Source organism: Aegilops tauschii, chromosome 5 (genome assembly GCF_002575655.3).
Source record: "Aegilops tauschii subsp. strangulata cultivar AL8/78 chromosome 5, Aet v6.0, whole genome shotgun sequence".
NCBI classification, from domain to species: domain Eukaryota; kingdom Viridiplantae; phylum Streptophyta; class Magnoliopsida; order Poales; family Poaceae; genus Aegilops; species Aegilops tauschii.
The window spans coordinates 557,328,377-557,398,528 of NC_053039.3; the positions used below are offsets into that span (position 1 = coordinate 557,328,377).

General features: G+C 47.7%; 8 protein-coding genes and 1 non-coding gene across 11 annotated transcripts; 4 read left to right on the top strand and 5 right to left on the bottom strand.

Moving 5' to 3' along the window:
* Window positions 1-3,789: 3,789 nt before the first annotated feature.
* On the bottom strand, window positions 3,790-4,462 carry LOC109773126 (uncharacterized). The gene is made up of 2 exons (XM_020331822.4): window positions 4,239-4,462; window positions 3,790-4,151 (listed from the first exon to the last, which is right to left on the bottom strand). Exons 1-2 carry the CDS (start codon window positions 4,460-4,462, stop codon window positions 4,097-4,099), a joined length of 279 nt encoding a protein of 92 aa, XP_020187411.1. The 3' UTR covers window positions 3,790-4,096.
* A 7,919-nt stretch (window positions 4,463-12,381) lies between these two features.
* On the top strand, window positions 12,382-14,893 carry LOC109773125 (uncharacterized). Its single transcript, XM_020331821.3, has one exon. The coding sequence runs from the start codon at window positions 12,485-12,487 to the stop codon at window positions 14,693-14,695; it is 2,211 nt and encodes a 736-aa protein (XP_020187410.1). The 5' UTR covers window positions 12,382-12,484; the 3' UTR covers window positions 14,696-14,893.
* Window positions 14,894-15,247: 354 nt separating this feature from the next.
* LOC109773122 (uncharacterized) lies at window positions 15,248-15,622 on the bottom strand. The gene has a single exon (XM_020331817.1). The coding sequence runs from the start codon at window positions 15,620-15,622 to the stop codon at window positions 15,248-15,250; it is 375 nt and encodes a 124-aa protein (XP_020187406.1).
* An 808-nt stretch (window positions 15,623-16,430) lies between these two features.
* On the top strand, window positions 16,431-23,731 carry LOC109773112 (nicotinate phosphoribosyltransferase 1). 3 transcript variants are annotated; one of them, XM_020331806.4, is made up of 15 exons: window positions 16,431-16,781; window positions 17,661-17,805; window positions 18,103-18,222; window positions 18,318-18,452; window positions 18,530-18,591; window positions 18,979-19,054; window positions 19,896-19,997; window positions 20,432-20,548; window positions 20,971-21,029; window positions 21,752-21,926; window positions 22,419-22,553; window positions 22,653-22,751; window positions 22,892-23,000; window positions 23,153-23,265; window positions 23,361-23,731. In XM_020331806.4, the coding sequence occupies exons 1-15, from the start codon at window positions 16,621-16,623 to the stop codon at window positions 23,436-23,438; spliced, it is 1,686 nt and encodes a 561-aa protein (XP_020187395.1). In that variant the 5' UTR covers window positions 16,431-16,620; the 3' UTR covers window positions 23,439-23,731. The 3 variants fall into 3 exon arrangements, with proteins under 3 accessions (XP_020187395.1, XP_073354517.1, XP_020187394.1); XM_020331805.4 differs by having other exon boundaries at window positions 16,451-16,781; window positions 23,105-23,265; XM_073498416.1 differs by having other exon boundaries at window positions 16,450-16,781; window positions 23,105-23,364.
* Window positions 23,732-30,343: 6,612 nt separating this feature from the next.
* Window positions 30,344-31,525, bottom strand: LOC109782934 (uncharacterized). Its single transcript, XM_020331816.3, has one exon. The coding sequence runs from the start codon at window positions 31,523-31,525 to the stop codon at window positions 30,344-30,346; it is 1,182 nt and encodes a 393-aa protein (XP_020187405.3).
* A 4,513-nt stretch (window positions 31,526-36,038) lies between these two features.
* LOC109773111 (pentatricopeptide repeat-containing protein At3g16610-like) lies at window positions 36,039-38,964 on the top strand. The gene is made up of 2 exons (XM_040391192.2): window positions 36,039-38,665; window positions 38,787-38,964. Exon 1 carries the CDS (start codon window positions 36,083-36,085, stop codon window positions 38,453-38,455), a length of 2,373 nt encoding a protein of 790 aa, XP_040247126.1. The 5' UTR covers window positions 36,039-36,082; the 3' UTR covers window positions 38,456-38,665; window positions 38,787-38,964.
* A 668-nt stretch (window positions 38,965-39,632) lies between these two features.
* Window positions 39,633-39,705, top strand: TRNAK-CUU (transfer RNA lysine (anticodon CUU)). The gene has a single exon. It is a non-coding gene; the product is annotated as a tRNA-Lys (tRNA).
* Window positions 39,706-43,331: 3,626 nt separating this feature from the next.
* Window positions 43,332-44,507, bottom strand: LOC141022679 (uncharacterized). The gene has a single exon (XM_073498941.1). It carries the CDS (start codon window positions 44,436-44,438, stop codon window positions 43,563-43,565), a length of 876 nt encoding a protein of 291 aa, XP_073355042.1. The 5' UTR covers window positions 44,439-44,507; the 3' UTR covers window positions 43,332-43,562.
* A 19,528-nt stretch (window positions 44,508-64,035) lies between these two features.
* LOC109782936 (uncharacterized) lies at window positions 64,036-64,737 on the bottom strand. The gene has a single exon (XM_020341570.1). The coding sequence runs from the start codon at window positions 64,735-64,737 to the stop codon at window positions 64,036-64,038; it is 702 nt and encodes a 233-aa protein (XP_020197159.1).
* Window positions 64,738-70,152: the final 5,415 nt, after the last annotated feature.

The window sequence follows — 70,152 nt, forward strand, 5'->3', positions numbered from 1 at the left end:
TCATGATATCGGCAAATTGTTGGGAAGTTGGGACGTGTAAAACACGAATATGGCCAAGGGCCACCTGTTCCCGAACAAAATGAATATCCAACTCAATATGCTTGGTCCGTCGATGATGCACCGGGTTAGCGGAGAGGTAGACTGCCGAGACATTGTCGTAGTAGACCACCGTGGCACGGTCAACAGGACAAGAGAGCTCCTGAAGCAGCTGGCGAAGCCACGAACACTCAGGGACGGTGTTGGCCACCGCACGATACTCAGCCTCAGCACTGGAACGAGAGACCGTAGGCTGCCGCTTGGACGACCACGAGATAAGTGAGGGTCCAAGGTAGACACAATAGCCCGAGGTGGAGCGACGAGTGTCAGGGCAGCCCGCCCAGTCTGCATCGGAGTAGGCGGTGAGGGCGGTGTCGGCGGAGGCGTGAAGCGTGACGCCAAGATCCATAGTGCCACAGATATAGCGGAGAATCCGCTTGACGGCAGCCCAGTGAACATCTTGAGGAGCATGCATATGAAGACACACCTGCTGCACGGCATACTGGAACTCCGGTCGAGTCAGAGTGAGGTACTGGAGAGCACCAACGATAGACCGATAGAAAGCAGCATCCGAAGCAGGAGAACCATCCGTGGCAGAAAGCTGGGCCTTCGTATCAACAGGCGTAGCGGCGGGCTTGCAATTAAGCATGCCGACGCGCTCCAGGAGCTCGTGAGCGTACTTCCGCTGATGAAGGAAGAAGCCATCCGGACGGCGCACCACCTCGACACCGAGGAAGTAGTGCAAAGGACCCAAGTCCTTAATGGCGAACTCAGCGCGAAGACGAGCCATGAGTTGACTGAGGAGACCAGCCATACATGCCGTCAGGATGATGTCGTCGACATAGAGCAGCAAGTAGGCCGTGTCAGAGCCCTGATGATAGACGAAGAGCGAGGCGTTCGAGCGGGTAGAGCGGAACCCAAGCTGGTGGAGAAACGCCGCGATGCGCTAGTACCAAGCGCGCAGAGCCTGCTTGAGTCCGTACAAGGACCACGAAAGCAGGCACACATGGTTGAGAAGCGTCGGGTCCACAAACCCGGTGGGCTGCTAGCAGAAGACCTGCTCCTCGAGGTGACCATGGAGGAAGGCGTTGGAGACGTCCATCTGGTGCACCGGCCAAGCACGGGAGACCGCAAGGTGGAGAACCGTGCGTCTCGTGCCGGGCTTGACGACCGGAGTGAAAGTGTCGGTGAAGTCGATGCCAGCACGCTGTCGGAAGCCACGAACGACCCAGCGCGCTTTGTAGCGATCAAGGGTACCATCAGGACGGAGCTTGTGTTTAAAGACCCACTTCCCGGTAATCACGTTGGCGTGCCGGGGACGGGGAACAAGCTGCCACGTCCAGATATGCAACAGGGCGTCAAACTCCTCTTGCATCGCAGCCATCCAGAGCGGGTCACGAAGAGCGGCTCGAATGGAGGACGGTAACGACGACGGCTCGGAGGTGGACGCCACATGGACGTAGTCATCCGAGGCGTAGTGCGAGCTCGGGCGAAAAATGCCCGTACGGGCGCGGGTGACCGGACCGGCCACAGGGGGGCCACGGGTGCCGGGGGCGCCGAGGGGGCCGCGGGCGCCAACGCCGGGGGCGCCAGCGCCGCGGCTGTAGGAGGCGCCGCATGCAGGGGGCGTGCCTCAAAGCCAGGGGCGGGCCAAGAGAGGCGCGCGAGCGCCCTGGGAGAGGCGTCGAGTAGCCCGCGTCACCGGTGGCGAGAGGAACAGTCGGGGGTACCTGGTGAAACGGAAACACATGCTCATCAAAGTAAATATGCCGGGAAGTGAACACACGGCGGGAGACAGGATCGTAGCACCGATATCCCTTAGAGTTGGAGGGGTAGCCGATGAAGATGCAAGCGACAAAACGAGGTGCAAGTTTGTGAGGAGCGAAGTCGGCAATGCTAGGATAGCAAAGGCACCCGAAAATACGCAAGCCATCATAAGATGGGGCGTACCGAAGAGAAGATGGTGAGGTACATAGTTCCACCGTGGGCGGCAAGGGCGACGGTTAAGGAGAAGCGAAGCAGTGGCGAGGGCGTCCGGCCTGAAACGAGGCGGCACATTAGCATTGAACATGAGCGTGCAAACGCAGTCGTTCAGAGTGCGAAGGACGCGTTCGGCTCGACCGTTCTGCTGGAAAGTATACGGGCACGTGAGACGAAAAACTGTGCAGCGGTGCGACAGAAAAGTGCGGAAAGCAAGGTTGTCGAACTCTTTTCCATTGTCAGTCTGAAGAGCAAGGATGGGACGTCCAAACTGCGTGCTGGCATAGGAGTAAAAAGCCGTCAACGTGGAGAGTGCATCCGACTTTCTGCGCAAAGGACAAGTCCACACATAATGAGAATAATCATCAAGGATAACCAGCTAATATAAATAGCCCGAATTACTAGGAACCGGTATGGTGGTGAAGTTATTAAACGGGAGGCGAACATGTTTGCCGACACGACAGGCATGACAGGTGTGATCCTCTATCTTATGACAACTGAAACTGAAACTCCTAAGAATATGACGAAGTGTGACGGGGTTGGGATGATCCAAACGAGCGTGCCAGAGATCGACGCTGGCGGAGAGAGCAACCGGTGAGGTGGTGGAGGTGGACGGCGAATGCACCGGATAGAGCTCGTCGAGGCTGTCACATCGGTGAAGTACTATCCTGGTTCGAGCGTCCTTGACACAAAACCTAAGCTCGTCAAATTCAACGGTAATAGGATTTTCACAAGTTAAACGAGGAACGGAAACAAGATTCTTAATAAGATGAGGTGACACAAGTATGTTAGACAAAGTAATAGGCATGGAATTAGAAGAAGAAAAAGTGTGCCCGACATGTGTGATAGGGAGTGTGGAACCGTCGCCGACAATGATGCGACGGTCGATGATGACGGGAGTGAAGGAGGCAAGATTACCAGGATGAGCAAACATGTGAACCGTAGCCCCGGTGTCCATGTACCAATCATCACCTTCGGTGTAGTTGTTCGGCGTAGGAGCGGCATGCAATGCGGGAAGGAGCACCGGGTCCCAGGGCGCCGGCGGCAGGGCCGGTGAGGGGGACGGAGACGCCATGGGGAGGCCGTAGCCACCGCTCGGCAGTAGCGGTGGGTACTCTCCAGACGGTATAGGAAGCATCCCTGGCTGCGACTGCGGTGCAGGGTAGGCCGGATGGCCCGCCGGAAAAACCTGCTGGCCTGCTGACGAGCCCCACCAGTACGCGGGAGCCCAGTACACGGGCGCGTCGAACGCCCCGCGCAACAGCAAGTGGTCGACGGGCAGAGTCGGCGCCGGCGGCGGGGCGACGACGGACTGGCCGGAGAACGCCGGCGGTGGGGCGGCGACGTACGGGCCGGTGGACGCCATCGCAGGTCCGACGGCAGCGGCGGTCGGCGGAAGGCGCGCAGGCGGCTGGCTGCTGGCGGCGTCGGGCGATCGAGCGAGTTACGGGCTTCGCGTGGAGCGGCGTGTGGGTCGGGCGGGTTGCAGCGGCGGCTGACGAGGCGAGTTGGCGAGCGGGCGATCGGGCGGCTGGCGGCTTGGCGATGCGGGCGACGGGCGAAGCGGCTTGGCGATCGAGCGGGTTCGGGTGGCTAGCGAGCGGCGTGGCGATCGGGGCTGGGTGGGGCGAGCGGCGTGGCCTAATAGACGGTCCAAAAGTTAGGTATTTTTACATTTGGACCGTCTAAGAAGCCATGAAACAACACAAGGAAATAAAGAACACGAATATTGACAAAAAAAAAATCAACGGTCAAAAAATTGACTTACTCAAATTTACAAATCGGGAGACTTACATATAGCTAAAGTGTTTTCTCGGAAATGGAGAAAACCACTCTTTGGAATATTGTGAACAACAGGGAAACAACAGATCCTTTTCAGGGGCGCTTACAACAGAGACTATCTAGGAGGATTTATTTTATTTATACGGCGACAGACTAGATCTTTATCATTTGGCAGAAGTACATTACGATATTCAGTCAAACAGCATGCAGACAATAGACAATGCGCGATCGCATCTTCTTGTTGACGGCTGCAATCCACCGCCAGCTCCTTGTCGACAACAAAACGGACCGAAAATGGCTAATGAACGTTCTCCTCTTGCTCCAGGTCCAGACGGGCGCTCTTGCCGGTGGCCCTGCAAATCAAATCAAACCAAACCAACGATCGTTATCTGTTCCCGCCGCCCATAGTTACTTGCAGAGTGCGCGCAATGCATGCGTACTTCTCGATGAGGCCAGTGACGACGCGGAAGCCGAGGTGGCCTTCCGGGGGTTCCTTGTCGGCCGGGGCGCCGTCGGCACTCGGGCTCGCCGCCGACGGGCTCGTGCCCTCTTCCGCCAGGTCCCGGCGCTGGGGGCTCTCCGTCGCCGTGGCCGTGGCCGTCGAGACGAGCAGCAGCAGAAGCATGCACACCGTCGCCACGCGCATGGTCGTGGTCCTCGCCATCGATCGTCGCACGTGGTCCTCCTCCCTGCCTCCTCGCGGTCGTCGGTTCGTCACGCACGCGCACCGTCGCTTCCCTTTTGTTGCCTATAGATACCTAACTTTTGGACCGCCTGGAGCAAAAAACGCTACTCCAACAGACGGTTCATATGAAAAAAAATTGGACCGCGGCCTTCTCGTGATGTAAAATCCAACACCTCGTGATGCAAATATACATCACGAGATGCATCTGGTCCAAAACCAGCCACCGCCCGCGAACGCCCAACCGCGACTTCATTTCCGTTCCCGCCCGCCCGCGACCCGCCGGCCAGAATCCGCCGCCGCGACCGCCCAAAACCTCGCCGTCGCCGCCGTCACCACCCCACATCCCCGCCGCCGCCCTCCGCCGCCGTCGCCCCCCTCGCCTCCCCGCCGTCGCCCGGACACCGCCGAATCGGGAGGCAGCCGGCGCGGGATTCGGCCCCTCCGGTGGTCCGGCTGCCACGGTAGGCCTCCGCAGGGTCTCGGGCTGCCGCCGACCTGCTCCCGTCGGCCGTGAGCCTCTCCACGGACGTTGCACCGGCCGCACGACGACCGCCGCACCAATCCCTCCGCCCGCCGAACTTGTCTTTGCCGCCCGCCGAGCTCCTCTTGGCCGGCCTCCAACCTCTTTTGTTATCACCGCCGCCGTCCGGAGCCGTCCGCAGCCGTAAGCAGCAGCCAATCCAACCGGCGGACATCTTCCTCCACCGCGCGCACAAGGTGTTCGACGGAATTCCTCAAGGTAAAAAAATGACAAAACTTGATGATTTAACTCGGGATTGGATAGTATGTTTGACGGTGGTCGTGTGCATTGTAGATGAGCTCGGTTGACTCCTCTTTCGTGGATGATTCATCGTCGGACGAGGAATTTGATTTCCATGAAGAAGAGGAGATTGCTATGCTAGTGGCCATGCACAAGAGGAAGAAACCGAAGCACGGTGGTTCCGTTTATGGTCGTGCGTTCATTCGGAGAGAACGGATTGATGCGCACAAATGGTTGGTGCGCAACTACTTTGCATCATCACCTGTCTTTTCGGAGAATTACTTTCGACGCCGTTTCAGAATGTCAAAGGACTTGTTCTTTCGCATTTGCAATCAAGTGAAGCAGCATAACCCAGTCTTCGAGCAGAGAAGGTACTGTGCGGGGTTGCTTGGCCATAACATTGAGCAGAAGGTCACTGCCGCTTTGCGCATTATGGCATATGGTGTTCCGGCAGATTACATTGATGACAACTTGGCGATGGCAGAGAGCACTTCTATCTTCTATGTCAAGCAATTTGCAATAACTATGGTAGAAGTGTTCGGTCCACAGTACTTGAGAGCACCCAATGCTCAGGACACTCAGAGGCTTTTGGAGATGAACGAAGCTCGAGGGTTTCCAGGTATGCTCGGGTCTGTAGATTGTATGCATTCAAAATGGAAGAATTGTCCAAAAGCATGGCATGGACAATTCAAGGGTCGTGGGAAGGATGCCACTATCATTCTTGAGGCAGTTGCTGATTATGAAATATGGATTTGGCATGCATATTTTGGTATGCCCGGTTCTTGCAACGACATCAACGTGCTTGACCGGTCACCTCTCTTTGCCAACTTAGCAAATGGAGAAGCACCACCGATGACCTTCGAAGCAAATGGCCGCACCTACAACTATGGGTACTATCTTGCAGATGGGATCTACCCGAGGTGGAGTACATTCGTCAAGCCGGTTGCAACACCTCAAGGTAAGAAAGAACTTGTCTTTCATAATGCACAAGCGGCGGCTAGAAAAGATGTTGAGAGGGCATTTGGGATTTTGCAATCCCAATTTGCTATTGTACGAGGACCAGCTAGATTTTGGGATCAAAAGATCCTTTGGTACATCATGACCGCTTGCGTGATCATGCATAACATGATCATTGAGAACGAGCGTGGAAAAGATTTAGATTACAACTTCTATCACTTGATGGGCATTCCTGTTAACTCCATGCGAAAAGAACAGCGCATCAGACGTTTCATGAAGGTGTACAGCGAGATTAGAGACAGTGATGTGCATGACCAACTCCAGAAAGATTTGATGGAAGAGCATTGGAAATGGCATGGCGAAAGATCCGCATATATTCATTATTTGTTTGTTCAAAACTATGTTGTATTGTGCAAAACTATGTTGTATTTGTGTTGCATTTCATCTCCTGGATCTGAAGAACTATATAATAATTTGATATTGTGGACATGAAATTTTTTTATGTTGTTTTAAAACATGTTTTATGCAATATGTGCGGCTGTACAGTGGCTGGACATCGGCTGAACAGCAGCCGCGCGGCTGCTGGCCGGTTTTGGACCATGAATTTGGACCATCTATTGGAGTTGCTCTTTTGGACCATGAATTTGGACCATCTGTTGGAGTTGGCCTTTTTTCGGAGCTCTAAAACGCACTTTTTGGCGGTCCAAATTTTACATCTCCGATTTTGGACCGTCAAAATTTGGACCATCTATTGGAGATGCTCTTAGGCTACTTTTTAACTTATCCCTGTTTGGGGCCAGTCTATTTTCTCTTTGCCTGAATTTTTGACTTGCCCCTGTTTAGGGAAAGCGATTTTCCTATTGGTCTTGAAGCCCGTCAAACACTGCCTTTTTTGGTATGCTTTTTTAGGTTTTTCTTTTTTCTACATGGGTATTTTTGGCATGTTGGATGAGTGGAAATGCACACTTGCAAGTGCTATATACTCTGTGTTTAAATTACACTAGAGTATGGAAATTGAACTATTATATGCCTATTTTTGCATATTAAAAAGGTCAAATTCAGTGCAAAGTTGTGTGAATTTTTATAAAGTTTTTATTTCATTTCCATTCTTCTTAAAGGGCAATACCAATGCCACTAATTTATTATTTCTTAGCAAACTTCATTATTTTTGTTTTCTTTTGTTTTTATTTATTTTTTGTTTTTAAGGGTAATACCCATGCCACTAATTCGCTCATTCGTAGAAAATATTCTTTTGCAATTCAAATATTATATGCTTATTCTTGCATAAGACAAAAAAACAATTTATGAGTACATTATATGCAAATTTTCTCATTTTTTCCCTTTCTTCTTAGAGGGTAATACGGTAATACCAATGTCTTTAATTCATTCTTCCTTAGAAAACTTAATTATTTTTATTTTTACTTCATTTTTTAAAGAGTAATACCAATGCCACTAATTCATTCCTTCTTGTAAATATTTATTTTCCCAAAATTCCACCATCATATGCTTGTTCTTTCCAATAGTAATAAGGTGCGATTTTTATGTAAATCTTGCGCTAAATTTGTAATTATTTGCTTTTTTATCACTTTCTTAAAGAGTAATACCAATGACACTAATTTATTCTTCGTTAACTTCATTATTTTTGTTTATATTTCATGTTATTTCTTCTTTTAGGGGCACACTAATTCATTACGTCTTACAAAACTTCATTTTTGTGAAAATTTCACTACTGTATGTGTATTCTTGCATATTATAAAAAAGCACTATTTCTGCATAAATTGTTTGCAAATTTTGTCATTATTTGTTTCATTTATTTTATTTTTATCTTTTCAGAAGGAAATACCAACGCTATTAATTCATTTTTCTTAGGAAGCCTCATTATTTGGATTTAGTTTTATTTATTATTTAAATGATTTCTTATTTAAGGGTAATACCAACGTCACTAATTAATTCATTCCTTCTTAGGGAACCTTTTCCCCAAAATTCCACTATTATAAGCTTATTCTTGCATATTTTTAAAAAGCGCAATTTTGGTGTATATTGTGTGCAAAAAGTTTCATTGTTTTTTTGGATTTTAAGTTTCTTTCTTCTTAAAGGGTAATACCAGTGTCGCTAATTCATTCTTACTTAGAAAACCTATTTTTTATGTAGTTTTAGTTTTAGTTTTAATTTTATTTTATTTTTTATTAAAGGGTAATACTCAAAACTACTAATTCATTATTTATTAGAAACTTCGTTATTTTGATTTTGTTTTAGTTTTTATTTTATTTTGTTTATTTTTAATGTCAATTGCAATCCCACTAATTCATTTCTTCTTAGGAAGCTTCTTGCATATTACTCTGTATAAGAAAGCATAATTTCTGTGTCAATTGTGTGCATATTTTCTAATATTTTTTAAAAATATTTTCATTTTCTTCTTCTTAACTGGTAATATCAATCCCACAAATTCATTCTTTCTGGAAAAAAAACTAAAAGGGTAATACCAAATCTAAATCGAAATAATGATTTTTTTTTCATTTTCTTTCTTCTTAAAGTGTAATACTAAAGCGACTAATTCATTCTTTCCTAAAAAACTTTGTTATTTTTTAGTGGTAATACTGATGCCACTAATTCATTCCTTCTTAGTAAACTTCCTCTTGTTGTGAAATTTCTCTATTATATGTATATTCTTGCATATCATAAAAAACACAAATTTCTGTGTATATTGTGTTCTAATTTTGTCAATGTTTTATTTCTTTTATACTTTTCTTTTTAAGGGTAATACCAATGTCACTAACTCATTCTTTTCTAGGAACTTCACATTTTTTTTATTTTCATTCATTTAATTTTTTAAGGTGACACACCACAAGTATTAGAGTTTTAGAGAACTGGCCCTTTTTCTTGTGTTGGTTATCGGTTAACAACAAACAAGAATAAAAACTATGGAAGTTTAAAAAATATTGGTATTCGAAGAATACTTAGAAAATATATTTTGCCATCAAAATGGGGCCTTAGTTGTACTCCCTCTGTCCCATAATATAAGAGTGTTTTTTACACTAGTGTGGTGTCAAAAACGTTCTTATATTATGGGACGGAGGGAGTATATGATAGGGGAGTTGTGTGGTTGGAAGAAACTCATATCTCACCGTAAAGATGATCGGTGGCAACCTCCCTTAGGTGTAGCATATTTAGAGAAGCCCCCCCGACCATTAGTGATGTTTGTGACCAGTGAGACGGAAGCCACTCGCACGACGGTTGGCTAGCGCATGTGGCCGCGTATGCAGTAGCTAGCCAGCCAACATGCCAAGCTAGCTCATGTGTCAATGTGCCGATAGAAACAGCTATTTAGAGGCATGACTGTGTAGGAGTTACTGTGTGCAGATGTGATAGATGATAACTCATCATGTAGGAACACGTTTGGGGTTAAACGTTTTTCTTTTGCAATACAATCAGATCTATACAAAGAATCTCAAACATAATAAAAATTATATGAAGATTCTAAGACCATCGAAGACCACTACTACCGCCATAACGAGTTGCTGCCGTGCCGCTCATCTATTGGAGCCGTCTTGACTTTATCGATGACATCCGGGAAGTCTTTATGCACGTGTCCCTATGGACTAGCGCCTTGGAGTCACAGTCGCCTCTATTGAACCCATGCATAGATCTGAAGCACCCGCCACATGACGAGAAACCCGAACCTCACCGCCCAAAGGAGACAGCATGAATCTACGCCGGAGCTTCGTCAGCTACGTCCACACGAACGAACCCGAGTAGGATCAGAGTCCAAAAAACAAACTTGAAGAATAAACGTCGCTATTCGTCCGAGCACCGCATCCGCGAGGACTAACAAACCTAATCTAAACTACTAGATGCAGCGAAGGCACCAGGATATCCCTAGAGAAAAGCACATCAATAATGTTCGTAAAGTCTATACAAAGAATGGGAATCTCCCTCGGACGTGATGTATTTGAGCACGAGCTCAAATGAGCTCGGCTGCACAGTAACCCCGAAAACAATTTAAAAATAATTCAAAAAAATTCTGAATTTTTTTTGGGTGCAAACATTGACAAAAGTTCTCAATGCTCACAAAATTTCATCACAAAATAACATTCGTGGAAGTCGCAGCAAAAAAGAAACAAAATTGATGCTCCAAAAATGTTATTTCCAAAAACATTTTGAAGTACTGATTTTGTTTTTTTGCCACGACTTGTTACGAATGTCATTTTTGGACGAAATTTTGCAAGCACAGAGATTTTTTGTCAATGTTTCCACCCAAAAAAATTCAGAATTTTTTGAAATATTTTTCTATTTTTCTATTTTACTGTTCATCCCGAGCTCAAATGAGCTCGCGAGCAGAACATAACTTTCGATCTCCCTGCTTCTTCTTCACATCAACCATTTCTATCTTCAAAAAGAAAAATCCTCAACATGGGGTGCCAAGGGCCAGATCCATAGACAGTTCTTTAGCTTGGTTATCATCTTTTTTGGGGGTCAAGAAGTCCTGCATCAAGCCACGCATGCATGCAGCCGTCAACTTCAGCCATTGGGTAATTAAGAAGATGGATCCTTGACTGGATTTTGTAATTAATGATCGTTGACTTGCTACACACGAATGCCGCGGTCAACTGAAATTGTAAGGCATCTTCAATGGTAACCCGCAAATTTCCTTCTGCATCCGTCCGTGGACAGGGGATTAGTTCGCGGACACGTGGGAGGACGCCATTCAACGTTAGCCGCGTATATTTTGACAACAACTCAAACTAACAGGACGGAATTCGATCAAATACGACCGGATTTCATATAAACACATCCTGATTTCAAATAAACATGACGGATTTCATTTGAACTGAGGGATTTCATTATATTTACATCAACTAAGCGGAGCTCGTCCGACTAGGTCTAAATGGTCGACAGTGTCTGTTCCCGTGTCCGGTCATGAACCAAGAGAACCGAAGCTTTGCCTTTTCCAGCTCTACCCCGGCAGCTCTACCTTCATAACCTCCGCCTCTGGAGGCCGGGAAGTGAAGCTGTCCGCCTCCACATCGCAGCCAAGCGACTAATCGGCCGAAGATGCTCAGCCCACCAAGCATGGCGTCGACGGGAGGGGAGGAGCGGTGGCCTTCCTGGGACACGGTCCGCGGCGACTTATTGTCCACTACTCTTCCTCGATGCCGGTCGCGCCCGCGGAAGTGCCGGCTTCTTCGTGGTCGTGGCGCCGGGGCGCGGCCTCGGCGATGTCCTCCTCATCGGTTTCGCCGAACAATGCCTCGCCCGCCTCGTTGTCGTACTCCTTGCCGGCAGTCGCCACCTCCGCCACCCGCTGTCGGTATCGCCAGCGGGCGAGGTGGATCTCCTTCTTCTGCGGATCTCCTTCTTCTGCCCCGACGTCAGCCCGTCCTAGAGAGCTTTGGCGGTGGAGGGATCCATGGCGGGGACTGGTGCAGAGATGGATGACTGTGTCTATGGTCGGGGCACCGGGGCAACGGTTTATATAGCACTCGTGAGCGGCATAGGGACGGACGGCTGGCGCTGGAGGAGACGCCTCGGCAACTGTGTGCTATCAATGCGGGCGGCAGACGGACGGACGGGCGGCCCTCGTGTCGTTTGAACGCAAGGCAGTGGCGGCACTCTCTCGGCCAGCGTGCCGCTTCAATGCCAGCGCCAGTGAGCGGCCGCGGCTGCTCTGGCCGGGCATGAATGTGGGCGCTGACGAAAACACGCGGGAGGAGGAGGGGTTTTGGGTGGGCCAGGGCGATCAGAAGCGGGCTTGGGATTGGTGTGGACTCCCGCAAACCTCCTCCACGTTTGTCTCTGGTTTGCGGGAAAAATCGCATCCGGACCGTGCCGCGGACCGATACTGGACCGCGTTGGATGACTTCCGCGGTTAGAACAGTTGCTGGAGGTTCGAGAGTCGGCGTTGGAGATGCCCTAACAATTTTTTTACAAAATTTACAGGCTTTGTCCTTTTTGCTGGGTGAATCTTTGAATGACTAAGTCTTACAAAGATTTGGTAATACTTATGAAGATGTGATTGCTGACTGAATTTTGTAATTAAGAGTCGTCAACTCGCAACACAGTCAACTCGAAACGCAACAATAATTTTTAAAGCAATTTTACATGGTTTTGAGTTTTTTTGGGTGAATTTTTGGTTTTACTATAACTTGGGAACATTGCATGGTGCTCTCACCTTGTCACTGCAAATATGCTTAGCTGTTAGTTTCCCTCCATTTCCCTATTGCTTCAAACAAGCTTGTTGATGGAAACACAAAGCTAGCTGAAGAATCGAAGGAGGGGAGACGAGCATGGCGAGTGAAGAATCGAAGGCACCCTCCTTCTTCCTCTTGGTCTTCTTCTCATTGTCGCTCGTGTGCTGCGCTGGGGCGTCCAATGGCGCTGCCGCCACGGGCGACGACGCGGCGATGCTGCTGGCCATCAGGGCCTCGCTCGTCGACACACTGGGGGAGCTCCGCGGCTGGGGCTCGGCGCCGCATTGCGGCTGGAAGGGCGTGCGCTGCGACGACCGGGGCGCGATCACCGGCCTTGACCTCGCGGGCCTGAACCTGAGCGGTGCCGTCCCGGACGACGTCCTCGGCCTCAGCGCGCTCACCTCGGTCGTGCTCCGCGGCAACGCGTTCGCGGGCGAGCTGCCCGCGGCGTTGGTGTCGATCCCGACGCTCCGGGAGCTCGACGTCAGCGACAACGGCTTCGCCGGTCGGTTCCCGGCCGGCCTCGGCTCGTGCGCCTCACTGGCGCATTTCAACTCGTCCGGCAACAACTTCGTCGGGCCGCTCCCGGCCGACCTCGGCAACGCCACCGAGCTCGAGACGCTCGACGTCAGGGGCGGCTTCTTCTCTGGCACAATCCCCGAGAGCTACGGCAGGCTCCGGAAGCTCAAGTTCTTGGGGCTCGCGGGCAACAACCTCAGCGGCGCTCTCCCGGCTGTGCTATTCGAGCTCACGGCGTTGGAGCAGATCATCATCGGCTACAACGAGTTCACCGGCCCGATCCCGGCGGCCATTGGCAAGCTCAAGAACCTCCGGTACCTTGACATGGCGATTGGCGGCTTGGAAGGCCCCATCCCACCCGAGCTCGGCCGGCTGCCGGTGCTCGACACCGTGTTCCTTTACGGGAACAACATCGGCGGCGAGATACCGAAGGAGCTCGGCAACCTGTCCTCCCTCGTCATGCTTGACCTCTCCGAAAACGCACTCACCGGCGCGATCCCACCGGAGCTGGCGCAGCTCGCCCACCTGCTGCTGCTCAACCTCATGTGCAACCGGCTCAAGGGCGACGTCCCGGCGGGCGTCGGTGAGCTTCCCAGGCTTGAGGTGCTCCAGCTGTGGAACAACTCCCTCACCGGCCCGCTGCCGCTGTCGCTCGGCGCTGCGCAGCCACTGCAGTGGCTCGACGTGTCGACGAACGCGCTCTCCGGGCCGGTGCCCGCCGGCCTCTGCGGCAGCGGCAACCTGACCGGGCTGATACTGTTCAACAATGCCTTCACGGGCCCGATCCCGACGAGCCTCGCCACGTGCTCGTCGCTGGTCCGCGTGCGCGCGCACAACAACCGTCTGAACGGCGCGGTGCCGACGGCGCTCGGGCGGTTGCATCGCCTGGATCGCCTGGAGCTGGCCGGGAATGGGCTCTCCGGCGAGATCCCGGACGACCTGGCGCTCTCGACGTCGCTCTCCTTCATCGACCTCTCGCGCAACCGGCTGCGGTCGGCACTGCCGCCGCGCATCCTGTCCATTCCGACGCTGCAGACGTTCGCCGCAGCGGGGAACGAGCTGACCGGAGGCGTTCCGGACGAGCTGGGCGGTTGCCGGGCACTCTCCGCGCTCGACCTGTCGGGCAACCGGCTCTCCGGCGCCATCCCGGCGGGTCTTGCGTCGTGCCAGCAGCTCGCGTCGCTGATCCTCAGGAGAAACAGCCTCGCCGGCGAGATCCCCAGGCCGTTCGCCACGATGCCGGCACTGTCCGTCCTCGACCTCTCCAACAACCTCCTCTCCGGCGAGATACCGAGCAACCTGGGCAGCTCGCCGGCGCTCGAGATGCTCAGCGTGGCGCACAACAACCTCACCGGTCCCGTGCCGGCGACGGGGCTGCTGAGGACGATCAGCCCCAACGACCTCGCGGGGAACCCGGGCCTCTGCGGTGGAGTCCTGCCACCGTGCACGGCCAGCGCTCCGCGAGCTTCGGCCTCCATACTCCGGCGCTCGCACGTGAAGCACAACGTCGCCGTCGGTTGGGCGATCCGCATCTCGGTCGCACTACTCGTGGCATGCGGCGGAGCCCTCTTTCTTGGTTTGGTGCTATACCGGCGGAGGTACGTCAACGGTGGCGGGTGCTGCGACGACGCCGTCGAGGATGACGGGAGAAGCAGCTCAACGGCGTTTCAGCGGCTAAGTTTTACCGACGCGCAGGCGCTCGCATGCGTCAAGGAGGACAATATCGTCGGGCAGCAAGTCAAGCAAGAAGTAGGATGCGATGGTATAGGAGCACAAAATCATAAGTAGAACGCACATGTTCCCTCTGTAACAAAATATACAAACGTCTTATATTTTGTTACAGAGAGAGTACGTAGTAATAAAGTGCTTCTCTCACAAGCTTTGAGTAATAATGAATACAAGTTACAAATTTTTCTCGAATATAATACAAGTTACAAATTGCCGAGGGCAATTCTTGCATTTGGACAACATAATTAGGAGATTGGGATAATATCCATGATCACCTCAAATCAAATTTGGGGAGGCCTTGTCCTATGACCTCTGAAAACCCAATTCTAAATGTTGGGATGAAGATAAGATTAGTGTCTATTTTGATGATAACTTCAAGAACAAGATTTTAGACATTCTTGTCATAGTGCTGATTGCAGAGATATGGACTCATACTCCTAATGCTGTTTGCACCCCAAAAAGTGCGAGCACGAGCAACCAGAACACATACGAACAACCCAAACTAGTTCAACCAAATAGATAAAAAACCAATAGATTCAACGATACAAATAGCATAGTTCCAAGCAAAGAGCACAAACTAGTCCGATACAAATAAACTAGAAACTACGGTGACTACTCCGAGTTGTCCTCCTCCTCGCTTGTGTCGTCCGACGTATCAAGAAACACGTCTTCCCACCGATCATCGTTGTCGTCAAAGAATGATGCCTGTCTTAGCTCGCACTGCGATATCACCAGTGCCTTCCGACGACGTCTGTCCGCCCGTTCCGCGAGCCACCTTGTCCTCCTCTCCGCCCAGAAGGCGTTCTCGTTGGCGACGTCTTGCGGGTGGCGCTGGCGCCACTCCGCCATGGCTCGCTCGTCCGCCTCGACGATGAGGAGGCGGCGCTGCTGCTGACGGTGTTCCTGACGGTCGGCGTCAGTTACTAGCCGCGGTGGAGGGGCAAGTTCCTGTGCCTGCTCGCACGTCCAGGCGTCCTGAAAGTCCATCTGGGTGCGAGGCCTCGACAGGCGCCACGCCACCGCGTCGTACGCGCGGGCGGCCTCGCGCGCGCTCTCGAACGTCCCGAGAACGAGCCGCGCGCCACCGGAGCGGATCTCCGCATATAGAACACGCCGGAAGGGCGGACATGGACGCCGCGGTAGCCGGAGATGCTTCTGCGGTGCGGAGGCATGTCGGCGGCGGGGGAGAAAGCGTCGGGAGAAGGGCGGCGGCGGGGGGGGGGGGGGGGGGGGGGTGTGCGAGGAAGAAGAGGGCGGCGGCGCTCGAGTGTGCGGTTGACGGCTCAGGCGCGCGCATTTTATAAAGCGCGCCGGGCCGTTTTTTCCCACACGCGCGATTCTTTGCCGCGCGTCGGAATTTTCCGCGCCCGCTGGAGTGCGCGAAAACGCTGCACGCGCGCTAAAACAGCTCTTTCCCGCGCGCGCGATATTAAGAGCGGCTGTTGGAGATGCTCTAAGAAATTTCACGAAGTTCATTAAATGGTTGTAAATTTTTAATTATATTTTAAATTTTAAAAATTTCAGTAAATATTTAGGAAGTTCAAAAAATGCTTGGTATCTTCAAAATTGTTCATTTTTTTAAAATGTTCGCATTTGAGACAAAACACAAATTTTGAAGTTGGTATAAATTTTCAAAAAATAGTGTGAATTGAATATTTCGAAAATTTCACAATTTTTTCCAGTTTAAATGAAAGGGAAAGGAAAGATGAAAAAGAAAGAACAGAAAAGAAAAAAAGAAAAAGAGAAAAGAGAGACAGAAAACGGACGGAAAAAACGCAGTAACAGACTTATGGGCTTGCCCATCACCGCGGGCGAGGGGTGCGCGTCTGGTCGCTATCCGCCGACCCGCGCGGGGAATAGGATTCCCCTTTCTCCAGTTTCCTCTTCGCAGTACCATCGGCTGCCTGCGAGATTCCCCTCCCTCCTCCACCCGCTCCACTCCAACCTCGCCGCTCTCCCGCCCCGCCCCCCCTCCTCTCGGGAAGATGGCCGCGGCGGCGCTGGCGAACGGGGACGTGCGCGCCGGCGGCGGCGGCGCGGTGCCGCGGCCGACGAACCCGATGGTCACGCCCCTGCTCACCGACCTCTACCAGTTCTCCATGGCCTACGCCTACTGGAAGGCCGGCAAGCACCTCGACCGCGCCGTGTAAGCACCCTCAAACTGACCCACCCCCCGCTCGCTCTACTGTATGCGCGCCGTTTGCCGTTGAGCTCCGCGGCGGAGTGACGGTTTAGTAACAGTAGGCCGAATCAGGCGCCGGGGCGGCCCAGTTTGGTGTTGAAGTTTAGGATCTGTTCTGTACGGACGTGTCCCCGGATTCGAGCGAGCTCCGGGGAGCTCTCGTGCTGTCAAATTTGGACTGGTGTGATGTTGTTAATTCAGTTTGCTAGTCAAGTGTTCCATTTAAGGGACGAACTATTAGGTTCGATGTACTCCCTCTGTCCCAAAATAAGTGACTCAACTTTATACTAACTTTGTACTAAAGTTAGTACAAAGTCAAGTCACTTATTTTGGGACAGAGGGAGTATAAAACTTGTGTAGTGGATATTTTGGCGGTTGCTCAATTTTTGCGGAACAGTAGAAATTGGCGGTCGTTCTTATTGGGAGAAATAAACAAACCATGTTTGATGTAGCCTAAGCAGAATCTGAGACGAAAACTTATGCTGATGGAATATATGGCAACTGTGTATAGATTCAGTCCACCATTGATAAAAGCAAGCAGTAAACCAAGTATCAACCTTGCTTGCCAATGTTAAAAACCAATGTAAATAGTTTATAACCAAGCAATCGCACACGCACTTTACAAGCGTACTGTTTCTGGAGGTTATATCAAGCATAGGCGCAGTGCTAATTGTAACCATATGGATGAGGCCAGCCATGCGCACCAAGGCAGACAGTTTCTCTGTATCCCCTGACTGGAAATGCGAGATTCTTTTACAGGCATTCTTCTACTTGTCAGTCTTCTAATTGAATTATCATGCTCTTATGCTTGTAGATGTTTATTGTGAACCCTACTGTTTTCAGCTTTGATCTTTACTTCCGGAAGAGCCCCTTTGCTGGTGAGTTCACCGTCTTTGGCGGCCTTGAAGAGTGTATACGGTTTATTGCCAACTTCAAATTCAAAGAAGAGGAAATCAATTTTCTGCGGACTGCACTGCCTACATGTGAGGTAGGATTATTTTATGGGAATCCTGCCCTCTATCCAGATCATGCTCATGCTCATGTATGAATGGGTTTAGTTGAGTTGAATGCTCATACAAGTGGAAGGATCAGGGTAGTGGGTAGTGGGTACTAAAGGGATCCTTCTGGATGCCCCCTGAACCCATCCACCATCCAAAATGCCAATGAGCAAACAAAATCCAAATATAATTTTAGTTGTCACTCTTAAGTAAACTCATTCTTGTTTAGATAACCATTTTCATCTTTGCGTGCAACTAAACCTGTATGCTTACTTTTATTTTGGTAGGATGGCTTCTTTGAGTACCTCAGTTCGATTGACTGCTCAGATGTTGAGGTTTATGCCATCCCTGAGGGTTCTGCTGTGTTTCCTAAGGTTCCACTGATGATAATCGAAGGACCTGTTGCGGTAAGTACCAGGAGCTGGTTAGCAAAAAAACAAAACACATACATATTGTCGTATTTACCTTTTTGTTTACTTTTGCCTTTTAATTTTGGTCTCAGGTTGTCCAACTTCTTGAAACTCCATTTTTAAGTCTGGTGAACTATGCTTCGTTGGTTACTACAAATGCTGCAAGGCACCGCCTTGTAGCAGGGAAGCCAAAGAATTTACTTGAATTTGGACTTCGACGGGCTCAAGTGGGTCTTACTTTGTTTCGTTTTGCTTCTTTTGATTCATTATCCTTAACATGGACTTATGAGCACACGTCTATCAGGGGCCAGATGGAGGAATCAGTGCATCAAGATATTCTTATATGGGAGGATTTGATGCAACAAGGTATGATCTGCTCACACAATGAGCACAATATGTACCTTTACAATTTTCCCATAGTCTCTTTCTATCTGCATTCAAACATTTTTGTTATGTCTCCATAGGTCTTAGCTTTGTAAATTATTTGCTGGGTGCTCATGGTAGGCGATATATATTTGGGTTTCTTCTGCTACTAATGCAAACTATTGTTAACTCTCTAGATTAGGATCACATGGTTTCTTGAACTGGACTATATAGTTTTAGAACTATGTTAAGTCATCATTAGATGATAAATATTCTTACTCAATACTTGAACATGTGAACCAACTTGAAGTTATACCGAAGGCCGTACAATGCTTATCCAAACAGACATTTATCATAATAAGTAATAATCTGACATTCCTACCCGGGCAGCAATGTTGCAGCAGGAAGGTTGTTTGGGATACCAATACGTGGGACTCACTCACATGCATTTGTGAGCTCTTTCCTGGTTAGTAGTTACTTTCAGGTCTTGCTATGCTTATGAATAAATTTGCTGGTGTTTGGGACTTGCTTCAACTTTGTTGTTTAATAGTTGAAATACCATTCCTGTCCAGGAAAGAAACATATGCCATGTTCTAATAATTCTTCATGGATAGGCTTAATGTTCTCCAGAATGTATCCGACATGGATTGTGTTTATTGCCGTTCATCTAGCACAAGCTTGCTTCTTTCTCTAGTTCCCCTCTTTTCATCTCGCGCAATTCCAGTTTGGACCAACTATTTCATACTTTGAGGAAGGATCCATCCAGATATAGAGTATGCATTTGGGCCAAAATTTCCTAACCAGTTGCACTTGTATTGAATACATAGATGAACATAAATCATTCATCAATCTGTTGATATTAGTCAATCCCTTTGACATTGATATTCAAATGCAAATAGTGAAAAAAAGTATATGTGAGCAAAGCTAAGCGTATGATTATTAAATACTCCCTCTGTTCCATATTAGTTGTTGCTGAAATAAATGTATCTAGACGTATTTCAGTGCTAGATACATCTGTTTGAGCGACAACTAATATGGGACACAGGGAGTAGTTAATAATAGCATCTGGCTAGTATGAGCAAAAATCTAAGTCACTTAATTTTCACCCAGTTAAGACACAATAGATCTGACCATTTAAAAAAGAAACCCATCAGGTAAATGTACAAGATGCAATATGTTTTACATCATGAACCTTGCAACTTTCATTAAATTTGTTTGATCCTGAATTTCGTCAATTTTTTTTCCGGTGAGAACTAAATCTCTTTTATAGCAGGGGTCTTCTTTGCTAATGTATTCGTTGGCTGTAGGGTCTTGATGAAATCATTGACAAAGCACTTTCTAGCTCTGATGGTTCGAACAAATGTGAAGACTTTGTCTCTCTAGTGGAGAATTGGCTGGTTAAGATTCAGGTGTGATAAAATACCAGTTATTTTGTTAATCCCTTTGCTCATGTTACGGAAGTTTTATATAAACTTTTCCTCTTGATAATTTAAACATTGTTTGATGCTTGTGATTGGCTGTACCTATTTAAATGCTTTTTTAGTGAACAAACTTGATACAATTCTTGTCATCATATCTGGCCTATTAGAATAAGAGATTAAGAGGTATAGTTGAAGTTGAGGTGACTAGTTGTCAAAGTACCACTTACAAACTATTAAGCATAACAGTGTGGCTTTACAGTTTAAATTATACAGATTACATATCAGAAATATTGTACTTATCCATGAAGGTTTTCTTCCTTGCAAGTTGCTACATAATTCCTCTGTAACTTCTTTCTATAGACCTTATGGCTAGTAATTTATGTTTAAGTATTCAAGATCTGTCCTTACATTCTTCTTTTCAGGGTGCTAGTTCATTGCGTGGTTCCTTTGGCGAAACAAATCAAAGTGAGTTGGCTGCATTCACGTCATATGCACTGGCATTTCCAAACTCCTTCCTGGCCCTGGTGGACACATACGATGTTAGTTAATCTTGCTCTGCATTAGTGTACTCGCTTTCTACAGCATGCCTACATATTCATCTGTTGAGTTTTTTTTAAGCTGACTAACTTTGTCGATATTACTTAAAACATGTTTTCTGTGACATGCTTAAACTGACTTGTTTCTGTATGTTCCTTCTTTTATGGTTATGGATTAAAATATGTATATCTAGCCCATATATGTTGAATCTTCTGTTCATGTAACTGTTTTAAATTATTATCCAAGCCAAATTTAAAATGTGCTACTGTAGGGGCCTCCCCTACAATTTTCCTTTTTTTAAATGTGTCCCCTTGACTTTTAACAATTATACTCTAGTTATTTCAGGACTGACCTTGACAGAACTAATGCATTAACTTAGGTTATATATGGGCATGGTTGATGTTTAAGTATGTATCATTGCTAGGTCATGAGAAGCGGAGTGCCAAACTTCTGCGCTGTTGCTTTAGCCCTCAATGATATGGGGTACTATTGCCTCACCACTTCTTTGCATTTTAGCATTTTCTTCTTATTTGCCCAACTTGCTTCTGTTACATGTGAAGTTATAGCTGATGATAAGACAAAATAAAATGAAGCTTTCTTCTGGGTGTGTTTCCTTGCTAATACTTTTCAGATACTTTCTAGTTTCTACATGCTAGTTTGTTATTTTGAGTTTTTCTTCCTTTATACATAAAAGTTGCATGTTTGAATTCATATGCATGGACTAGCTTTATTTTTCATACCTAATGGGTCACTGATGCCTAACTTGTTGAGCCTAGACCTCTCAGCGTAGACATTTGGTACCAACCATGCGCCCTTGTTGTGATATGTAACATTAATTATTATCAAGTCTCTCCTGTATTTTGAACAAGCATCTTGAGCATAAGCAGAAACACCAACTGGTTATACCGGCTCATTCCTTTGCTTTAGAAATTTAAGTTTCTTGATTGCATTTTTTGGTTACTTTAGGAATTTAATTACATCCCTTGCTGAACTTTAGGAGTAAGAATGTAAGATCTGCCTGCAACATGTTAGCTGCTGTTTGAACAACAAATGATTTAAAAGAAGGGATGGATTTAGTTGATAGGTCTGGCTAGTGACTATATTCGATTTCCTTATCACACTTACGTATTTGAGCTGAAATTTGGATCTATTGTTGATTCATAAACCTTAGTTGTTAAGCATTAATGAAAACTTTACCGTTTCAGGTATAAGGCAGTTGGAATTAGGTTAGACTCTGGTGATTTAGCATATCTGTCTATTGAGACACGCAAGTTCTTCTGTGCAATTGAAAAAGAATTTGGGGTTGTTGGCTTTGGAAAAACAAATATTACAGCAAGCAATGATCTCAATGAAGAAACAATTGATGCATTGAACAAGCAGGTAAGCTGTACTCTAGAAGTCTAGATAGTTTGCTGCATACCACACCTTTCGAGCTATTATTAAGTTTCTATATTTATCTAGTGAAATACCTGAAAGTTTTCAACAATTTTACATTCAGATGGTTGCTACTTGTTAATGGTTTTGGTCATTTGGTGGTTTTACAATTGTCTTTGTTGGTTTTAAACTTCTAATTAACTGTGATAGTGAGTAAAACGTATGCCCAGGAGTGTAAAACTAATTTAGATAAATATTAAGAGTAAACTTACCCAGGTGGTCCCGACAATTTACAACTTACTACATAGTTTAAGGTTTGCTTCAAAATACTTGGTATCAGTCTATCATCTGCTGAATGAAACTTTTGCTGTATTGAAATCCAGCGCTTAACATGCCTGTGAATTTGATGGATAAGCATCTGCTCTGCTCAAAGACATCTGTTTTTGTGCCTTCACCATGGTCGATGGCTTGGTGAATGACTATTGACTTTTTGTGTAGGGCCATGAGGTAGACTCATTTGGCATTGGCACCTACCTAGTTACCTGCTACGCACAAGCAGCACTTGGTTGTGTATTCAAGTTAGTTGAAATTAACAAACAGCCTCGTATTAAACTCTCTGAAGACGTCACAAAGGTATACATGTCAGTACCCATTAGTATTCAAAGTGAAAAGATATAGCTTTAGCAAACCTCTGGTGTGCCAGAATGACTAATTTGTAGTTCTATGCTCCAGGTATCGATACCATGTAAAAAACGATGCTACAGATTGTATGGAAAAGAAGGTTATCCTTTAGTTGATATAATGACCGGACAAGACGAGCCAAGTCCAAAGGTAAACAATATTCATGTTACGGTTGAGCAGTAAGCCTGCATCAAATAATGTGTCCACTTCAGAACTGTGCTACCAAACATTTACTTATAATTAGTTACCAGATATTTATATGTTCGTGTGCTTGTTGCATTCCTTGATAGGTTGGTGAGAGGATTCTGTGTCGTCACCCTTTCATCGAGTCAAAGAGAGCTCATGTTGTTCCACAGCATGTTGAGGAGTTGTTGAAGTGCTACTGGCCTGGAAATTCATGTATGTATATCCACTCGAGTAGCTTCTACTGTTCTACATATCACAGTACTGAATCTGGTCCATCCTAATGTAAATGTCATAAATCATAACTTGTGTGTCTCAAGTTGAAAAGGACATTGATGCCAATCTTTATCCTCTTGTCAATGCCGAAGCCGTACAAAGGGAGGAGCTGCCATCCCTCAATGAGAACAGGAGTCGGTGCATGCGTCAGCTGGAACGGATGAGGCCGGACCATCTGAGGAAGTTAAACCCAACACCATACAAGGTTCGATCAATTACTATTAAGCTTGATGTCACTTATCTGATCCCCTTGCATCTCAATCTCACCATGCACACGCGCTCTGCGCGCCTCTTGATCAGGTGAGCGTGAGCGCCCAGCTCTACGATTTCATCCATTTCCTGTGGCTCAACGAAGCTCCAGTCGGCGAACTGCGATGAAGAAAGATGACAACGGGAGCATCCAGCACGGATCGAATCCCGATAGCCTGTATTTGTTTTTCAAGAATAATGCGTGTGTATCTTCCACGATGCACTGTAAGGTGTTCATGTCGAAAGGACACGGCCTCAACATATATAGTGCTCAGGTTCTCAACAAGCATCACACCAGAGTATGCACTATCGACTTAACAGAGTACCATGCTGTTGTGCTCTGAAAAAAAATATTCTCTTGCAAGGATATGAAAAAATAATGGTGAGGCTGAGGTGAAATATGGAAACTATCTTTGCCTCAACATATATAGTGCTCAGGTTCTCAACAAGCATCACACCAGAGTATGCACTATCGACTTAACAGAGTACCATGCTGTTGTGCTCTGAAAAAAAATATTCTCTTGCAAGGATATGAAAAAATAATGGTGAGGCTGAGGTGAAATATGGAAACTATCTTTGCCTCACTTTCTATGAACTGCACTCTGGTATACATTGTGTTAAGGACTTAGGATGTCTTTGATTCACATGATTCTAAAAATGTATAAATAGAAAAAAAACATAGAATTGAGATGTCATGCCATGTTAAATCCTACATGAACATGAATTTGTGCTACAAGTTGTTTGATTATATTCATAGGAAAAATGTAGGAGATTTTTTGAAGGATTAGGTGCATGCCATAGTTGTTATATACTCCTACTCCCTCTGCTCGAAAATAACTGATGTGCTTTTAGTTCAAATTTTAGCTAGTTTTAGTTCAAATTTTAACTAAAACCACGTCAGTTATTTGGTTTTAGTTAAAATTTGACTAAAACCACGTCAGTGATTTTTGAACGAAGGTAATAGAAACAAAGGAAAATATCCGTGAGGTTGGACTTGGATGGAAATTTTTCTTTGGAACTGTATGCAAACTAAACTACAGGGAAGATTCATATGGTTTTCATTCCTACAAACTAAACCAACTTTACCGAGAAATTCCTACAGAATGGAATCCTCTAAATTCCTATGAGTTTTTAAACCAAAGAGGTATTTCTCTTGCAGTGACGTGGACTTAAATTGGATTTGTTTCCTCGTACGTACGAGTCCTCAGCTTCACATATGAATCGGATTCGGAACTCCTGACAGTGTCGGATTCGCCTCTCCGGGAGTCCATATATGGTGGACGCTGCCTGGCCCATGGACATAGCGCAACGTACGTACACATGTTTGGTTTCGATCCCATGGCGGCCGGCGGAAGGAGCGGCGGCGGCAGCGGGGTGCATGCGGCGGAGAGGCTTCACAGGCTCGCCGAGCAGCGCTTCCTGGTCGGCGACGTGGCCGGGGCGCTCCGGGCCGCGCGGGAGGCCCAGGCGCGCTGCCGGTCGCTCCCGGGGCTCGCGCACGCCCTCGCCGCCTACGAGGTCCACGCCGCCGCGGCCGCCTCCCGCGCCAGCGGCAGGAACTGGTACGCCGTCCTCAGCTTCGGCGCCCGGACGTCGCTGCCGAGCGGCGGCGTCGGCGTCTCGCACGAGGACATCAAGCGGCGGTACCGCCGGCTGTGCCTTACCCTGCACCCGGACAAGAACCGCTCCGCCGCCGCCAACGGCGCGTTCAAGTTGCTCCAGCAGGCGTGGGGGGCGCTCTCGGTCCGCCACCCGCCCGCTCCCCGCGACGCCGCGGCCACGGGAGTCACCAAGCCGCGCTCTGCCCCGACGCCGTCGCCGCGACCCCGCCCGCCGGCGCCTCCCACTCCTGCCTCGAAGCCCAGCGACCACAGCCAACCACCGTCTCCGGCCGCCAACAACGCGCACAGGGACGACGACAAGCGGCGAGCCGGCGCCGGCGACACGTCTCACAGCAGGCCACCGCCCACGCACCCAAGGCCGAGAGAGCCAGCGCGGACACGACGCGTCACACGTCGGCGTCTCACGCGAAGCCCGGCACTCACAGCCGACCACCGCCACCGGCCGCCTCCGCCGCCTACACGCCCAAGGACGAGGGATCCGGCACGGACACGCACACGCCGCCGCGGCGCCAGGGGAGCAGGAGGTTCCCGTGCCCGGCGCGGTGCGTGCACTGCGGCGCGCGGTTCGCGTCGTCGACGGTGTCCGTGGGCACGTGGCACCTCCACTGCGCGGCCTGCCACAGGTACGCCAAGGTGTGCGTGCGCAGCCCCTCCAACGCAGAGATCTGCAGGTGAAGAAGCTTCGACCACGACCAAGATGGAGAGGGACGGAGCAGATGATGATACCATATCCTAGCTGGTATGCCATTTTTAGTTCACTCGTCAATGTTTCCTTGTATGTTTCTCTTGTCAGGGGAGGATGTGTAGGCTCTGCGTGCGTCTCTAGGTGTTCATGTCTGAAATCCTTGGCGCCAAGATGAGGTGCTATATAATCTAATAGGTTGGTTTTGAAGTCGAATTCTCTGAAGTCTGGAATCCTTCACTGTGATCTTTTGCTTTTTATTTACTGTACAATAATATGCATGTTCTGTACTTGTCTCAAGGTAGGAGAGGAGAGGAAGACATGCTATGTTCTCACTTGGTTCGGTCTTCAGTTGGTTTGTCAATTTCCAGCACTACTCCTTGTTTAATTTCATTGTTGTTTCGCTCAGTGTCTTGTCCCATCCCAGAGAAATGATCGATGCAACGATTTCAGTGGTAAAGCAGATCCGCTCTCCCGGCTGGCCAAGAAGAGAGAGTACGAAGGATCCTTATGGGAACAGTTGAGTCTGATCCATCTTGCACAGGTACCTATTAGCGGGAACTTCATGAAAAGCATATATCTCCAACTTTCAAAAAGTATGAATTGTTTCACAAGGCCCATCACCATCATTGACAGTTTGGCATACATATTGCATTGCACAAAGCATAATAGCAACTCCAACGCGCCGACCCAAACTGTCCGCACGTGTCCGTTTGGGTCGAAACGGACACAAAAGCCGGCCCAACGCGCGACGCAAATGGACCGGCGTCCGCTTTTTGTCCACGCGTGACCCATTTCAGTCTCAAATTTGGGCCACGTTTGCGTGGGCGCGGACACGCAGTGGACGCGCGCCACACCCGCCCTTGTCCTCCCTCTGGCCCGCTAGTCGGTGGCACATTGGCCATTCCCCCTTTCCTCCCATCGATAACCAGCACACCCGGTCGCCCCACCCGTCGCCGCCACCCAGGCCGGCCCACGTACCTCCCCCAGCAGCACGCCACCCCCGACTACCCATACTTCGGCGTTTGGTGGACCGTTTTCGCCGCCATCGCAGCACCCCGACGTCGACGCCACCACCCCTTGCCTCCCCTGTCGGCAGCACACAAGCGCGGCTACCTCGCTCGCCAGATGCCGCCACGTTCACCTCCACGCCGACACGCCTGTTAGGCACGAGGCTCTTTAGCGTCCGGCTTCTTCCATGACACCCGCAAGGTGTTCGACGGTTTGCCCACAAGATACAAATGGACTCCGGCGGCGAGTACTTTTTCCACAATTTCATTTGCGATCCGGATGATTCTTCATCCGATGATGAGGATATTATGGCTGCTGCTTTGGTCGTCCATGCCCACATTAGTAGGCAACGACTAATGTTCAGGGGCTCGATCCCAGGGCATACTTCGGCGTCGCAACCGAGAGAGCGGCCATTGCCTACTCTGGCAAGACTACTTCGAATCCCCTAACCCGCTCTTCAAACACCACCTATTCCGGCGCCGTTTCCGGATGGCTAGATATGTTTCCAACCGTATCCCGGAGGGGGTGGTGGCGTACGATAACTATTTTGAGTGCAAGGAGGATGCCCTGGGAAAAATTGGCTTCTCCTCTTATTAGAAATACACTACAACTATTCGGATGCTTGCATACGGAGTATCCGGTGATCTATTGATCAGTATATCTGAATGAGCGAGTCCACGCGCCTAGACTCCATGTATAAGTTCTGCAAGGCTGTGGTAGCAGTGTTTGGCCCGGAGTACTTGAGAGAGGCAACTGCTGTAGATACAACCCGGTTGTTGGCAATCAATGTGAGTAGGGGCTTTCCGAGGATGCTTGATAGCATATATTGTATGAACTGGGAGTGGAAGAACTGTCCTTCTGCTTGGCAGGGGCAGTATAGGGGCCATGTCAAAGCTTGCACTATCATACTTGAGGCCGTGGCTTCACAAGATCTCTGAACTTGGCACTTTTTCTTCGCTTGGCCAGATCTCAGAATGACATCAACGTGCTTCAGTGCTCTCCGGTGTTTGCAAGGCTTGCAGAAGACAACTGCCCAGAGGTCAATGTTGACATCAATGGCCACCACTACAACAAAGGATACTACCTAACTGACGGTATCTAACCTCAGTGGACTACTCTTGTGAAGATAATCCCTAACCCTGTAGGAGAGAAGAGGAAAAGATTTGCCCAAGCACAAGAGAGTGCTAGGAAATATGTGGAGCGTGCCTTTGGTGTTCTTCAATCTCGATGGGGCATCATTCGGTATCCGCACAAATGCACGGGACACACCGCTAGTTTATTAAATATTCAAGTAGGAACCATGGCTACTGCATGGCTATCATGCAAGTGGCTATTGTGGCTTGCCTGGGGGTAATGGAGACTCCGGGAAGAAGTGCGGTGAAGCCGCGGAACGAAACGCCGGACGTACTTCTCTCTCGAAGGGGGCTGATTAAGGGAAAGGGCATAATGGTCATTTTCACAGTGGGACGACCTAGTGAAATGGTACCAACAGAAAGATCTCGACGAGATGAAGAAGTGGGCGTTGGTTTCACGTCGATCGGAGTCCCGGTCGCGGAGATACGAGTGTTTGAAGACCAGGGACCAATCTGTAATAAAAGTTACTACAAACAAGTCCCTGGGAGGAAAAACTGAAAGGGCCTTCGGCTGATTGCGTTTTTTGAAAAGGAAAATACATTTAGAGTTAGAACTTGTAGCACCAAGAAGTTGTGGAAGGTAATAACTGCTTGTGTAATCATGCATAACATGATCATAGAGGATGAGTGTCCGGATGGAATCTACAACCAATGGTTTCAGTTTCAGGGTAACAATGTTGTGTCTGAGCATGGAGGAGCGGCAATGTTTGCACAGTTCACCGAATTTCATAATCAAATGCGTGATTGGGAAACTCACATTCAACTGTAAGATGATTTGATTTAGCATATGTGGGCTCATGTTGGTAACCAGTAGATGTATCGGCTATTTTTTCTTTCAAATGTATTTGAGACAATATAAACTTTATTTGGCTTGTAAATTATGAGTTATTTATTTGGTTGTGAAACTATGAGATATTTGTATTGTGTTTGAATTATGTGAATTTAGGCCAATGTTTTTTGATATGTCATGAAAAGAGCTAAAAAAATGTCCGCAAACCGGCCGTGAGGACGAAAATGCATCCGCACACTGGGCGCATTGTCGACCGAAATACGGAAGGGGGCGGACACGCCGACCCAAATGGACAAAAAGTCTGTTTAGGTCGGCGCGTTGAAGTTGCTCTAACACAAATGGAGTGGGACAGTGACAGAGTGTTCAAAACACATCAAATCGTCAATGTGGTTGCTCACCATCCTTCTTATATGCGTTGCTCACCATCGTTGCACGCCTACAAATAAAAGAAAAAAAATAGCTAATACAAACCCAATATTTTTTTTGGCTAGATGTGTGGGAACCACATTATAGCGCTACTCCATGGCCATCACATATGCGAAACAAAGGAGATGGCTAGCAGGCTTCGATGGCGGGTGGTCTGGGAAATGGACAGATGCGTGTAGGAGGTGGCCGGTGTGTTTACTTTACACACATCTTCTTGAGTTTAATCATGTGCCACTTTAGATGAAACAACAGTAGTGGGAGCGTTGCACATTAGATGAGTAGACTCAATTGGCAAAAATATTCTTGGTGACAATAAGAGAAGAAAAGATAACGAATTTGCCTCACCCAGGATAAAAAGAGGGTTGACGCAGGAGTGAATGAAATATTACTTGACTCGGATGTATGCGTTGGTTTCAGTCGCTTTGTGTGTGGAGTATTAGCCATGAGATACAATAGATGTTGTTATTTAGGATTTATGGATGTACTACCTATAAAATGAGCCAACCTATACACATCATAATTTGCTATGATTGTCTATTTGACCAATTTCGCACGCCTATACTTATATTACTTATATTTACGTGCCACTAATTTCATGATATGAGCCCCACTCCAGTTTCCTCCATAAGAAAACCTTGAAATTCTCATTACTTGCACTTAAATTTTCAATAATTATTTATTCTAAATATACACACATAGGCTTTTTATATCATAATATTCCAATTACTTGTTAAACTAGCAAAGCCAGTGACATTTTTTTTGCGATGGAAAGCCAGTGACATTGTAACCCTCACTAGGATTGTTGGGGACACAAGTAGGCATTTACTGCCTGATTGGGGCTTGGGTTTTATCTCGAAGGATTGATAATCTTGAAAACATCATAGTCAATTATTGCATGTGTGATCTGATTATTGGACGAGGCTGCTTGTCATGCTAGTTCCTTTGTGTATATCTGCCAGCTTAATTTCAGTATTTATCTCTGTCATTTATGTTGTTACACGAATTTGCAACATGTCTGCACGTAAACTAATGGTAAATACTCTACCATCTTGAACACAATGGCATGTCAAGAAGACATATGTCATGATCTTGAACACAATGGCATGTCAAGGAGTATATTTTGGACCAAAGAAAGTATGTTATGTCATGTCCTACAAGGCTTGCATTTTGGAATCGAGTATAAGTATATGTCATGTCCTACAAGACAATTATTTTTCTGCAAGGCAGCAATGTTTGCACATCAAATAACGTGAAATTACCATCTCGAAGACAATGTGCATGTCCCGAAAGTTTTGCATTTTAGATCGGAGAAAGCATATGGTATCTCTTGAAGATAGCTTAATGTGTTGATTACCTAGAATCAAGACTAGCTACATATCCGGAGGGAGAATCCACATGCTACTGTAAGGACTGCCCCTCACGAAATATCCCGTTGATGTGATCCTCTTCACGTCATCGTTGGTGATGTCCTTCTTCCTGTCGTCTCCCCTGTAATATTTCTGGCGACTGCAGCCTTTCGAGAACGTTCTTAACAGACCACTAGGGACATCATCACTTTGATTCAAGCAACAAGAGTAATAGATGTGGTTTCTCTCCACGCGGACAGGTTTGTCTGCCGGCACGTGCACTGCCTTAGAGAAAGTTTGTCCTAAGAACAAGGCGTGATCATCCAAGCTTGTGACCTCTATCCACGTGTGCTTGTCGGACACCGCTAGTTCATCGTCATGGATGTCGACGAGCTCAAACACTTTGAAGAAAGGTTTGTGGTTTAATGACCACTCGGTTCTAATGGCCATTGCAAGCTTGCCACGTAAGTCAAAGATGTAACTGGTCTTCTCCTCAATGTTGTCCATCAACACAGAGCAGCTGAGATGGATCTCAGCAGTAACCACGGGCGCTCCGTGCTCATTCACGCCTATCTCAAATTTGGTTACCTTCCCGTTGTACTTCGTGAGGCCATACAGCTCGCCATTGCAAAACGTGATGTCGTCAATTGTCTCGCAGGATTTGCATCTTTGTCTCGTCCACACGCTGTCCGGGCCGTCAACCCTACAAAGCGCGATGCCACGGTGCTCGTTCACGGTGGCGAGGATACAGTCACCCGAGGTGGGCGGCTTGGAGAATACAATTTTGCTCTCAGAGAAGATCCCCGCCGGTTTCTCAGGGAGCGTCACCTTGGCGCCGGAGAAGAGGTTGACGATTCTGAGCGGCGCGGTTGAGATGACCCAGCCGCCGTCATGGCAGCCGATGAGCCGCCTACTGCCCCGGGGAAGCTGGAGCCACACGATGGCGTCGTCCTCGGGGATGTGCAGCCGCTTCGTCCTGCTGCAATCGCAGGGCTCGAGGAGCAGCCACGGCAGCGCGGCGGCGGTGGGCGGCGCCCCTCGCGCCACGGCCCGCCACGACCGGCAGACGGCGGCGAAGCGCACACGGTCGCCCAGGGAGGCGACCATACGGTACACAACGGCGAGGATGTCGTCTGGGAACGTGGACGACCAGCGCCGCCGCACGGCCGGCCTCGCTGAACGCGCGCGCTTCTTTTCCCTCGACATCGATCGTTAGTCGACAACCTATCGTGGAGAAAAACGCGAACTAGGTTTAACTTGGCTGTTGGTAAATTAGCGCGTGCACGAATCGATTGGAAATCTCCAACATCATCTGAATACAGAATCCAACAAATCTCCTACTCGGTTACGGCACGGATTGTAGTATTTCTATATAATTTTTGTTGGCAAATATACTACATGTCCAAAATTTGTACTACTTGCATCGCCAAAATAATAATAATAATAATTCTACTACTCACGTGCTAGTCGAGCCACCAAAATTTGTACCCCATTGGCCTGTCGAATTCCAGGTAAACAAAAGTACGGAAGATTAGAATGGCTTGCTCTTTGAATATTCTGCAAAATTTCACCAAAATAATAACAAGCTTTTACTTGGATGTTGAAACACAAACAGATATATGCGCGGTCTTGCACCCTTCTTGGTGGCGGCGGTGCTCGGCGGACTGATGAGGTTGGAATCTTTTTTAGAAGAAAAGGGCAGCAGCCCCAAAATGAAACTCACATAGTACATCGTTAATACAGACCGTAGGAGCAGATTGAGTATCTCTCCGGCATCAACTTACATGAAACCTAAAAACGGCAACACGCCTTGGGATATAAGGTTCAGGCTAAAAGTTTACATGCTGAAAATAGAACTAGCTACTGGCAATTCCCCATAGCGCGAGGAGGGACATGATGCCATATTTTTAGCCCTCAAGGATCAGGCTCTCCTCCATGCCCATCCAGCCTCCCATCTTTTGTAGAGAGTATTGCAACCAGAGCTCGTTCCGCTTCAGCCTGGCTCTGGCCAGAGCAGCAGCAGTGGTTTTCTTGCAGCCTCCCAAATAGCCACAATGATCATCTCCACGCGCTCTCTTGCTTTTCCTTTGCAGAGGACTTCCATGAGTTGCAATAGCCTGCAATTTTCCTCAGGACAACCTGCACACCCATCCAGTTTGTGTTATTAAAACACATGTCATTTCACCTAGAAAATTGGTCATTGCCGAGTGCCAAGCTGTTTGCCTAGCTCTGTTTCACCTGCACCCGCAAATCAACCATATGCCGAGTACAAAAACTCAGCAAAAGAGCGTACTTGGTATAGTCTTTAGTTTGCCGAGAGCCATTCACAAAATACTTGTCAAAACAAAAAAAGACTCGACGAATACTGGAATACGCCTTCTGCCGATATCCCACGACATGGACTCGGCAATTAGGAACCACGTGGCATGGCCGTTCGGGGTAGACGGTTTCGTCACGACGGGGACACGTTTGCCGAGTACTACATTAAGGGAACTCGACAAAGATTTTCGAAATCACTTTTGACGTGTAGAAACTTTCTAAATCCTAGCCATTGGTTACACATCAATCTATCTATCTATCTATCTATATCTATCTATCTATCTATCTATCTATCTATATCTATACCTACCTATACTAATTAGTCACTTCCAAGAAATTACCCTGTTAATTAGATTTTACGAGCCGTTCATCTGGTGGGACCGAATTATTACGGTGTAGATTCAATCATAAAATACTCAGCTAGAAAAACTATTTTTTCTCAGTTTTGAAAACCAAAGAAAAAAATATATAAAGCCATTAGATCCTAAATCTAATTGTTAAGTGCTACAAAAACGTGATGGCCAAAAAAGCGCACATATATTATACCCTCTCAAATAAGTCAAGCTATGTGATTTATCATTGTTGGGGCATGGAGATTTTCTCAAGGAAACAAGTTTAGTATTTTTTTTTATCGCAGATTTCAACTCTCTTTTTTTGTCTCTGTTTTTCTTATTTCATACCTTATCATGACACATTTTCTTCTACCACCAATCTCCATTGATCCGGTCCCCTGTTCCTCATCTCTGATACGTAGCGTACAACATCCAATTCTATTAATATGATCAGCATCTCCCTTGATCGTACGGACCTCTAAATCCACAAATATTTAATACAGCACACGAAGTTGTCCATCGGGGAATCACGGATGCCCATGGTACGAGTAAAGAAGTTATATTTCAATCCAGTTCATTTTTGTAAGATCTTATACTTGGATTGTGCTTCTGACGTTGTATCTTATATGTGCAATTTATTTCTCACGTCCTATGTTGGGACTGATTTTTGTGAAGGACAACCAGTCAATTGTTTCCTAGGCTAGCATCATTGTTGGGAACAGATTATTATCTGCAAGACAGCCGATGCTCATGTTTCATGCAATAACCTTTGCATGTACCAGAAATATTTGACCTTATCCACCAAAATCACCAGATAACAAAAGGTATTCTAATTAACCTTTTCCGAATACCTGAGACTGAATTAGAACAGAACTATGGCAACCCCGACATGCAAAGTAGGCCCATGCATGAATCGTATGTCTCATCAGGTCACTGTCCTGCCCAGCTTCATATTGCCTAATGCATCAGAAGTTAGAGTTTCCTATCCACAAAAACCACCAGATCACAAAAGAGATTTTGCAGCATAATTAGATTATTTGCCCAGTAACCCAAACTTATGTAAACGTATGAAAGAACTCCTTAGATACAATACATTCCAGGGTACCAAGTTATAAAGGTCAATCTTACATACAAGCAACAAAACTAAACATTTACGTAAGAATAATCCACATTCAAGAAAGATATTTACTTACTTTTACACTGTTTGTTTTTTGGACGTGAACGTGATAAAGTTTTGTGTTAATGCCATGTCACTACAGAATTGCCAAAAGTTTTCAGCGTACTTGGCAAAGCCTAGAAATAACTCGGCCTTGTGTTTGCCAAGATCTGTTCTAGGCAAACAACACTTGGCTGCACGGATGTGGGCAATCTTTAACTTTCCCGAGTTCCTATTATCTGGCGCTCGACAAAAATTTAAATAGCCACTTCCGAGTTTTGGAAAATAAGTACTAGACAAACTACCACGTTCGGAATAATATGCATGTTAATTTGTAGGATCCACATATATAGGGTGGTAGCTAATAGACAGGAGACATGCATCGCTTTTTTATTGCCAAAAGGAGACATGCATCTCAGTTTGTTTGGTTTGGTAAATATGATTTTAGTTAAATATTGTATCAATATTTCTGTAAATACTTCAGTAAGGTATTTATATATTCCATTTTAGACAAAGTTCATGTTGATTCAAAATAGAGACCAAAATTGTTTACTTGTGTACATATGTTAATATATTAATATTTTACTTTTAGTAATCAACTAATATAATGAAAGTGAACATGTTTAGATCAATACATTATGATATATTGGAAGCAAAGGAGATGCAGAAAAGTGCAATCGCCGAAACATGTACAAAAGCTCAACCTGATGACTATTTTCTCTATGCATGATTTTATTATTTTAGTTAGGGACTAGGCATTTATCTTTTTGTGAGAAACTTTTGGAACAACAAAAAGTAACAAAAATGGTTGTCTGATGCGTGCATCTATTTCTTTTCTCTTTAAAAAGGTCCTTTTTTGGGTAGATTTTGTGAGGGTCTTTCATCTTATATCTAGAGTAAACTTCTTAAAGACTCTAGACACTGATCGGAATAAAGGTCAAGTGAATGAACAATTTGAAAAAAATATTTTCAATTTGTTGAAGGCATTATATACCAAGATTGGAGCTGATTAACATATTTTTTATCTGCATCGAGAACATTTGAGTATATCCATCATTTCATATTCTATTATTTCAAGTATTAAATTTAGACTATGGTAAGACTTAAATATTAAACATATATGGTCGTAGGACAAGATAGAATTGTTCCAATAGGAATTTGGGAATTCTTAATTTCCTAACTCCCAGTAAATGAAACGTAGTCTCCAAAATTCATCCCATTATAGGTTACTAAACTAGCCCGTGCGAATGCACGGGTTGACGACTAGTTCAAATAATTTGGATAATGCGGATTAACACGGTGCCTCGACAAGACCAAGTATTGTGGTTATGTAACAGATAGATAGATTTCTAGTACATGCTTACGTCGACTTGTAAAAGTTGTGCTTTGCAGGGAGATTTTTTTAAATTTTGCACGGTTTTATATCAAAATACATTCTATTACGTGTGCAGGATTTCAAAATATTAACAAGTAAAAAATGCTCCTTAGATTTTAAAATTCTGATGAATTAAAAAAATTTGATTTTTTTTAAAACATTCACGAATTTATAAAATGTAAAAAATATGTTCCTGAATACAATTGTTTTTCATGAATTAAAGATATAGAAAACGAAATAAAATAAAATAATAAAAAACAAAAGAAAACAGGGAAAAAACTAGCAGAATCTTCCGAAACCTTTCCAAAACTGAAAAGGGAAACAGCACAGAAAACATTTTTTCTTGTACAAATAAATGCATACGTGGTGACTTTGTCAATGTACAGTTGAAAACCCCAACATTTTTAAGAGAAAAAATTGGTTAAACGAGGAGTTGGGCCCATACTAACCTAAGTGGCCCAAGCAGACAAAGCCTGGGCCCTTTCTGGCCACTAGACGAAAGAAAGTTTGCGTAAAAAAACTAACGAAGCAGAGTCTTCTCTCTTTCCTCTGGTCTCGTCGAGTTCCAAAGAAACCATGCGATGCGGCCGCGACTTCCCGCCACCAAACTCAAACCGGCCGCCGCACCACCACGCCGCCCGCCTCCTCCTCCTCCGGCAACCGCCCGCGCCCTCTCCACCGCCGCGCCACCTTCCGACGCATGCCACCTCCAGCAGCAGCAGCTCGATGACCACATCGCCCGGGGCGACCTCACGCGTGCCCGGCACCTGTTCGACCGAATGCCGGACCCGGACGCCCGCGCATACAACGCCCTCATCCGGGACTACTCCTGGCGCGGCCCCGCCCACGCCGCCGGCGCGCTCGCCCTCTACGCCGCCATGCTCCACGACGCCCGCTGCCCACCCAACAAGTACACCTTCCCCTTCGTCCTCAAGGCCTGCTCTGCCCTCCAGGACCTCCGCGCGGGCCGCGCCATCCACCGCCACGCCGCCCGCGCGGGCCTCCACGCCGACCTCTTCGTGTGCACTGCCCTCATCGACCTCTACATGAAGTGCGCCCGCTTCGGCCCTGCCGCCGCCGTCTTCCACGCCATGCCCGCCAGGGACGCCGTCGCGTGGAACGCCATGCTCGCTGGCTACGCGCTGCACGGCATGTATCACCACGCGCTCGAGTGCCTCCTCCGCATGCAGGAGGGCTGCGCCAGCCTCAGGCCCAATGCCTCCACACTCGTCGCCCTCCTCCCACTGCTCGCCCAGCAGAGCGCGCTCTGTCAAGGAAAGTCGGTGCATGCCTACAGCATCCGTGCCTCTCTCCACGACAAGGACGGGGTGCTTGTTGGCACCGCGCTGCTGGACATGTACGCAAAATGCGGGGAATTGCTCTACGCACGCAGGGTCTTCGAGGCCATGCCCATGAGGAATGATGTTACTTGGAGCGCCATCATCGGAGGCTTTGTGGTGTGCGGCAGGATGACAGGGGCCTTCGGTCTGTTCAAGGACATGCTGGCACAAGGACTGGGCTTCCTTTCCCCAACCTCCGTCGCCAGCGCTCTCAGAGCTTGCGCCAGCCTGGCCGATCTCCACATCGGTAAACAGCTTCATGTTTTGCTTGCAAAATCTGGCCTCCACTCTGACCTGACCGCCGGGAACTCGCTCCTCTCGATGTATGCCAAGGCTGGGTTGATCGACGAAGCTACTGCCCTTTTTGATGAGATGGCGGCCAAGGACACGGTCTCTTACAGTGCACTCGTATCAGGGTATGTGCAGAATGGTATGGCGGATGCAGCGTTTCTCGTCTTCAGGAAGATGCAGGCCTGCAACGTACAGCCGGATGTTGCCACAATGGTGTCACTCATCCCAGCGTGTGCACACCTGGCGGCTTTGCAGCATGGCAAATGCAGCCATGGTTCCGTCATAGTTCGTGGAATGGCACCAGAAACCTCTATCTGCAATGCCTTGATGGATATGTATGCAAAGTGTGGAAGGATTGATCTCTCCAGACAGATCTTTGATGTCATGCCAGCTCGGGATATTGTGTCATGGAATACTATGATTGCGGGATACGGAATCCATGGGCTCGGGAAGGAAGCCACTGCGCTGTTCTTGGACATGAAGAATCACGCCTGTGAACCTGATGGCGTCACATTCATCTGCCTAATTTCAGCATGCAGCCATTCCGGGCTCGTGACTGAAGGGAAACGCTGGTTTCACATGATGGCACAGAAGTATGGTATAACTCCAAGGATGGAGCACTATATCAGCATGGTTGATCTTTTGGCGAGGGGGGGTTTCCTTGATGAAGCCTATCAGTTTATCCAGACCATGCCAATGAAAGCAGACGTTCGTGTATGGGGAGCCTTGCTTGCAGCTTGCCGGGTTCATAAGAACATCGATTTAGGAAAGCAAGTGGCTAGGATGATCCAGAAACTAGGACCTGAGGGGACTGGCAACTTTGTTCTGTTGTCCAACATATTCAGCGCTGCCGGGAGATTTGACGAGGCAGCAGAAGTTCGAATAATACAGAAGGAGAAGGGGTTCAACAAGAGCCCTGGCTGCAGTTGGATTGAGATAAATGGCTCTCTGCATGCATTTATTGGCGGGGACAGATCTCATCCACGGTCACCTGAGATATATCAAGAGCTGGATAACATCCTGGTAGATATTAATAAATTGGGTTACCAGGCTGATACAAGTTTTGTTCTGCAAGATCTTGAGGAAGAGGAAAAGGAGAAGGCACTTCTTTATCACAGTGAAAAGCTAGCAATAGCTTTTGGTGTCCTCACACTTAGTGAAGATAAGACCATTTTTGTTACGAAGAATCTCCGTGTGTGTGGAGATTGCCATACTGTTATCAAGTACATGAGCTTAGTCAGGAGAAGGGATATAATCGTCAGAGATGCCAATAGGTTTCATCATTTCAAGAATGGGCAATGTAGCTGTGGAGATTTTTGGTGACAGCAATACTACAGTCTGGTACATGACCTCTCAGTTTTGTCTTGTATCAGTCATTCAGTTGCATGCCTTGAATAGTGGAGCATTTAGAACTTCAACAGAATGCCCTTTGAGGTTCCAAGTTTCTACGTTCCTGCAAGTTTTGCCCTCACAAAGGGTTATGCAAAGTGATGGTGTCATGAAGTCAAAATGAAAATCCCAAGGCATGTAAAGGTGCTATTCCAAATGAAACAATTTCAGTATAATGATAGTAAACAAGATCTGATTCTGTAGGTTTCAATTTTCAAACCAAGATGACACTGAATTGTTGCTGGCGTTGGTGCTTTCTCTCCAGGTCACAGGAAACTATTGACAATGTTACAAAGGATTTGGTACGCAATTAAAGCTAGAATGACACAAATAGAACTTGCATTTCCAGTAGAAATCCCAGAGGTACATGCTTAGTATCATCAGTTGTAAAATTCTGAACTATCAGATAGTCCATTTGATGAAATGAAATGGTGTCTCAAGGATGATCCTGTATTCCTTCGCACTTCCCTACCCTGGATATTAGAAAAGGCAATCAACAAGTGAAGTTAGGCTCTTAAGCATCATAGTAATTTGTCCATTTTCTCAACCTTTCTTTCGACATCATTAGTTGCTTGCTGTTCAAAAGCATCATCAGCGCTTAATGTTACCTTCTTACTGCAAGAGATCACAGGTATCAGGAACTTGTTCAGCGAGAAATTCCTGGGATCCCTGCGGCAGCCCAACTAACTATGAACAGAAGGCGTGCATTTGAGGCGCAACAGGAACAAGCTAGTAGAAAATCTGATATCATTTGTAAAATGCTTGCGATTTTATTTGTCGGGGGTAACCAGCTGGGGGTCTGTCTTGGACCTCTATCGGTCAAGGGTTGTTCCTCTAGTAGATTCCATGGTCCTATATTGGCCATTGGTGATGGAGCCAAGGGCATCGCATTTCTCTTTCTTCCTTGAATTCTTTCGGTGACAGAGCATTCTGAAGATGCCATCATGGCTTTCATTTCTTTGAAGCAGTGTGCTGATCCATCAAAATATTTTGTTCCCCCTCATTTTCTGCAGGTGATCTCTTTGAGAGAGAGAAAAACTGCAGGTAATCTCTTCTTTGTGTACGTGAATGGCAGAGATTGTATATGTGCTTGGAAGCAATCACTCAGCAAGCCCGTCTAGCTCAGTTGGTAGAGCGCAAGGCTCTTAACCTTGTGGTCGTGGGTTCGAGCCCCACGGTGGGCGCATTTCCTTTTGTTTGGTTTTTTTCCTTGTTCTGCTGCTAACAAACTCTCCACTGATTTTTGCACAACAAAAAATGCCCTTCTCTGATGCTCTGCTAACAAACTGCATTTTCATGTGTGCTAACTTGTTGGCATGTACTTACAACAATGCAAAAAAAGGGGGTGAATTTTCAGATGTACAGTTAAGCCTAGTGATCCCAACAGGCACAGCGGGGGGTATGGTACTGGTACTGGGGTTGGTGTTGGTCACCCCATCATTGAAGCAAAAACACCTGCAAACCTCAGTGGTCGTCACATCTGTACTTCGGAGCTGCTGCTGCGATGTTCTTCTGGGTCGTCGTCATCTCTGCCGTGCACGGTGCACAATGTCGTAGGCGTCGGCGGTCCTGGCCTCCTGAGCGAGGGAGCAGAGGAAGCAGAGCCTGGATGAAGGTGATATCTTCCGACATTGGATAAGATTGTCGTCCTCGGGCTTGTCCCTGGCTCCTCGCACCGTACTTGTGATCACTCCTCCCTTGAACAGTTGAAACTCCGGTGGTGGAAGTCCAAGCTCATAAGCCAACTTGCCTAAACTCTAAGAGGAAAGGTGTTCAGACCCCTCCTTCGTCGCATACACAAACTCGAACCAGTTAGTAAATTTAATTTCATATATGAAGTACAAGATCAACTCAGAAAGTGTACAAGGAGCAACTAATATATCTATTCAGCCAACTGTCTTAATTGGTTGGGTTATAATTACAACAAGCATGTGTGTTTTCCTAACACAAAGTTTTTTTCATTTTCTTTTACATTAACGAAGCTAGCTAACTAACTACAAATAAAATAACTGGCAACTAATATATCTAGGTAGCTAACTATGTAACAATTAACTATAACTAGCTAACATTTGCAAATATTTCCACATATATCCACATTTTAAATAAATATAACAATTTTTTACTACTAACTTCTTTTTGTTTAAAATTTCCTTTCATTTTCTTTCTCTTTGTCGTTTTTTAATTTTTTTTATCAATATTGCCAAACTCTACTACACATCAATTGACATATCTATACAATTAGAATGTTATATCCTCTTCTCTATTGTCCTCTCCTCTCATCACCTCTTCTCTAGCACTCTCAATCAGAAAAGGCACTCACACATATCCTATCACACTTATCCATATCATCCCATATCAAAATTTATCACTCATACCGTCATACGTATGTTTTCATATCGTCCGATAAATATTAACCTAGCTACTATATAACAACTACTAATTAATTATCTAATAAACAATTAACAAAAACCACAAATAGCTGAAGATCATGCTAACCTCGCGTGATCATTGTCAGCTGGAGGGGAGACGTATCGGTGGTGGAGGAGTGGGGCGCCGCTGGGATACTGGTCGAGTGCGCCGCCGGGAGCGCCGGTGGAGAGGAGCTAGTTGGTGCGTCCAATGGGGAATCAGAGGCGGCGAGGAGAGGCATGTCAGCGGTGGTGGGAATCAGTATAGGGCGGGGAGGTGGAGGTGGTGTGGCGTCGGCGAGCGTTAGGTTATAGCCGAGCCGCCGCCCTATGTGATCTATCTTTTATATATAGGGGGATTCGAGGTCACTCGAGTGCGTGCCAAATCCACGACCATTGACAGTCCTTATTGAAGAAAATAAATAAATTAAGAAAAGATTGCCAAGTTTCCGTTGGAAGGAATTCGGCAAATACAACTTGTTGTCACGTAGCCCTCAGCTCGCCATTGGTGGGGCCCGTTGGTCAGGTGAATGTCGAGTACGTGGCAGGAGGAACTCGACAAAGATTTTTTTTGAAACGGAGGCAAAAGATTTGCCTCATCGATTAATTAAGGAGAAGAGAATTGCCCAGTTAATTAACGGAAAACCAGGCAAAAACCGATACAGACCAACCACACGTGGACTACTCACACGACATGCAACCCATAAGCACATGATCGCCTGACAACCATACCCAACACCTAATGTCCACCGGCCCCCACACTGCTCGGCCGAAGAGCACATGCACCACCAAATCCACGAAGACAAGCCAGACCATAAGGACAACCCAAGAGACTAATAACCATCCTTCAAGCAGCTGCGGACGCCTTTCCTGTGGCATCACTTTTCTTTCCTTTGCTCCTGAGAGCCTCCTCCACTATCGCCTTGCCAGATCCAGGGCTCACCCTCTCCAAACGTTTGAGCAAGCTGTGAAGCTCTATCTCGAATAGAATCTCATTGACCTTGTCACGCACAGAAACCTGCCCAACGGTCACCTGCGGGCGGGTGATTGCAACATCGGATCCTCCACGCTCCACAGAGGCGAGCGGCTGGTTGGGCTCCGAAGGGTCAGGTGCCAACATACCAACCGCCTCAATATCATCAGTCATAGGTACCACTGACACGATGGACTCAGACGTCTCCAGTTGCTCACATGATATAGCCTCAGAGTTAGGTGCCAATACACCTGTCGCATCAACCTCGCCACTCAAAGACACCACATGCCCAATGGTCATAGATGAGGCAGTGATAGAACCAACCAAGTCTCCACTATCTGCAAAGGCGGGCGGCTGACGGGACTCTGGCGGTGGAAGTGAGGGTGTCATGGCCACCTCCAAGGACTCCAAAGCGCTCAGCTCCATCGGTAACACAATAGATGATTCCCCACAAAGCTCCTATAACTCAGGCATAATCTGCAGAATTGGAGCTACGACCTCGCTGATAACCGCACTTCCATGAACAATCGGTGTCACATCCAGAGCACGAGGAGAAAAATCTCCAAAGAAACATTCAGCATCCTCATCAACGGAAACAACCTGGAGCTCAGGCAGCAAAGGCACAACCGACGCAACCTCAAGCTTGGCAAGAGCGTCGCGAAGCTCAGTGCGGAGTAGCTCAACCTCCTGAAGGAGCTCCGTGCGCAGCAGGGCAAGCTGTGACTCCAAAGCAGAGACCAAAGATGGGTTGACACTGGAATCCTTGCAACACCCATATTGGGACCTTGGCGGCACCGACACACACAGCGACGAGTGACCTACAACCTCAGCCCAACTCCTAGTCAGCAGAGGACAAGGCTGGACGGGCAGGGAGCGGCTCCGCTGGCGAGGAGCGCAAGGCGAGCGGAGAGCCACCGCAAGTGACCGGAGAGCGAGCACGACAGAACCTCTCCCGATGACCAGCGCGACGACAACGAATGCATCTGAATGGCTCACGGCATGCACTGACTTGGTGGCCACGCTCGAGGCAACGAAAGCACCTTCCTCGAGCCCAACGCTTGAAGGCGAGGCTACGCTCGAGACCTTCCCTCGACGGCTCAGGGTGAGTGTGCCGGTCGGAACGGCGCCCCCGACCCACATGCTCCCAGTCCGCCCCGCCTACAAGAGCGGCGGTGTTGGCGCAGCCCTAGCTAGCTCTCTCTCACAGCTGGACGGAGGTAGAAGAAAGAAGAACGAGAAGGACACAGCAGGATTTTGCCCGGCGCACGAACACCGCCGGCCGCACGAACGGCCACTTAGTTTCTTTCCTGAGCACGAACGCTGCAAAACCACCTGCCGATACACAGAGGCTAGCGAGCCTTTATACGTGCGCTTGTACGCACGCCACGCCGCTCCATACGGCGCTCCCAGTCGCCCACATCCCGCGTCCCACGCCATACCTGGCCTGCGCTCCCGTCGCGCCCGTACGCGGACGACGCGGCCACCAACAGCCCTGGACGCGTTCTCCTCCGGCTCCATCGGCAACAAGCTCACACACGCGCACGTACACGTGCTGCTACACACACGCAGCTACGGCCCTGACTATGCCCGGCTCGTCTGGCACCCGCACGCACGCGCGCCTGACTCGCCCTGGCCGAGCCACGGTTTATTTGTCTAACATTCACCCCCTAAGCCGTGGCTCAGAGGAGTTCGCCGTCTTCGACCCCGACGACGTCCGCCAGCAGCGCGCGCTCCGCCGCCGGTCCCCTCCGCAGCTGGGGCAGTCGCGCTTGAAGTGCCCGCGCTCGCCGCACTTGTAACAGCGCCCGCGCCGATTGCCGCCGAAGCCCGACGCCTGGCTCCGCATGTCGTCGTCGTCCCGAGCTCCGCCGTGCCGACGCTCCCGCGCTGCCCACTGCGCCGCCGTCATGAGAAGCTTCTCCTCGCCGCGCTCGCCGCCGTCTTGTCCACGGCGCCGAACACGCTCGTTGAACGCGCGCAGCCGCCCGAGCGCCTCGTCGAACGCCATCGTCGTCACGTCGTGGAACTGCTCGATGCCGGCGACGACGGGGAAGAGGCGATCCGGCACCGTATCCAGCAACTTCTTGACAAGTGCTGCGTCACCCAGCGTCTCCCCGAGGTTGGCGTACCTCGCCGCCATCGCCGCGAGCCTCCCGCCGTACACGTCGAGCTCCTCGCCATCCGCCATCTTCAGGCGGTCGAATTCGCCGCGCAGCGTCGCCAGCCTCGCCGCGCGGACCCGATCGGCGCCGACGAACCTCACCTTCAAGGAGTCCCATACCTCCTTGGCGGTGAGCTTCGTCGACACCTGCAGCAACACTTCCTCCGGTAGCGCTCCGAGCAGCAACGCGCGCGCCGTCTTGTCCTTCCGCGCGTTCACCGCCGCATCGCCCGGCGCCACCGCCTCCCACACGGTGTGCACGTCGAGGATGGCCTGTGCCTTGATCGCCCAGACGGTGTAGTTGTCCACCGTGAGCATCGGCATCGCCATCGACGCCGATCCGCCCGCGCCTCCGCCATGTGGGACGAGCGCCATGGTCGCCGGTGATCGCCCGAACCGAAGCTCTGTATACCAATTGTTGGCGCAGCCCTAGATAGCTCTCTCTCACAGCTGGACGGAGGTAGAAGAAAGAAGAACGAGAAGGACACAACAGGATTTTGCCCGGCGCACGAACGCCGCCGGCCGCACGAACGGCCACTTAGTTTCTTTCCTGAGCACGAACTCAGCTGCAAAACCACCTGCCGATACACAGAGGCTAGCGAGCCTTTATACGTGCGCTCGTACGCACGCCACGCCGCTCCATACGGCGCTCCCAGTTGTCCACATCCCGCATCCCACGCCATACCTGGCCTGCGCTCCCGTCGCGCCCGTACGCGGACGACGCGGCCACCAACAGCCCTGGACGCGTTCTCCTCCGGCTCCATCGGCAACAAGCTCACACACGCGCACGTACACGTGCTGCTACACACACGCAGCTACGGCCCTGACTATGCCCGGCTCGTCTGGCACCCGCACGCACGCGCGCCTGACTCGCCCTGGCCGAGCCACGGTTTATTTGTCTAATAGGCGGCAGCAGCAGAGAGGTCGTTGCATGCCGACGCTGAAGACGGACCAGGCAGAGGAGAGCCCAACTTCTCTGGTGTCTTCTCGTCGTTGCACCAGTCGTCGGTTCTTCGAGCCTCGCCGGAATCAGCGCCTACGGGGGCGGTCAATGCTGCCGCACAGGAGGACGGCATGGTCGTCTTCACCCCAGCGCAGGCGTCATGGAGGGTACTGGTAGCATCGAGCAGCAGGTCCGACGGGGCCGACGCCGTGACACAAACTATCTTCTCCCGATCTGGAACAGGCGCCGGGTGCAGAGGAAGACTGGCAGCTGCTGGAGGGACGACGGGCAGCGGCTCCGTAGCAGCCGTCGTCACGGAACTTGGCAGGTGGCGAGCGCGACCTCCAATGGCCAGGTCGGCCCTGCGGAAGGCCAAGGCAGCCGAGGCTAGCACAACGGCGGCGGAAGCCGAGGAGGTGGACTGCGGAGTCGAAGCAGCCGCGGGGAGCGACGCGAACGTGGGCGCAGCTGGCTCGCTGGGGGGCATCGCCGGACCAGCCTTGAGCACGCTACATCCCTTGGCAGAGCAGGCCAGCGTCGTCCTCGGCGGCGGCGGATCCCGATCCAGATCGGAACAAGGAGAGGACGGGGGCGGCAACGGGAGGATGCACGGCACGAGGCCCGCGGGCAGCTCGGCAGGAGGCGGCGGCAGCATGCTGGCCGGGACACAGCACAACGGTGGGGTGGCCGACGGGGCCGGAGTGGCCGCCGCCGTTGCGTGATGGTGGTCAACACTTGACAAAGATTTGACTTTGTTGAGTTTCTTCTTGTCGTAGAGTCCCGTTTTATCGGTACGTAGCGGGCAAATAGGTGGGTTTGCCTAGCTTTTATTTATTTTTGCCAAGTTCATTTACCTTTCTACTAAGTGGTTTTATTGCCGAGCTCCCGATAAAAGAAGGAAAAAGATAACGCCCACACGTGTGGGCGTTAGCCAACTCAACCACACGCCTCCATCGCCGTTCAACAGTTTCTGCACGAATCTTGGCACGTTTTGGCTGATTTTGTGTGCCACGTAGGACAAGTCGCGTGTGTGGTGTGTGAGAGTGTTCGCCCACACGCCGGTTGCCCCCCCCCCCCCCCCCCCCCGCGGTCAACGGTTGCCACTCGGAGGCGTGCGGTGGAACTGCTCCGCGCCCGCACGCCACGCCCGAACGCCACGCCCGAACTGCGGTTGCCGTCAACCACGTCGCGCACTTCGCCCCTCCTCCCCTCACGGTTCCATTTGCTCTCCACTTCATTACTCACCCAACCCACCCCGCAGTTCATTCGATTGGAAGAGAAGGCGACGACAGAGGCGGAAGAGTCGACGGCATTCGCGGCCGTCGGTGGGACTCGCCGGACAGGAGCGTATTCGCCGGAGTGCCTACAGAGTGAAGGTAATGCTCCTTTCCCACGGTCACGTTTCTTCCTTGCATTTCTCCCCTCTCCTCTGTGGTCAATGTTCCGCTCGAGATTCATCGAGATTCAGGCGGATTCGCGATGCTCCGGCATTCCCGCCGGCGGCGGAGTCCTGTGCTGGTCGTTTTCGGTGGCATTGCACATTTTGGCCGCCGCCGCCGCGGCTGTCATGCCGGTGTGGCTCGGCCTGCCCGCAGCCACATCTTGGTTCTGCCTTGGGATTGAGCCGGCGTTTTTCTATCCATTAGCTATGTATTTGTCTCGAAATGCTATTTGCGATCAGTGCAGGAAGTTTTTTGTTGACGAATTTCAGGTTATGATAGTTTCCAATGAACCCTAGATCTAGGTAGTTGTATTTCAAAGTGCAGTATGTGTTGGGGAACGTAGCAGAAATTTAAAATTTTCTACGCATCACCAAGATCAATCTATGGAGTAACCTAGCAACGAGGGGAAGGGGAGTGCATCTACATACCCTTGTAGATCGCGATGCGGAAGCGTTGCAAGAACGCGGATGAAGGAGTCATACTCGTAGCGATTCAGATCGCGGTTGATTCCGATCTAAGCACCGAAGAACGGTGCCTCCGCGTTCAACACACGTGCAGCCCGGTGACGTCTCCCATGCCTTGATCCAGCAAGGAGAGAGGGGGAGGTTGGGGAAGACTCCATCCAGCAGCAACACGACGACGTGGTGGTGGTGGTGGAGTGTGGCAATCCCGCAGGGCTTCGCCAAGCACCGCGGGAGAGGAGGAGAAGGGAGAGGGGTAGGGCTGTGCCGAAAGAGAGACGTTCTCGTGTGTCTTGGGCAGCCCAAACCTCAACTATATATAGGGGGGGAGGGGGCTGCGTCCCCCTCTAGGGTTCCCACCCCAAGAGGAGGCGGCCAGCCCTAGATCCCATCCAAGGGGTGCGGCCAAGAGGAGGAGAGGGGGGGGGGGCGCCACTAGGGTGGGCCTTAAGGCCCATCTGGACCTAGGGTTTGCCCCCTCCCACTCTCCCATGCGCTTGGGCCTTGGTGGGGGGGCGCACCAGCCCACCTGGGGCTGGTCCCCTCCCACACTTGGCCCACGCAGCCTTCTGGGGCTGGTGGCCCCACTTGGTGGACCCCCGGGACCCTCCCGGTGGTCCCGGTACATTACCGATAACACCCGAAACTTTTCCGGTGACCAAAACAGGACTTCCCATATATAAATCTTTACCTCCGGACCATTCCGGAACTCCTCGTGACGTCCGGGATCTCATCTGGGACTCCGAACAACATTCGGTAACCACGTACATGCTTTCCCTATGACCCTAGCGTCATCGAACCTTAAGCGTGTAGACCCTACGGGTTCGGGAACCATGCAGACATGACCGAGACGTTCTCCGGCCAATAACCAACAGCGGGATCTGGATACCCATGTTGGCTCCCACATGTTCCACGATGATCTCATCGGATGAACCACGATGTCGGGGATTCAATCAATCCCGTATTCAATTCCCTTTGTCTATCGATATGTTACTTGCCCGAGATTCGATCGTCGGTATCCCGATACCTTGTTCAATCTCGTTACCGGCAAGTCTCTTTACTCGTTCCGTAACTCACATCATCCCATGATCAACTCCTTGGTCACACTGTGCACATTATGATGATGTCCTACCGAGTGGCCCAGAGACACCTCTCCGTTTACACGGAGTGACAAATCCCAGTCTCGATTCGTGCCAACCCAACAGACACTTTCAGAGATACCTGTAGTGCACCTTTATAGCCACCCAGTTACGTTGTGACGTTTGGTACACCCAAAGCATTCCTACGGTATCCGGGAGTTGCACAATCTCATGGTCTAAGGAACTGATACTTGACATTAGAAAAGCTCTGAGCAAACGAACTACACGATCTTGTGCTAGGCTTAGGATTGGGTCTTTTCCATCACATCATTCTCCTAATGATGTGATCCCGTTATCAACGACATCCAATGTCCATGGTCAGGAAACCGTAACCATCTATTGATCAACGAGCTAGTCAACTAGAGGCTTACTAGGGACATGGTGTTGTCTATGTATCCACACATGTATCTGAGTTTCCTATCAATACAATTTTAGCATGGATAATAAACGATTATCATGAACAAGGAAATATAATAATAACCTATTTATTATTGCCTCTAGGGCATATTTCCAACAGTCTCCCACTTGCACTAGAGTCAATAATCTAGTTCACATCACCATGTGATTAACACTGACAGGTCACATCACCATGTGACCAACATCCAAAGAGTTTACTAGAGTCAACAATCTAGTTCACATCATTATGTGATTAACACTCAATGAGTTATGGTTTGATCATGTTATGCTTGTGAGAGAGGTTATTAGTCGACGGGTCTGAACCTTTCAGATCCGTGTGTGCTTTACGAATATCTATGTCATCTTGTGGATGCTACCACGCGCTATTTGGAGCCATTTCAAATAATTGCTCTACTATACGAATCCGGTTTACTACTCAGAGTCATCTGGATTAGTGTCAAAGTTCGCATCGACGTAACCCTTTACGACGAACTCCCTTTCACCTCCATAATCGAGAAAATTCCTTAGTCCACTAGGTACTAAGGATAAGTTCGACCGCTGTCATGAGATCCTTTCCCGGATCACTATTGTACCCTCTTGACCAACTCATGGCAAGGCACACTATATGTGCGGTACACAGCATAGCATACTATAGAGCCTACGTCTAAAGCATAGGGGACGATCTTCGTCCTTTCTCTATCTTCTGCTATGGTCAGGTCTTGAGTCTTACTCAACACTCACACCTTGTAACACAGCCAAGAACTCCTTCTTTGCTGATCTATTTTGAACTCTTTCAAAATCATGTCAAGGTGTGCGTTCTTTGAAAGTATCATCGGGCGTCTTGATCTATCTCTATAGATCTTGATGTCCAATATGTAAGCAGCTTTTATCCAGGTCTTCCTTTGAAAAACTCCTTTCAAACAACCCTTTATGTTTTCCAGAAATTTTACATCATTTCGGATCAACAATATGTCATTCACATATACTTATCAGAAATGTTGTAGCGCTCCCACTCACTTTATTGGAAATACAAGTTTCTCATAAACTTTGTATAAACCCAAAATCTTTGATCATCTCATCAAAGCGTACATTCCAACTCCGAGATGCTTACTCCAGTCCATGGAAGGATCGCTGGAGCTAGCATACCTTTTAGCATCTTTAGGATCGACAAAACCTTTCTGATCGTATCACATACAACCTTTCCTTACGAAAACTGGTAAGGAAACTTGTTTTGACATTCATCTGCCAGATTTCACAAATGCAGCTAATGCTAACATGATTCCGACGGACTTAAGCATTGCTACGGATGAGAAAATCTCATCGTAGTCAACTCCTTGAACTTGTGAAAATACTCTTTTCCACAAGTCGAGCTTCATAGACGGTAACATTACCGTCCACGTCCGTCTTCTTCTTAAAGTTCCATTTATCTCGGATTTCATGGCTTCTAACCATTTGTCGGAATATGGGCCCACCATCGCTTCTCCATAGCTCGTAGGTTCAGTATTGTCCAACAACATGATATCTCAGACAGGATCACGTACCACTCTGAAGTAGCACGCATCCTCGTCGTCCTACGAGGTTTGGTAGTGACTTGATCCGAAGTTTCATGATCACTATCATAAGCTTCCACTTCAATTGGTGTAGGTGCCACAGGAACAACTTCCTGTGCCCTGCTACACACTAGTTGAAGTGACGGTTCAATAACCTTATCAAGTCTCCACCATCTTCCCACTCAATTCTTTCGAGAGTAACTTTTCCTCGAGAAAGGACCTGTTTCTAGAAGCAATTAATTTTGCTTCCAGATCTGAAATAGAAGGTATACCCAACTGATTTTGGGTATTCTATGAAGACGCATTTATCCGCTTTGGGTTCGAGCTTATCAGCCTGAAACTTTTTCACAGAAGCATCGCAGCCCCAAACTTTTAAGAAACAACAACTTAGGTTTCTCTAAACGGTGTCGTCTCAACGGAATTGCGTGGTGCCCTATTTAAAGTGAATGCGGTTGTCTCTAATGCCTAACCCATAAACGATAGTGGTAATTCGATAAGAAACATCATGGTATGCACCATATCCAATAGGGTGCAGTTATGATGTTCGGACACACCATCACACTATGGTGTTCTAGGCGGTATTAATTGTGAAACACTTTCCACAATGTCTTAATTGTGTGCCAAACTCGTAACTCAGATACCTCTATGATCATATCATAGACATTTTATCCTCTTGTCACGACGATCTTCAACTTCACTCTGAAATTACTTGAACCTTTCAATAATTCAGACTTGTGTTTCATCAAGTAAATACACTCAACATCTACTCAAATCATCTGTGAAGTAAGAACATAACGATATCCACTGCATGCCTCAGCACTCATTGGACTGCATACATCAAAATGTATTACTTCCAATAAGTTGCTCTCTTGTTCCATCTTACTGAAAACGAGGCCTTTCAGTCATCTTGCCCATGTGGTATGTTTTGCATGTCTCAAGTGATTCAAAATCAAGTGAGTCCAAACGATCCATCTGCATGGAGTTTCTTCATGCATATATACCAATAGACATGGTTCGCATGTCTCAATCTTTTCTAAAACGAGTGAGTCTAAAGATCCATCAACATGGAGCTTCTTCATGCGTTTTATCCCAATATGACTCAAATAGCAGTGCCACAAGTATGTAGTACTATCATTACTATCTTATATCTTTTGGCACGAACATGTGTATCACTACGATCGAGATTCATTTTAGGTGCAAGACCATTGAAGGTATTATTCAAATAAACAGAGTAACCATTATTCTCCTTAAATGAATAACCGTATTGCGATAAACATAATCCAATCATGCTCAACGCAAACACCAAATCTCGATGGTAGAGGGAGCATGCGATGCTTGATCACATCAACCTTGGAAACACTTCCAACACATATCGTCATCTCACCTTTAGCTAGTCTCCGTTTATTCCGCAGCTTTTATTTCGAGTTACTAACACTTAGCAACCGAACCGGTATCTAATACCCTGGTGCTGCTAGGAGAACTAGTAAAGTACACATTAATATAATGTATATCCAATATACTTCTGTCGACCTTGCCTGCCTTCTCATCTACCAAGTATCTTGGGTGGTACTGCTTCAGTGACCGTTCCTCTCATTACAGAAGCACTTAGTCTCGGGTTTGGGTTCAACCTTGGGATTCTTCACTAGAGCAGCAAACGACTTGCTGTTTCATGAAGTATCCCTTTTGCCCTTGCCCTTCTTAAACTAGTGGTTTTACTAACCATCAACAATTGATGCTCCTTCTTGATTTCTACTTTCGCGGTGTCAAACATCGCGAATAGCTCAAGGATCATCATAACTATCCCTGATATGTTATAGTTCATCATGAAGCTCTACTAGCTTGGTGGCAGTGACTATGGAGAACTATCACTATCTCATCTGGGAGATTAACTCCCACTCGATTCAAGCGATTGTGGTACTCAGACAATCTGAGCACATGCTCAACGATTGAGCTTTTCTCCCTTAATTTGCAGGCTTAAGAAACTTGTCAGAGGTCTCATACCTCTTGACGTGGGCACTAGTCCGAAATCCCAATTTCAGTCTTCGGAACATCTCATATGTTCTGCGACGTTTCAAAACCCGTCTTTGGTGCCACAATTCTAAACCGTTAGCAATACGCACTGAACTATCACGTAGTTATCAAAACGTGTATGTCAGATGTTCCGCAACATCTACAGACGACGCTGAGGTTCAGCACACCGAGCGGTGCATTAAGGACATAAGCCTTCTGTGCAGCAATGAGGACAATCCTCAGTTTACGGACCCAGTCCGCATAATTGCTACTACCAACTTTCAACTAAATTTTTCTCTAGGAACATATCTTAAACAGTAGAACTAAAGCGTATGACATAATTTGCAAAGACCTTTTGACTATGTTCATGATAATTGAGTTCATCTTATTAATGAACTCCCACTCAGATAGACATCCCTCTAGTCATCTAAGTGATACATGATCCGAGTCAAACTAGGCCGTGTCCGATCATCACGTGAGACGGACTAGTCATCATCGGTGAACATCTCCATGTTGATCGTATCTGCTATACGACTCATGTTCGACCTTTCGGTCTCTTGTGTTCCGAGGCCATGTCTGTACATGCTAGGCTCGTCAAGTCAACCTAAGTGTTTCGCATGTGTTCCGAGGCCATGTCTGTACATGCTAGGCTCGTCAACACCCGTTGTATTCGAACGTTAGAATCTATCACACCCGATCATCACGTGGTGCTTCGAAACAACGAACCTTCGCAACGGTGCACAGTTAGGGGGAACACGTCTCTTGAAATTTTTAGTGAGGGATCATCTTATTTATGCTACCGTCGTTCTAAGCAAATAAGATGCATAACATGATAAACATCACATGTAATCAAATAGTGACATGATATGGCCAATATCATTTTGCTCCTTTGATCTCCATCTTCGGGGCACCATGATCATCTTTGTCACCGGCATGACACCATGATCTCGATCATCATGATCTCCATCATTGTGACTTCATGAAGTTGTCACGCCAACGATTACTTCTACTTCTATGGCTAACGCGCTTAGCAATAAAGTAAAGTAATTTACATGGCGTTATTCAATGACACGCAGGTCATACAAAAAATAAAGACAACTCCTATGGCTCCTGCCGGTTGTCATACTCATCGACATGCAAGTCGTGATTCCTATTACAAGAATATGATCAATCTCATACATCACATCTTTTGGCCATATCACATCACATAGCACATGCTGCAAAAACAAGTTAGACGTCCTCTAATTGTTGTTGCAAGTTTTTACGTGGCTTGTATAGGTTTCTAGCAAGAACGTTTCTTACCTACGCAAAACCACAACGTGATATGCCAATTTCTATTTACCCTTCATAAGGACCCTTTTCATCGAATCCGTTCCGACTGAAGTGGGAGAGACAGACACCCGCTAGCCACCTTATGCAACTAGTGCATGTCAGTCGGTGGAACCTGTCTCACGTAAGCGTACGTGTAAGGTCGGTCCGGGCCGCTTCATCCCACAATGCCGCCGAAACAAGATAAGACTAGTAACGGCAAGAAGAATTGGCAACATCTACGCCCACAACTACTTTGTGTTCTACTCGTGCATAGAAACTACGCATAGACCTAGCTCGTGATGCCACTGTTGGGGAACGTAGCAGAAATTTAAAATTTTCTACGCATCACCAAGATCAATCTATGGAGTAATCTAGCAACGAGGGGAAGGGGAGTGCATCTACATACCCTTGTAGATCGCGATGCGGAAGCGTTGCAAGAACGCGGATGAAGGAGTCGTACTCGTAGCGATTCAGGTCGCGGTTGATTCCGATCTAAGCACCGAAGAACGGTGCCTCCGCGTTCAACACACGTGCAGCCCGGTGACGTCTCCCACGCCTTGATCCAGCAAGGAGAGAGGGAGAGGTTGGGGAAGACTCCATCCAGCAGAAGCACGACGGCGTGGTGGTGGTGGAGGAGCGTGGCAATCCCGCAGGGCTTCGCCAAGCATCGCGGGAGAGGAGGAGAAGGGAGAGGGGTTGGGCTGCGCCGAAAGAGAGACGTTCTCGTGTGTCTTGGGCAGCCCAAACCTCAACTATATATAGGGGGGAGGGGGCTGCGCCCCCCTCTAGGGTTCCCACCCCAAGAGGAGGCGGCCAGCCCTAGATCCCATCCAAGGGGTGCGGCCAAGAGGAGGAGAGGGGGGGGGGCTCCACTAGGGTGGGCCTTAAGGCCCATCTGGACCTAGGGTTTGCCCCCTCCCACTCTCCCATGCGCTTGGGCCTTGGTGGGGGGCGCACCAGCCCACCTGGGGCTGGTCCCCTCCCACACTTGGCCCACGCAGCCTTCTGGGGCTGGTGGCCCCACTTGGTGGACCCCCGGGACCCTCCCGGTGGTCCCGGTACATTACCGATAACACCCGAAACTTTTCCGGTGACCAAAACAGGACTTCCCATATATAAATCTTTACCTCCGGACCATTCCGGAACTCCTCGTGACGTCCGGGATCTCATCCGGGACTCCGAACAACATTCGGTAACCACGTACATGCTTTCCCTATAACCCTAGCGTCATCGAACCTTAAGCGTGTAGACCCTACGGGTTCGGGAACCATGCAGACATGACCGAGACGTTCTCCGGTCAATAACCAACAGCGGGATCTGGATACCCATGTTGGCTCCCACATGTTCCACGATGATCTCATCGGATGAACCACGATGTCGGGGATTCAATCAATCCCGTATTCAATTCCCTTTGTCTATCGATATGTTACTTGCCCGAGATTCGATCGTCGGTATCCCGATACCTTGTTCAATCTCGTTACCGGCAAGTCTCTTTACTCGTTCCGTAACTCACATCATCCCGTGATCAACTCCATGGTCACACTGTGCACATTATGATGATGTCCTACCGAGTGGGCCCAGAGACACCTCTCCGTTTACACGGAGTGACAAATCCCAGTCTCGATTTGTGCCAACCCAACAGACACTTTCGGAGATACCTGTAGTGCACCTTTATAGCCACCCAGTTACGTTGTGACGTTTGGTACACCCAAAGCATTCCTACGATATCCGGGAGTTGCACAATCTCATGGTCTAAGGAACTGATACTTGACATTAGAAAAGCTCTGAGCAAACGAACTACACGATCTTGTGCTAGGCTTAGGATTGGGTCTTGTCCATCACATCATTCTCCTAATGATGTGATCCCGTTATCAACGACATCCAATGTCCATGGTCAGGAAACCGTAACCATCTATTGATCAACGAGCTAGTCAACTAGAGGCTTACTAGGGACACGGTGTTGTCTATGTATCCACACATGTATCTGAGTTTCCTATCAATACAATTTTAGCATGGATAATAAACGATTATCATGAACAAGGAAATATAATAATAACCTATTTATTATTGCCTCTAGGGCATATTTCTAACAGTATGAAGGTAGACATTATAGTTTCAGTAACTATCTGCACTAGATGGCAACTAATTCCCTGATCAACTATGTTAGTTGCCACAAATTTGTTTTCCATGTGGCAACTATTTTTGTGCACACACTATGGCTGTTGCCATGCTGTAGGCATGATAAAGTGTAGTAAATAGGTAGTCATGGCAGTTTTAGCAACTATGTGCACTGGATGGCAACTAATTTCCTGATCAAATGTGTCAGTTGCCACACAATATGATTTTCCTGCGGCAAGTATTTCTGTTAACACACTAAGGCTGTTACCATGATATAGGCAGGATAATGTGGCAAATTCACTGTACAATAGACTCAATTTTGTGTTTTGCCATGCTGACTTGTGATATCTGAACATATTTGACCGTATTACATGGCAACTCATTTTTAATATGAGGTCAGTGTGTGAGTTGCCACATTACAGGTTGTTCAGTAGATGTTTTCAACACTTTTTGAATTGTCTTGTATTTTAACATGGCAATTTCAACCTAGTACATTTGCCTTTGAATATATGACAACTATGTGTACTGGATGGCAACTAATTTCCTGATCAAATGTGTCAGTTGCCACAAGTATGATTTCCATGTGGCAAGTATTTCTGTTAACACATTATGGCTGTTGCCATGATGTAGGCAGGATAATGTGGCAAATTCACTGTACCATATACTCAATTTTGTGTTTTGCCATGCAAACTTGTGATATCTGAACATATTTGGCCGTACTACATGGCAACTCATTTTTAATATGAGGTCAGTGTGTGAGTTGCCACATTACAGGTTGTTCAGTAGATGTTTTCAACAATTTCTGAATTGTCTTGCATTTTAACATGGCAATTTCAACCTAGTACATTTGCCTTTGAATATATGACAACTCATTTTTTGTATGAGGACAGAGTGTGAGTTCCCACATTATATGTTTGTGCAGCCGAAGATTTGTGCCTTTCTTTCGTACTATCTTGTGCTAACATGGCAACTTCAGCATTTTGTTTCAAGTGCCTTATGATCTGTACATTTTTCAAATGAAGCCAATGTGTTTTGTTGCCACATTTATTGTTGGACAATCATAGGGGGTGTGGGTGTTCATACGATATTGCCTAAACTTTTTGCCACTTTCAATTGAGCCCATGTGGCAAGTACATTCTGTTAGGTGGCAACTGCTTACTTCATACTTTCATTTTCACCCTGACATTTTGCTTTGTTCTTACCTCAGCAGAATGGCTCGCGGCGATCATCAAGACGATGATGATGATTTCATGGAGTTACCGCGGCAGAATCGCGCAACTAGACGGACAACAGACGGCGATGAGGTAACTGTCCACCCCCCAGCCCCCTTCCCCCATATGTTTTGAATGTCATGTTGAGTTTGCAATCGTTTGATAGGGTCTAAACCTTTCATGATAGTGAAACATGGCAACAAATGATCATTTCTCTGTTTTGGAGAAGAAGAAACGTAATCGCAATAGGGCTTCACAGGAACGCCTGACTATATTGACCGAGGGATTCACCGGCGACCAGAAGGGAGCTGCTGCTGAGTTGGGGATGCAGGCTCTGATGGATGTTCGGTGCAAGAATCTAGTGAACCCTGTATGCGACTGGCTCGGTGAGATTTACGAGCCCGCCTCCAGGGAATTTGTGATTCCGGGACATGGAAGACTGCCGTTAGACGAGGAATCCGTGTACTGCACGTTGGGTGTGCCCCGTGGAGAAATCAAAGTCCCGTATGAGGTCAATAATACGATTGAGGAAACGTTGTTTGCCCATTTGTTTCCTGGGATGACATCCATGCCAAACACGACCGTGCTGGCAAATTCGCTGGAGGGCATGAAAACCCATGGCGAAGTTTTTAAGATGAAACTACTCATGTACCTGATCTCAGCTGTTTTTGCGCCGACCACATCTCTTCGCCCAAGCAACAAGTGCTTCCCCATCCTGGTGAATGCTCTATCTCTACTCCTTCATTTTTCCTTCAATCTTTTGACTCCTATGTCATCTGTAAGCTAGTCACTGCTAGTTTTTTGATGTTTTCCCATTTTGATTTCTGATGCAGCAACTTCTTTTCCTGAAATTTGTGTCGTGCAGGCAAAACTGAAAGAAGTGAAGAACATGAATTGGTGTAAGTTGATTGCGGACTTCCTGCATGATGCATTCTCAAACAAGATGTACCAGAAGGGTTGTCGACTCCATTTAATGGTATTTTTGTACTACTCTTTTGCAAACACTCCTAGCTCCTTGAGCATGCATGGCAACCATGATGGTGACATTGTGGCAACTACCATCATAACAAGATGGCAACTGCCAACATAACTAGAATGGCAACTGCCAACATAACTAGATGGCAACTGCCAACATAACTAGATGGCAACTAACACATATAGATGGCAACTAACAGAAATACATGGCAACTCTTTCCTTCTTCATGCCCTCCAACTTGATGATTGAAGGAACATACGTTAGCTTCTTTTTTGCAAAATACCATGATGGCAACTGATATTTTTTCTTTTTAAATTGTTGTACATCAGCTCATGTACGTCGATCGTCTTGATCTGTCCACTGTGGACTTTACTGGGATAGGAGGCCCGCCGCCTTGACACAAGTTTGCTGTTTCTGCGTGGACTTACGATGCTGTCAAGGCTGTGCTTGCCGCGGACAAGATAACTGATACGAAATACGGGAAACTGCAGGTTAGTTCTGGCTTCTTTCTTTGCACGACATTCTTTTAATTTTGACGCTGCATAACATATGAAAAAAATCCCCATACGACAACCGTCTGTGGCTAACAAGAGATGACTACCTTGTTAGCCATGGCTGTCTGCGCACGGTATCCATGTCTTACGCCACATGGCAACTCTGCCATCCATTTTGAAACTTCTATCCTCTTCCTCTTTTTTATTTTTATTTTTGCAATACATGAACTATTAGTTAGTGTTCATTGTTTTCTCTCTTTACATGCTAGCTGTTTTTTTGGTTTTTTCCAGCTGATGGCCAAGCATGCTATAGACTACAGCGTGTTTGGTGGGCCTCAAAACTTTGGAAAGTGGATGGACGTGCACTCAGCTCTGTCTTGTCCTGTTGAGGTAATCAAGAATATATATCTATGGTTGTGTTTGGTTTATTTTGATCTTGTGCACGTGACTTTAATACAGTTGGTTACTGCTGCTTCTTGTTTCGTGCACAGGCGAGGGCACCTGTTGAGCATCTAATTGGGCAGTTTGCATCTGGAATGACTAGCTTGCTCGGGAAGTTGGTTGAGGGTTGGACGTCCCTTAATGGCTCTGACAGCGACGCGGTTGCGAGGCAGTTCACTCCATTTGTTGCAGCACGGACACATCGGCCAACTGGTTGCCGTGGTCGGTACGACTACAACAGCTCGCAGGAGCTTCCTGACACACAAGATGAACTAGATGGAGATGCTGCTCTCGACAAGGACGATGACGATGACATGGAGAACGTGCAACATGACACCGACGATGACGAACATGTTGAAGTTTGTGCAGGTGGTAAGAAGGGCAAGGATGCACTAGATGTCCCCTCATCGGAGAAAGTCAAAGAACAGACATCTGCGAGAGGCAAGGGGGTGTCGCCCTCAAAGAGGGGGAGGGATCCAGAGGATGTTGGGCAGGGCTCTCCTGTCAAGAGACCTAGGAACGATCCCTTAGCTGCTAGGAGGAGGTTCGACTTCTATTTTAGTGTTTTGTTTTGTCTATCCTTTCGAACAGACTGACCCCCTTTTCCATTTGTCTTTTTCTAAGCGTGGCAACGATTTTCGTGTCTGACACTTGGCACCTTTTTTCGCCTCTTTCTTATATGTGCAGCGAGGCGACAGCTGATGGGCGAGCAGTTACGAAGAAACAAGCACCAACGCCAACCCGTGTTTCTGCTCGACTGAACAAGGGTGCCCCTATTGCCGGTGACACGCCTTCCACTAGGTCATCTCCTCGTACGTCGACGTCCAACACCGGTGATCCTGTCATGTTGCCAGATTTGAGGAAGACAGTCAAGAAATAGGTTATCCCTGTTCTTTTTCATTGCCATATTGCTATATTTTTGCTTTTCAATGCAGCTGTTCAGCTTGCCACATGGGCTACTGCCATCAGTCCCACATTGCAACTGTTGTTCTCCCATGCTCTTTTTCTTTTTACTACATGGCAACTCCTGCTTGTTTTGCATGGCAACTGCTAACCAGGCAAAATGGCAACTCTTATTCCACCTACATGGCAACTACCATCTTTCCCATTTTGTTTGTGCACTCATCGACACCTAGTTTTGAAATGGCAGTCCTGGCACATCACACATTTCTTACATTTTTTTAAGATGTGTACCATGGCAACTCCTGCTTGTTCTGCATGGCAACTGCTAACTAGGCCACATGGCAGCTCTTATTCCACCTACATTATAACTATCAGCTGTTCATCTAACAATGTTCGTGTTTTTTTGTTTCAGAGTGAAGAAGACTACCACATGCGTGACCAAGCAGAACCCCAGGGACCCACTCGAACGCATACACTCAAAGCTGTCGACAGGTGGCAACTCAGACGTTCATGAGGCGCCAGTGGACAAACCTGCTGCTGCACCGTCCACTGTTCCCACTAGCTCTGATGCAAGCGGCCGACCATCTCCGCCGGTTGCAGATGTGCAGGCTACGACAGCAGGCATCCGTACATCTGGGAGTGACGAGTCGGTATCTGCCAGGACTGCTGAAATATTGCCCACTCTGCTGGCAATGAAGGATGCTGCTGTGAGCCATGCCACCTGATCAGCAAGTGTTGAAGTGGACGCCCCCGAGATCAACCTAAGCAAGGAAGATTCCCGCTCATCTGACACGGATTCCAAGCGCGTGGGTGGTGGCACTTCTGCGTCCACGAAAGAAGGGGCTGAGGCGACAGTTCATAATGATATGCCATCCACAGGTGAGACTCTTGGCACAACAGCTCCAGCTTCTGGTGCTCCAGAGGTTGCCAAGGTGACCGTTACGCGAGCTGGTCTTCCACCTAGGCGTCGTAGCCCCCACAAGCAATCTGCAGACATACCCAACGCGCCGGCTGTAGCTAGGAGCAGCAGAGATGACTCTGGTTATGTGCCTGCGTCCACACTGTTCCCACAACCTGCCAGAAGCAATGTTATGGAGAGAACGGAAGACCGGAGTACAACCGACCCAGGTGGCAAGCCGGGCACGACTGACGGAGGTGAACGTGCGGAGCAGACTGCGTCTTTACCCGCAGTGGATAATCCCAGCTTAAATCTGCGCACTTCTAAGCTCCCAGTCAACATCGGTGTCCCCTGCGGTGGATATGCCCAAACAAGAAGATTGTCAAGAAAGCTGCGACTGATATCGCTGACAGCACGCCCCGCCCTACATATAAGCCCGATGATTCTGCAGCGGCCGATGCAGAAATGTTTGTTGATCTTTTACCCTTGGATTTTGCCCAGCAAGTTGTTCGCAGTCCGGCCAGTAGGCAAGAGAGGCACCCAGTGGCCTTCACCCCACCGAGCTGTAGCCTTGGCATCGATCGCAGTCAAGATGAACCAGTGGTGCAAGATCCTTCACCAGTTGCCTTTGCTTTCCCGGCAGGCATGGCCCCAATGATGGCGCAACCAATGGTCGAGGGCAGGAAGGCTGTGAAGTTCGCAGAGCCGATTGTGCAAGGTACATTTCTTATGCGTTTATCATTTTCGTGTATACATCTTTTTAGTCTGACTTTTGTCCCAAGCATTTTTTTTTGGGTTCTCACTTTTGTGATGGCAAATGTTATCTGATGGACATGGCAACTGGATTTGCTTGCACGCTGTCACCTACATTTTTCTGTTGCCATGCTGCATTTTCCATTCTGCAAGCACATGGCAACTACAGTTGATACAACATGGCAACTGTAGTTGTTGTCACATGGCAACTACAATGCATTGCACAAGGCAACTGGAGTTGCCTGCACATGGCAACTCCCTACTTTCTGTGCCTACATTTCATATTCTGCAACCTTTCTTTCACACTAAATTTGTTTTGTTTTCTAGGTATCCTAACCCACTTTTTTGATCCTTGCAGCCACCCCTGAGGAGATTACGCCGTCACTTGATGAAGCTTACCACAGGATTGAGGAGGCAGCATTGCAGAGGAGGTCCTCACGAGGTCAGGGCCAATCAAGTTCCAACGTGCCTGCTAAGTCGGTATCTGAGGATACCATTAGAAGTGCCACCCCTGGTTCTGTGAGGCAGCGTAGGGTAGTTCACGCGCCACCTGCGGATGATTATGAGCCGGAAGTCAAGTCCACAAAGGATCAGAACCAGCTGTACGAAATTGTCAAGCGCTTCGAAAATGCGAGGTCCAACAGCAATCACATGAAGGAGTTGAAAGCGTAATGACCACACCCACATAAACCTCTCATTTGCTTTGCTCTTTTTACTATTCATCCTTTTGCTATTTCTAGATATGCTCCGTTTACGTTTTATTTCTTTTTTTACTTAGTAGACATGATTCTTTCATGTTATATCATTTTCATACAGCTCATGTTTGGACAGAACCAAGATCATACAATGTGATGCGACGTACGTTGACCTAGGTGATCTTGCCGAGTCTGTGAGGCCACTCGGTAAAATGTCGAAGAATGTAGTTGCATGTGGGATTGACTTCATCAACAAGCATATGGATATGTCTCCCGACAAAACAATCATGCAGTACACTGTGACGTGCAAAATATGGGATGGTGACTTTCACCACAAAATCCTGAGGAAGCATTTTGCTGCGCATGGTGATTTCAAGCTCATAATGAAGAAATGTGTGAGTGCTCCTTCCTTTTTTGCACATTTTTTCCTCCCATGTTATTTTTTTGCCAGTAGCTATGCTTCAGATGTGGGCTACACCCTGTTTTGTGACAGCTATTTCATGTGGCAACAGCTGCCATGTAAAATGACTTCTGATTTGCTTTCTTAATACAACCTATGTGGCAACTTCAAACTAAAATACATGGCAACTTTGTTCATACATGGATGGCAACTTCTTTTAATTACCCACTGTAACTAAACATTATACGTTGGTCTACTTTTCTTGGACCCTTGATGCTTTTATGTCACTCATGTGCCTATTAGTGTAACCAGTGATATCTTTACATGTCATTTTCCCAACTACATCATTTCTGTTCTTAATGTGAACTCTGCTTTCTTCTTTCCTTCATTTTTGTTTGTAGGTCTTGTTCCCCATGTTCCAGGAGCTTGCACCACACGACCCACACGACAAGTGTGGTCACCACTACGCGATCTGCCTTGACCTGAAGAACCAACGTTTTGAGGTGCTTGATTCAATGCGTTCAGAAGCTGATGCAGACCTTACTATGCATGCTGAATACTTCATCAACAACCTCAAAGAGACATGGAACCATCACTATGAAAACTCAAAGTTCCAGATCAGACATTTTCCAATTGAGTACGTGGCGACTACGAAGCAAGGAAACCGGTATTTTCCCATCTTTTCTTCATGTGTCCTCCAAACCAATGCTTACCCTCTCTTTGTCACCTCTGAATTGAAGTTTATGATTTTTTATCTATGTTCTTGTGAGTTAACCTAATTCTTTTCTTGTTTAGGCACGACTGCGGCTTTCACACGTTGGAATACCTTGCAAAGTGGGAAGGTCGACGGGTTCCTGTCGTCACAGCTGCAATGGTCGTCGAGCTCCGCAAAATTTACACATGGAACTGGTTGATGAATGAAGATTTCAACACGCGGTCCAACGCACGTGAGTTCATAGAGGAAGCTGTCAAGAAAGCCGCCAAGAAGTACAAGTGATCACGTGGTGCTCCATACCGAAGGCCTACCTTACATTCTGTTGCCGAGAAATGTAAGGTATTACCTTTGTTCTTTCAAAACTATGTTCGTGTACTATGTTATGGCTGCATCTCCGCGTAGCCTAGTATGTAGTGGTGGTGTGTGAGCGACATTTGAATATTTTCTGTAATATATGTGTGGATGTGAACCTATTTTTTAGGTGTGACAGCAGATACGTTTATGTTTTTCAGTATTATTATGCGTTCATCTGGTAGTACCAGTTTGGTGTTTTGACTGCGTCTATGATGTTTGAAAACATGGCAAATGTAGTTCATCAGACACGGTTAGTGAAAGTTATCGTCCTTCTTCATTTGTCTGTTTGGTTCTTTTTTTTCATTGCTAACTGTACCGGCTAGCATGGTAGTTTGATCATGCAGCCGTAAAACCGTTTGAACTTGTTTCCCATAGTTTGCACCACAATACAATATGTGTGACTAAAATGCGCTGAATGAACATGGAAATCTACGCGATGAAGAGTCAGTACAACTAACATGACATATTCAGTACAACTAACCTGGCATATTCAGTACAAATAACATGGCAAATTCAGTAGAAATGGCATGGCAGATTCAGTAGAAATGGTATGGCAGATTCAATAGAAATTGCATGGCAGATTCAGTTCAAGTAACATGGCAAATTCAGTACCATACACGTGGCAACTGTAGTTATTCATTCATGGCATTTTGCTTCAAATTCTGATGCCCCTGAAGAGTCATTCTCCAATTTTTACAAAATTTAGAACATCTAGATTACAAAAATGTCACCATGGACCAAGTCATAGTGCTCCAATGTTGCTTATGGATTGCCCGTCCCTTTCTTTGGTTTCTTGTGTTTTGCTTGAATCTCCAATCCCGATTTGTATCTTATCTCTTTTGGACGCCCTTTTGTGATGGAACGGGGCGGGTTCCTAACCTGAGTTTGTGTGCTTGCTGTTACAGATCCTACCTCCGAGTTTTCAGATGATGGCCCCATGGATGAAGGCACACTTGATGTGCGGGGGAACCTGTGTAAGGCTTCCTCAGCTTTCCTCTTCTTGATCTCATCAAGCTCTCTTTTGAGGGCCTTCCTGTGTTTTTCGGCGACCCTCGCTGTCTCATCACTCTTGCACGCTTCATCAATTAGTTCAACATAGTTCTTTGTCAACACAACGTGCCTCACGGCTTCCATGGTTGACTCTGGTCTCTCGTCATGCACAGCCAAAACTGCGTTTGATGTTTGCGGCGCCAATGCGTCGTCAGCGTCCCAAGTCCATCGCCGCCTTATGAAATGGCGGGGCATTCGTGTCACCGCGTTCATGTCCATTACTTCTAGTATGTGACAGCACACAATCCCGTCCCTTTCAAATTTGCAGCATTGGCAGTAGTATTCGCCTTCGCTTATCGATGCCTTCACAAAGTAGTTCCTTCCCTTGTCCGGGTCTTCAGGTTCTGAATCCGACATGCCCATGATAGAACACACCTTGAACGTATGTTCGTCCACCTGGAAAGCCGTGTACATGCTGGCACACTTTATTTCTTCCTGGAATCTGCGAGTTTTGTGTGGTTTTTGTTAAACTCTTGTGTGAAGTTTTTTATAGCACCTTTTGTTGTTGTGGCCAATGGAATTACAGTTCGTTCAAACATGGCAACTACAGTTGAGTAAACATGGCAACTGCAGTTGAGTAAACATAGCAACTGCAGTTCATTAAACATGGCAATTGCAATTCATTAAACATGGCAACTACATAACAACTTCATTTGGCATTTGCATTCCATACCATCATGGCCAGTGGAAGTACAGTTCATTAAACATGGCAACTGCAGTTGAGCAAACATGGCAACTGCAATTGAGTAAACATGGCAATTTAAGTTCATTAAACATGGCAAACTGTAGTTCATTAAACATGGCAACTACATATCATGGTTACTCTGTACTCAATGGCTACTTTTCAAAAAAAATCATCATTTTCAAATAAGCTTTTCAACTGCATTGCATTCTACATGGCACCTACTACCTTCATGATTGTGCAAATAAGATTTTAACACAACTGACTTACTTGTTAAAAATCTTGTTGGTTTATATCTTGCTCATCCGCCTCTCCATTGGTAAATACGTTAGCAATTTTGGCTGCTTGAGCGCGGTGTTTGCTTCTTGCTGTAGCTCGGACCCCCGTATTTTTTGTTGCAAAGCGGTGTACTGCTTGGCAAACTGTAGCAATGAGTTGCCAGGGCTGACGTACCGCTTCAAAACAGCATTGAATCCCTCACTGCGTTGTGTAGTCTGCAGAAACGGGAAGAAGCACTGCATGAAGTAGGCTGACACCCAGTACATTCGCTTTTCCCACAAGCTAGCAAGCGTCTCGTGGTCTTGGACTTGATATGTTTCAATCATAGCCATCCAGCTCCTTTCAATCTCCTCCACCGTCAAGTTGTGGTCCACGCACAGCTCGAATGCCTTGTGCAGCTCTGGACGGTCAGCAAAGAACGGTCCTAGCGTCTCCTCAGCCTTCTTTATAATGTGCCACCTGCAGTGCCTGTGCACTGCCAACGGAAAGACCTCCTCTATGCCTGCACGCATGCTAAAATCCTGGTATGTTATTATGTTCATCGGAGCAAGTCCACCCATGCACTCCAAGGTCTTGAACAGCCAAATATACCCATCCGTGTCTTCGTTCTGAACGAGCCCGCATCCGAACTGCAATGACTGATTGTGGTTATTTATTCCTATGAATGGAGCGCATGGCATCTTGTACATATTAGTGAGATATGTCGCGTCGAATGAAATGCAGTCTCAAAAATGTTTGTAGGCTCTTCTTGCAGCACCATCCACCCAATACATGTTCCTGACACGGTCCTCATCGTCCAATCTTATCCTGTAGAAGAAATCTGGATCTTCTTTCGCTTTCTCATCGAAGTAGGCTATCGTGGCTTCTATGTCAGCCAACTTGCTTTCTCTATGGTACTTTGCCTTTAGGTTTGTGACGTCCGCCGGTATGTAGGGCATGCTACTCAGAGTCCCATTTTTGCTGTGGATGAGGGAGAGTATCTGGACCATTCTTGATGGACCGACGTTACAATCATGTAGCAGCTTTATGAATTTCTTCTCGAGGGGTGTGAATCCCCTATGGGCGGTCAGAACAGGTCAAACTTCTTTATTAGCTCGTGGTTGTGCTCGTCAAAATATTCATTGACCACCCACTGTGCTCCATCTACGTTCAGCTTACATCGGACAGGGCATTCCGTCTTGACAATGATACCTCTCTTTCATTCCGGAACGACAGGCGCATCACCTTTGCCCTTCTTGTTTCTTCGTGCCTTGTAGCACCTGGTCTCACCTCTGCTGTACTCGTTAGTTTTTTTAATTTTCCTATGGTATTCGGTGTTGACCGCAAACCGATGGAACTTTGCATATGTCTGGTAGAATCCCTTTGCATCTTCAAACGAATCAAATCTTTGCCCAAGATACGGTGCCTGAGGTACTATGATTTCTGATTGTCCACCATCTTCATCCCCTTGTGCTTCGTCATCGGTTTCATCATTCACTTCAGTATCGGCGGCTGTTTCATCTGCTTGAGTGTTGCTTGTGCTGGTCTGCAAAGGTGTGCTTGTTGGCATTGCTGGAACGATTGCCATTTCCGACACTGACTCGGCATTTTTTGTGGCATGAGTGTTGGCTGGCTGGTGGAACGCGTCTTCCGTGTGCTCAGAGCTCCCCGCAGTAGATGTCCCTGCGCCGCTATTAATTATAGTTGAAGGTCCTGCAATAAAAAATCAGGTGCGAGCGTAAGATTTTTCTTGAATGGCATGTTTATCGTAACGGAGTACAGCAACTGCATGTGATTTTGCATGACATCAGTCACACAGCAAGCCGTGAATCTGCATATGGCCATGCATGGCAACTGTAATTCTCCAGTAATGGCAGATGCAGTCCAACAACATGGCAACTATTGTTGCCAACACATGGCAACCAACGTCTTTTAGCATCAGAACTTGTAGTATATAGCAATGGCAGCCACAGTCCAACATACATGGCAACTACTGTTGCCAACACATGGCAACTAGTATATTCTAGCATCAAAACTTGTATTCTAGGCCTGAGCTCAGTAGGCAAATGTGAACAATCATGAATGTCGCACCCACTCTTATAGCAATTGGCAAATCCCGAAGACAATATACGACTCTTTTTGCACACGACCACTTGGTAGCATTTTTTGTTTATTTTTCCCACCACCACCATTACAAATCTATTTTTCCTCACATGCTATTCCCACAAAAGCAAATGCAGTACTGCTTTCTGGTTCACATTATTTTTTACCTTGTTGTGCCGCATGTGCCGATCTTGTGTGGTCTGTCATTCCAAATTGATGTGCTCTATCTACAATAGCGCTTTCCTGCAACTGTGAAGCTTGCCATGAGACGTTTGTCGATGTAGTTCCACCGTAACAACCTACGATCATGGTAGCAGTTGGTCATTGCATGGCAACTGTAGTTTGTTCAACATGGCACATGTAGTGGTCCAACCATGCCACACAGATTTGTTCACACTTTGTCATCCATGGTTGTTTATACATTGCAGTCACATTTGCTTATACATGGCAACTGCAGTTGTCCAGGCATGGCAACTGCTGTTGTGCAGCCATGGCAACTGCATCTGTCAGATATGTTCCTTTCTCCTAACTCACTGTCCACAACTTCACTTGCATGCACTCACCTGTGTACGACGTTGATGGCAGGTACATGGTTGCCGCCTGATGCCACGTGCTGCATGAAGGTTCTACATTTTTCCGACATAACTCGTGAGTCTTTTGCCATCCTTGCAAGTTTAATTTCATGTCCAGAACAGTAAGTTTATTTTTCGTATGCGTTACCTTGATTTGCCACATTAGCTAGCTGAAGTTGGTTGCCCGTACATTTGTCAGCGTTAGCGCCCTGTGACGAAACTTGCCATGCTGCCCCCCTGATTGTGGTTTGGTCATAAGAACCTGCTAAAAATTAGATTGTAGGACATAAGTAGAATGACATCTTCATTGTCACGAACATGGCAACTGTTTCTTCTTTGTTTGTCATGTGTAGTGCTCTAATAGTGGCAGCAATGGCCCTGAAGAAATGAGTTGGTTGTACTCTGCTGCATCCCAAGGTGGCGTTTCCGGCCTTTGAGAAAGCCAAGGATCAGTGCCATCTTCGTGATTCATTCTTCTGCTTTCTTTTCTGCCACTGTGTTTTTAGTCACTGCATGAACAAGAACGCATCAACAATCCGCAAAAAGCATTCTTGCTGTTTGCACGTAGAAGATAACACGGTAATCTCATAACATTTCTTGCGTAGGCAACCAACACCTCATGGCAAGTAGGACATGCACATCCATTCTCTTTTCTGAATTCTGGATGCCAGCTATCATTTTGAAGCGATGGCAACAGACAACAAAATAGGATGGCAAGCAATAAGATAACATGGTGGCAACTACGGACAACGATAGATGGCAACTGGCATTAGATACAAGTGGCAATTAATTTTCCTCCCTCCCTATGCCAAATTCCTCCTTTCTCTCCCTATTTATAGTGATTCCTACGCATGCTTCATTACCAACTACTCGCACCAAGCCAACCCAGAAGCTTGGCACAACTCTAGCATAGTATATGGCAGATCTGGCGTATGTTGGTGGGAAAATGCAAAGACACCCAAATTCGTGAGGTGTTTGCCCTAATAGCGTTGATCCAGTCGCCATCTTCGTGGGCAAATTTGCAATTTCACATTTCTTGGCAGAAGAAGGTCGAGAAACAGAAGGAGATCGGAGATCCACCTGTTTTAGCTCGTCGTCTTGGGACGGTGGGGTTGGGGTGGGAGGGGGGGGGTGGTTAGCGATGGGAAGGCGCTAGGGATCCTCTCTGGTTGCCATGGCAACCAGAGAAGGAAGGCGATGGAGGTAGGGGATCGAGAGGTGGGAGACAATGGCGGCAGGGCGGACTAGGGATCGGAAGGAGCCCGGGACGGCTGGCGTGCTGGGTCGTGCGGGCAGCGCGGTCGTCTGTCCCGGACGTGTGGGCGGTTTTGCCACACACCGGACGTGCGGGCTGTGGCTGCGCGCACCCGAACGCGGTCGTGCGGGCGGGTTCTTCTTCATGCCACACGAGACGTGCGTCACGACCATCCGATACACCACACGTGTGGCAGTTATCGGCGTCCCAAAAGAAACTCGACATGCAGGACGATTCCGATAGTGAGTTCCCAAAAACTTGCATTTCAGATCGGATGAAATATATGGTTATCTATTGTAGATAACTGAATGTGTTGATTCTCTATAGTTTAGACTAGCTACATATCCGGAGGGAGAATCCACATGCTACCGTAAGGACTGCTCTTCACGAAGTATCCTGTCGATTCGATCCGCTTCACGTCATCGTTGGTGATGTCCTTCTCGTCGTCTCCCCTGTAACATGTTTGGTCGATGCAGCCTTTCGAGATGATTTTTAACGCGTCCCTGGAGAGAATATAATTTTGATTCGAGCAACGTGAGTAATAGATGTGGTTTCTCTCCACATGGCCACCTTTGCCAGGCGGCACGGGCACCGCCTTAGAGAAGGTTCGCCCCAAGAACAAGGCGTGGTCGTCCAAGCTTGTGACCTCTATCCACTTGTGCTTGTAAGACACTCCTAGTTCATCGTCATGGATGTCGATGAGCTCAAACACCTTGAAGAAATGTCCGTGTTCTAGTGGCCACAAGGTTCTCATCGCCATTGCAAGCTTGCCGCGTAAAACAAATATGTAACTGGTCTTCTCCCGGATGATATCCGTCCACATGGAGCAGCAGAGCTGGATCTCGGCGGTGACCATGGGTGCTCCATCTTCATTCACGCCTATCTCGAACTTGATGGCTTCCCCTTTGTACTTTGTGACGCCATACAGACCCCCATTGCAAAACGTGATGTCCTCAAGT

Bases quoted from the DNA above. Each gene is read 5' to 3' on its own strand.
- LOC109782934 (XM_020331816.3), bottom strand. From the start codon at position 31,525: ATGTCGAGGGAAAAGAAGCGCGCGCGTTCAGCGAGGCCGGCCGTGCGG.
- LOC109773125 (XM_020331821.3), top strand. From the start codon at position 12,485: ATGGCGAGTGAAGAATCGAAGGCACCCTCCTTCTTCCTCTTGGTCTTC.
- LOC109773126 (XM_020331822.4), bottom strand. From the start codon at position 4,462: ATGGCGAGGACCACGACCATGCGCGTGGCGACGGTGTGCATGCTTCTG. The intron at 4,152-4,238 runs GTACGCATGCAT...TTTGATTTGCAG, and splicing joins GTCACTGGCCTCATCGAGAA to GGCCACCGGCAAGAGCGCCC.
- LOC109773111 (XM_040391192.2), top strand. From the start codon at position 36,083: ATGCGGCCGCGACTTCCCGCCACCAAACTCAAACCGGCCGCCGCACCA.
- LOC109782936 (XM_020341570.1), bottom strand. From the start codon at position 64,737: ATGTACACGGCTTTCCAGGTGGACGAACATACGTTCAAGGTGTGTTCT.
- LOC109773112 (XM_073498416.1), top strand. From the start codon at position 16,621: ATGGCCGCGGCGGCGCTGGCGAACGGGGACGTGCGCGCCGGCGGCGGC. The intron at 17,806-18,102 runs GTAGGATTATTT...TTATTTTGGTAG, and splicing joins CTGCACTGCCTACATGTGAG to GATGGCTTCTTTGAGTACCT. The intron at 20,549-20,970 runs GTTAGTTAATCT...TATCATTGCTAG, and splicing joins CCCTGGTGGACACATACGAT to GTCATGAGAAGCGGAGTGCC.
- LOC109773122 (XM_020331817.1), bottom strand. From the start codon at position 15,622: ATGGACTTTCAGGACGCCTGGACGTGCGAGCAGGCACAGGAACTTGCC.
- LOC141022679 (XM_073498941.1), bottom strand. From the start codon at position 44,438: ATGGCGCTCGTCCCACATGGCGGAGGCGCGGGCGGATCGGCGTCGATG.